This window comes from Aquarana catesbeiana, linkage group LG06 (genome assembly GCF_042186555.1).
Source record: "Aquarana catesbeiana isolate 2022-GZ linkage group LG06, ASM4218655v1, whole genome shotgun sequence".
Taxonomy (NCBI): domain Eukaryota; kingdom Metazoa; phylum Chordata; class Amphibia; order Anura; family Ranidae; genus Aquarana; species Aquarana catesbeiana.
Genome location: NC_133329.1, coordinates 56,994,913 through 57,057,280, shown reverse-complemented (window position 1 = coordinate 57,057,280; position 62,368 = coordinate 56,994,913). Strand labels below are relative to the sequence as shown.

The 62,368-nt window shown below is 45.3% G+C and overlaps 2 protein-coding genes across 3 annotated transcripts in view; one reads left to right on the top strand and one right to left on the bottom strand.

Annotated features, from left to right (window-relative positions):
- The first annotated feature begins 24,761 nt into the window (after positions 1-24,761).
- On the top strand, positions 24,762-37,003 carry LOC141148458 (zymogen granule membrane protein 16-like). The gene is made up of 4 exons (XM_073635948.1): positions 24,762-24,920; positions 33,207-33,284; positions 35,652-35,784; positions 36,535-37,003. The coding sequence occupies exons 2-4, from the start codon at positions 33,230-33,232 to the stop codon at positions 36,860-36,862; spliced, it is 516 nt and encodes a 171-aa protein (XP_073492049.1). The 5' UTR covers positions 24,762-24,920; positions 33,207-33,229; the 3' UTR covers positions 36,863-37,003.
- A 13,058-nt stretch (positions 37,004-50,061) lies between these two features.
- LOC141147600 (zymogen granule membrane protein 16-like) overlaps positions 50,062-62,368 on the bottom strand; it is a 15,745-nt gene continuing 3,438 nt past the window's right edge. Inside the window, exons 2-4 of one of the 2 annotated variants that reach the window (XM_073634831.1) lie at positions 62,028-62,147; positions 56,121-56,235; positions 50,062-50,520 (exon numbers count right to left, since the gene is read on the bottom strand). In XM_073634831.1, the coding sequence (XP_073490932.1) occupies positions 50,217-50,520; positions 56,121-56,235; positions 62,028-62,100 (492 nt within the window). In that variant the 5' untranslated portion in view covers positions 62,101-62,147 and the 3' untranslated portion in view covers positions 50,062-50,216. Of the gene's footprint in view, positions 50,521-56,120; positions 56,236-62,027; positions 62,151-62,368 lie in introns of both variants that reach the window. The other variant, XM_073634830.1, reaches the window with a different exon arrangement.

The following is a 62,368-nucleotide window of genomic DNA, read 5'->3' as shown; positions in this document are numbered from 1 at the left end:
GCTAGACGGAGCTCCTGTGTCGCCGCCCACCCTCCGCCCCGCCTCACCCTGCCTACCCCCCGCCCTGCTGCCAGTCTGTTATGGAAAGGGGCGGGGGTTCCAGCCATGCGGCCGGCGGAGGGAGACAGTATACACTGTCTACTACACCACTAGGACACCTGAGGTGGTGGGGGGCGCACAGCACCGCTGGGGGATGTGCTATGTGCCCTGACGTGCTATGTGCCCTGACGTGCCCTGATGTGCCCCGTGCCCTGATGTGCTATGTGCCCCATAATGTGCCCTGATGTGCCCCATTATGTGCCATGTGCCCTGACGTGCCCCGTGCCCTGATGTGCTATATGCCCTGATGTGCCCTGTGCCCCATAATGTGCCCTGATGTGTCCCATAATGTGCCATGTGCCCTGATGTGCCATAATGTGCCCTGATGTGCCCCATAATGTGCCATGTGCCCTGATTTTTCCATAATGTGCCCTGATGTGCCCCGTGCCCTGATGTTCTATGTGCCCCATAATGTGCCATGTGCCCTGATGTGCCCCGTGCCCTGATGTGCCATGTGCCCTGATGTGCCCCATAATGTGCCATGTGCCCTGATTTTTCCATAATGTGCCCTGATGTGCCCCGTGCCCTGATGTGCCATGTGCCCCGTGCCCTGATGTGCCCCATAATGTGCCATGTGCCCTGATGTGCCATGTGCCCTGATGTGCCCCATAATGTGCCATGTGCCCTGATGTGCCATGTGCCTGATGTGCCCCATAATGTGCCATGTGCCCTGATGTGCCATGTGCCCTGATGTGCCCCATAATGTGCCATGTGCCCTGATTTTTCCATAATGTGCCCTGATGTGCCTCGTGCCCTGATGTGCCATGTGCCCTGATGTGCCATGTGCCATGTGCCCCGTGCCCTGATGTGCCATGTGCCCTGATGTGCCATGTGCCCTGATGTGCCTTGTGCCCCGTGCCCTGATGTGCCATGTGCCCCGTGCCTTGATGTGCCATGTGCCCCGTGCCCTGATGTGCCATGTGCCCCGTGCCCTGATGTGCCCCATAATGTGCCATGTGCCCTGATGTGCCCCGTGCCCTGATGTGCCCCCCCCCATATCACCACCATACCTGCACCCACCTCCCCCCATGACAACACCATGCCTGCATCCCCCTCCCCCCATGCCTGCACCCCTTCCAGCCTAGTCACCACCATGCCTGCACCCCCTCCGGCCTAGTCACCACCATGCCTGCACCCCCCAGGTCACCATCATGCCTGCACCCCCCAGGTCACCATCATGCCTGCACCCCCCAGGTCACCATCATGCCTGCACCCTTCCCCAAGTCAGCCTGTAACACTCCAAGTCACCATGCCTCCACCCACACACCTCTCTCCCCTTGTCACCACTCTTGAGGAGATGTAGCTAGACTGCAGCCAACACTCCGCTGGGGACACCTGACGTAAGAGGTACTGTACTGGGGGCACCTGATGTAAGGACAGACTCTGCTGGGGGCACCTGATGTGAGGACAGACTCTGCTGGGGGCACCTGATGTGAGGACAGACTCTGCTGGGGGCACCTGATGTGAGGACAGACTCTGCTGGGGGCACCTGATGTGAGGACAGACTCTGCTGGGGGCACCTGATGTGAGGACAGACTGCTGGGGGAACCTGATGTAAGGACAGACTCTGCTGGGGGCACCTGATGGCATCTGGTGGCAGGCGATGTAGCAGGTGACACGCTCAGTGGTCCCACTGATTCTGCATTATGGTGAGTTGAATGATTTCATTTTATATTACAATGTAATAATAGAAATAATGCGATTCAATCATCCTGACACCATAACAACCAATGTGCCGGGATGATTGAAGTGCTAACACCAGGTGTTTGGAGTATCTTTATCTGCTGATTGTTAAACTTTCTAGAATACACATATTTCTATTGTGTAGGATCTGGGGCTGCTGTCCCGTCATTCCCCTCTCCCCCTTTCCCTCTCACCCTTTCCCCCTCTCCATCCCTCATTCATCTCAGACTCTAACCACACCCTTTTGAGCCACGCCCATTTAAGCCATGCCCACTATTTCACTTAAACCACGCCCCTTCAAGCGCCGTACTTGTATTTTTTCTAAGCCATGCCTACAAACGAATGCCCCACCCCCTAATTATTGTACAACTCCGCCTACAGCCAAAAAAGTGTCCCACATTTTTTTTTTGCAATGTTGGCAACTATGGGGTCAGCATCTTGATTTTACAATAAAAATGGGGGGAAAACTGCTGCGCCCACACAATATATCAAGCAGCCAACACCACCAATTAGACTAATTGTGTAAGTAAATATGAAAAGAAAAAGTGTACCGCTAGATTATACTAATGGACATTAATGTGGACATCAATGTGAACCTTTGTGTGAAACGCCCGTGTATACATCTATATTCGGTCCTGCTAGTCCTGCAGGAATAATTAAATAAAATAATGTAATAACACCATATAAACAAAAATCTGGTGGTATAAAAAATTTGTTGTAACAACCTTTGTGTGAAACACCCGTGTGTACATCTATACTAGGTCCTGCTAATCATGCAAAAATGATTAAAATAATGTAATATCACCATATATGTAAAAATTTAGTGGTATAAAAAATACATTGCAATAACCTACTATAGAGTAAACGTTAATACAGACTGTATATACAGTGAAATAATCCCAAAACTTCCACCAAAAATAAGCATATGCAATACAAATTGGGGTGGGATTGGGTAGCGAGTCTCTGGGGTATTGACCAGTTCGTTCAATCAGATGGATGTGTCCTGGAGCATAGATATAAATCCAAACGTATCCCCAGTAGACTCTTCATATATTCAACAAGGCAGAAAATAGTATAAAATGCCCTTACCGGACGTGGTGGACTCACAGGCCGTTGGCGGTGAGTCGTATAGGCTTGCACCGTTTTAACGTTAAGGTTACGGCTACTCTTGGTCCGTAGTAGAGGGTCTTGGATGGATCCCCGATCAGGAGCAGTACCATGGGTTCCTCTTCCGATGATCACTTAATCTCATCCAGATGAGATAAAGGGAAAGGGAAAAAAAAGGCTCCACATAGCATAAAATCCGGGTAACCAGGAAGTTTTATTGCATTAATTAAAAAATTCCAATAAAAAAATCGGGTTTAAAAGCAAAGTTCATATGAACCAAAAGGTAAGTTTAGCGCAGTAATCAGATGGCTGTGGTAGCGTCACACATCCGACGCGTTTTGTCTACCAAGACTTCGACTGACCCCTAGAATTTTTTATACCACCAGATTTTTGTTTATATGGTGTTATTACATTATTTTATTTAATTATTCTAGCAGGACCGAGTATAGATGTATACACGGGCGTTTCACACAAAGGTTCACATTGATGTCCACATTAATGTCCATTAGTATAATATAGCGCTACAGCATCTTGATTTTGCAGTTATCACCTAGAAGATATGGGTTATATTAATACAATTTATTGCAAACCAAAACCATAATTCATAAACAACAATACAGACCTTGACTGGGAGTACCACTTGTTATCTTAGACCAGTCATTCTCAACTAGAGTTCTTTAAGGTGTGGCTGGTTGACCTCTCATCTAACAGTGTCTGCAAAATATCATGGCCAATGTCTTTTGGCAAAGCCAGCGGCATGACACCAACAATTTTTTTTAGCTGTCTGTAAAGGTGGCAGTCTGGGCACCAACATAAGGACATTCTTTCCACTGACCACCAATGTAAGGGGCATTCTTCCTTCTACTGACCTCCAATGTAAGGAGAATTCTTCCCACTGACTCGCAATGTAAGAGGCGTTCTTTACTCTGACCACCAATGTAGGGAGCATTATTTACACTGACCTCCAATGCAAGGAACATTCCTCCCACTGATCACCAGTGTAAGGAGCATTCTTCCCACTGACCACCAATGTAAGGGGCATTCTTCCCACTGACCACCAATATAAGGAGCATTCTTTCCACTGACCACCAATGTAAGGAACATTCCTCCCACTGACCACCAATGTAAGGAGCATTCCTCCCACTGACCACCAATGTAAGGAGCATTCTTCCCACTGACCACCAATATAAGGGACATTCTTCCCACTGACCACTAATGTAAGGATCATTCTTCCCACTGACCACCAATGTAAGGGACATTCTTCCCACTGACCACCAATATAAGGGACATTCTTCCCACTGACCACTAATATAAGGGACATTCTTCCCACTGACCACTAGGGATGAGCTTCGAGTTCGAGTCGAACTCATGTTCGACTCGAACATTGGCTGTTCGCAAGTACACCGAACAGCGAACAATTTGGGGTGTTCGCGGCAAATTCGAATGCCGCGGAACACCCTTTAAAAGTCTATGGGAGAAATCAAAAGTGCTAATTTTAAAGGCTAATATGCAAGTTATTGTCATAAAAAGTGTTTGGGGACCTGGGTCCTGCCCCAGGGGACATGGATCAATGCAAAAAAAAGTTTTAAAAACGGCTGTTTTTTCAGGAGCAGTGATTTTAATAATGCTTAAAGTCAATCAATAAAAGTGTAATATCCCTTTAAATTTCGTACCTGGGGGGTGTCTATAGTGTGTCTGTAAAGGGGCGCATGTTTCCTGTGTTTAGAACAGTCTGACAGCAAAATGACATTTTGAAGGAAAAAACTCATTTAAAACTACCCGCGGATATTGCATTGCCGACAATACACATAGAAGTTCATTGATAAAAACGGCATGGGAATTCCCCAAAGGGGAACCCCGAACCAAAATTTAAAAAAAAAAAATGACGTGGGAGTCCCCCTAAATTCCATACCAGGCCCTTCAGGTCTGGTATGGATATTAAGGGGAACCCCGGCCAAAATTTTTTAAAAAAATGACGTGGGGTTCCCCCTAAATTCCATACCAGACCCTTCAGGTCTGGTATGGATTTTAAGGGGAACCCCGCGCCAAAAAAAAAAAAAAAACGGCGTGGGGTCCCCCCAAAAATCCATACCAGACCCTTATCCGAGCACGCAACCTGGCAGGCCGCAGGAAAAGAGGGGGGGACGAGAGTGCGGCCCCCCCCTCCCTCCTGAACCGTACCAGGCCACATGCCCTCAACATTGGGAGGGTGCTTTGGGGTAGCCCCCCAAAACACCTTGTCCCCATGTTGATGAGGACAAGGGCCTCATCCCCACAACCCTGGCCGGTGGTTGTGGGGGTCTGCGGGCGGGGGGTTTATCGGAATCTGGAAGCCCCCTTTAACAAGGTGACCCCCAGATCCCGGCCCCCCCCCTGTGTGAAATGGTAAGGGGGTACATAAGTACCCCTACCATTTCACGACAAAAGTGTCAAAAATGTTAAAAATGACAAGAGACAGTTTTTGACAATTCCTTTATTTAAATGCTTCTTCTTTCTTCTATCTTCCTTCATCTTCTGGTTCTTCTGGTTCTTCTGGTTCTTCCTCCGGCGTTCTCGTCCAGCATCTCCTCCGCGGCGTCTTCTATCTTCTTCTCCTCGGGCCGCTCCGCACCCATGGCATAGGGGGGAGGCTCCCGCTCTTCTCTTCTTCTTTTCTTCTCTTCTGTTCTTCTTCATTTTCTTCTCCGGGCCGCCTCGCAATCCATGCTGGCATGGAGGGAGGCTCCCGCTGTGTGACGGCGCTCCTCGTCTGACAGTTCTTAAATAACGGGGGGCGGGGCCACCCGGTGACCCCGCCCCCCTCTGACGCACGGTGACTTGACGGGACTTCCCTGTGGCATTCCCCGTGACGTCACAGGGAAGTCCCGTCAAGTCACCGTGCGTCAGAGGGGGGCGGGGTTCACCAGGTGGCCCCGCCCACCCGGTTATTTAAGAACTGTCAGACGAGGAGCGCCGTCACACAGCGGGAGCCTCCCTCCATGCCAGCATGGATTGCGGAGCGGCCCGGAGAAGAAAATGAAGAAGAACAGAAGAGAAGAAAAGAAGAAGAGAAGAGCGGGAGCCTCCCCCCTATGCCATGGGTGCGGAGCGGCCCGAGGAGAAGAAGATAGAAGACGCCGCGGAGGAGATGCTGGACGAGAACGCCGGAGGAAGAACCAGAAGAGCCAGAAGAACCAGAAGATGAAGGAAGATAGAAGAAAGAAGAAGCATTTAAATAAAGGAATTGTCAAAAACTGTCTCTTGTCATTTTTAACATTTTTGACACTTTTTTCGTGAAATGGTAGGGGTACTTATGTACCCCCTTACCATTTCACACAGGGGGGGGGGCCGGGATCTGGGGGTCACCTTGTTAAAGGGGGCTTCCAGATTCCGATAAACCCCCCGCCCGCAGACCCCCACAACCACCGGCCAGGGTTGTGGGGATGAGGCCCTTGTCCTCATCAACATGGGGACAAGGTGTTTTGGGGGGCTACCCCAAAGCACCCTCCCAATGTTGAGGGCATGTGGCCTGGTACGGTTCAGGAGGGAGGGGGGGCCGCACTCTCGTCCCCCCCTCTTTTCCTGCGGCCTGCCAGGTTGCGTGCTCGGATAAGGGTCTGGTATGGATTTTTGGGGGGACCCCACGCCGTTTTTTTTTTTTTGGCGCGGGGTTCCCCTTAAAATCCATACCAGACCTGAAGGGTCTGGTATGGAATTTAGGGGGAACCCCACGTCATTTTTTTTTTTAAGATTTTGGCCGGGGTTCCCCTTAATATCCATACCAGACCTGAAGGGCCTGGTATGGAATTTAGGAGGACTCCCACGTCATATTTTTTTTAAAATTTTGGTTCGGGGTTCCCCTTTGGGGAATTCCCATGCCGTTTTTATCAATGAACTTCTATGTGTATTGTCGGCAATGCAATAGCCGCGGGTAGTTTTAAATGAGTTTTTTCCTTCAAAATGTCATTTTGCTGTCAGACTGTTCTAAACACAGGAAACATGCGCCCCTTTACAGGCATACTATAGACACCCCCCAGGTACGAAATTTAAAGGGATATTACACTTTTATTGTTTGACTTTAAGCATTATTAAAATCACTGCTCCCGAAAAAACGGCCGTTTTTAAAACTTTTTTTGCATTGATCCCTGGGGCAGGACCCAGGTCCCCAAACACTTTTTATGACAATAACTTGCATATAAGCCTTTAAAATTAGCACTTTTGATTATTCATGTTCGTGTCCCATAGACTTTAACGGTGTTCGCATGTTCGAACGAACTTTTTTCCTGTTCGCATGTTCTGGTGCGAACCGAACAGGGGGGTGTTCGGCTCATCCCTACTGACCACTAATGTAAGGGACATTCTTCTGCCTGACCTCCAATGTAAGGAGCATTCTTCCCAATGACCACCAATATAAGGAGAATATCAGAATTTATAAATGATTGGGTCTCTGAGAATAATGGACTTGGATACATTTAAATATTTATATTTGTGTTTGGATTTGGAAAAGTAAAATCTATAGACTTATATATTTATGTAAGTATATATTTTGTTTGAAGGTTCATAAGCAGTTCTATGTAGAACTCACATATGGCAGTAATTAAGAGTGAGTTGACCTCTCACCTCCCCCATCACATGAGAAGAAATATTTCTTTAGATGATAGTTTCAAAGTTTTAGTTAACCACTTAAGCCCCGGACCATTTTGCTGGCCAAAGACCAGAGCACTTTTTGTGATTCGGCACTGTGTCGCTTTAACTGACAATTGCGCGGTCATGTGGCGTGGCTCCCAAACAAAATTGACGTCCTTTTTTCCCCACAAATAGAGCTTTTTTTGTGGCGTTATTTGATCACCTCTGCGATTTTTATTTTTTGCGCTATAAACAAAAAAAGAGCGACAATTTTGAAAAAAAACGCATAATTTTTTACTTTTTGCTATAATAAATATCCCCAAAAAATATATAAAGAAACTTTTTTCCCCTCAGTTTAGGCCGATACTTATTCTTCGACATATTTTTGGTAAAAAAAAAAAAAATCACAATAAGCGTTTATTCATTGGTTTGCGCAAAAATTATAGCGTCTACAAAATGGGGGCTAGATTTATGGCATTTTTATTAATAAATATTTTTTTTACTAGTAATGGCGGCGATCAGCGATTTTTATTGTGACTGACATTATGGCGGACACATCGGACAATTTTGACACATTTTTGGGACCAGTGGCATGAATACAGCGATAAATGCTATAAAATTGCATTGATTACTGTAAAAATGTCACTGGCAGTGAAGGGGTTAACCACTAGGGGGCGGGGGAGGGGTTAAGTGTGTCCTGGGGAGTGATTCTAACTGTCCGGGGAATCAGTGACACGACAGCGATCGCTGCTCCCGATGACAGGGAGCAGACGATCAGTGTCCTGTCACTAGGCAGAACGGGGAGATGCTGTGTTTACATCAGCATCTCCCTGTTCTTCAGCTCCGTGACACGATCGCGGGCACCCGGCGCACATCGATTCTGCGGGCACGGTCATGGAGCTCGCAGCAGGCGCGCGCACGGGTACGTTACTTTGCCCAGCCGTGCCATTCTGCCGACATATACCTACAGGAGCCGGTCGGCATGTGGTTAAAGATCATAATTTCTTTATATTACAATATTTCTTGATCAGGATTATTATTAAGAACATTGCGTTTAAACTAATATACTTACTGATTTATAGTATTTGATTCAGATGTTAAAAAGAAACTTATATTGTATATGTTTAAATTTACACTTACACATAGCAGTTTTGCTCAACATCCTGTGTTAGATTGAGTGACCCAACGCTGTATCCTGGCCTAGGCCAACAAGGCCCAGGCCTAGGGCAGCACTTTGCAGGGGGGGCAGCACGGAAAGAGTCCCAGTCGGCTTGCGCTACACTGTTAATGTAGCGCCAGTCTTATGGGGTGAACTGGACTGAGAGGCAAATTAGTCTAGTGGCCGCACTGCTTCCGATATGCGGCGGCCGGCATTCCGCAACTGTGGGGGCGCCACTTCTAATTTTGACTGTCCTATCATCCTGGACCACAAACCTTCCTCACTGTGCTATATGTTCTCTGCTATCTTCTTAGTCCTCTCCATAAAATTATCAGAAATTTGTGCTTAAAGTAGAACTATAGGCAACACTTTTTTTTTCCATTTGGATAGAATAAGGGAGGGTTATAGCTAGTCAGTTTATTTTTTACCATCCCTGTCCCATTGCAGAGACTTCCCTTCACTTCCAGCCCCATAGCCAAACAGGAAGTGAGAGGAAATCTATGCAAATTAAGGGAATCCATTGCCCCCCCCCAGTCCCTCAAAACTAGTGTCCACACTCTAATATTTCAGGGGTGTGGCCTTGACAGGAAGGGGTTGGTCATATTTAAATTAGGGGGTGCACAAGCTTAGTCAGGCCTAGGCACAAAACCTAAATACACCACTGGAGTGACCCCCACCCTTGTCAGAAAGGTGGGAGGGAAAAATGCTCATTGAAAGCCCGGGAATTTCTGTAGAACTATAAGACAAAAACAAACTTTAACCGCTAAGCCACCGCCCACCGTCATATGACGGCTGGACGAGGCTTCTATTGTTCTGGGAGGACGTCATATGACGTCCTCGCCTTCCGAGCCACTAGGGGGCGCGCGCGCTGCGTCGCTCGGGACCCGGTGCGCGTGCCTGGCGGCCGTGATGTCCGCCGGGCACCCGCGATTGCCGGGTAACAGAGCAGGAGCGTGGATCTGTGCATGTAAACACAGATCCACGTCCTGTCAGAGAGGAGAGGAGACCGATGGCGTGTCCCTTGTACATAGGGACAGCGATCGGTCACCTCCCCCAGTCAGTCCCCTCCCCCCACAGTTAGAATCACCTCCTTAGGTAATACATTAACCCCTCGAGCGCCCCCTAGTGTTAACCCCTTCCCTGCCAGTCACATTTACACAGTAATCAATGCAATTTTATAGCATTGATCGCTGTATAAATGTGAATGGTCCCAAAAATGTGTCAAAAGTGTCCGATATGTCCGCCGCAATATCGCAGTCACAATAAAAATTGCAGATCGCCGCCATTACTAGTAAAAAATAAATAAATAATAAAAATGCTATAAATCTATCCCCTATTTTGTAGACGCTATAACTTTTGCGCAAACCAATCAATATACGCTTAGCGCAATTTTTTTTTACCAAAAATATGTAGAAGAATACATAATGGCCTAAACTGAGGAAAAAATTTGTTAAAAAAAAAAAAAAAAAAATTTGATATTTATTATAGCAAAAAGTAAAAAATATTGTGTTTTTTCAAAATTGTCCCTATTCTTTTGTTTATAGCGCAATAAATAAAAACCGCAGAGGTGATCAAATACCACCAAAAGAAAGCTCTATTAGTGGGGAAAAAATGATAAAAATTTCATTAGGGTGCAGTGTAACATGACCGCGCAATTGTCATTCAAAGTGTGACAGCGCTGAAAACTGAAAAATGGCTTGGGCAGGAAGGGGGTGAAAGTGCCCTGTATTGAGGTGGTTAAGCCAGCCTTTATAGGAAAAAGGTGGGGGTTGGATTTTGCGGAGCAGAAAGCTTGTAACAGAGTGCTGAGACATTGACTCCAGCAGACACGAGACACACATACAGCATGAGAACTGCTGCTACATCTACACACATCTGATTTAATCTTCAACTTAGAGCCCTTTCACACTGGGGCGCTTTGCAGGCGCTACAGCGCTAAAAATAGCGCCTGCAAAGCGCCCTGAAACAGCCGCTGGCAGGACGTTAAAAAAACTCCCGCAAGCAGCATCTTTGGAGCAGTGAAGGAAACTAAACCGTTCCTGCCCATTGAAATCAATGGGGCAGCTCGGCTATACTGCCGGCAACCTGCAGCGGCGCTTTGTGGGTTTTAACCCTTTTTCGGACACTAGTGGGGGTTAAAACCGCCTGCTAGCCACCGTATAGCACCGCTAAAATTATGGTAAGGCGCCGCTAAAAATAGCGCCGTTTTACCGCCGGTGCCTGCACCGCCTCAGTGTGAAAGGGGCCTTAAGAATATGATGCTATTTTTATTTTCTACATTTTGACATTGTTTTTGTAATATTTTGCTATTTTTTATTATTAAATCAATTTTTGAGTTTTTACACGAGAACTGAATGGATTTTCTTTGAACTTTCCTCATCAATATGAATTATTGATATTATCGTTATTATTATAGTAATAACTCGATTTAACATTGGCGAGATTCTTCCCACTGACCACCAATGTAAGGGGCATTCTTCCCGTTAACCACCAATGTAAGGGGCATTCTTCCCACTGACCACCAATGTAAGGGGCATTCTTCCCGTTAACCACCAATGTAAGGGGCATTCTTCCCACTGGCCACCAATGTAATGAGGACATTTGTCCCACTGACCCCCAATGTAAGGAGCATTCTTCCCACTGACCACCAATGTAAGGAGCATTCTTCCCACTGACCACCAATGTAAGGAGCATTCTTCCCACTGACCACCAATGTAAGGAGCATTCTTCCCACTGACCACCAATGTAAGGAGCATTCTTCCCACTGATTACCAATGTAAGGAGGACATTTATCCCACTGACCCCCAATGTAAGGGGAATTCTTCCCTCTGACCACCAATGTAAGGAGCATTCTTCCCACTGACCACCAATGTAAGGAGCATTCTTCCCACTGACCACCAATTTAAGGGGCATTCGTCCCACTCACCATCAATGTAAAGGGTATTCTTCCCACTGTAAGGGGCATTCGTCCCACTGACCATCAATATAAAGGGTATTCTTCCCACTGACCACCAATGTAGAAAGCATTCTTTCCATTGACCACCAATGTAAAAAGCATTCTTTCCATTGACCACCAATGTAAAAAGCATTCTTTCAATTGACCACCAATGTAAAAAGCATTCTTTCAATTGACCACCAATGTAAAAAGCATTCTTTCAATTGACCACCAATGTAAACAGCATTCTTCCCACTGACTATCAATGTAAAGAGTATTCTTCCCACTGACCCCCAATGTAAAGGGCAATATATACACTATATTGTCAAAAGTATTGGGACGCCTGCCCTTACACACACATACTTTAATGGCATCCCAGTCTTAGTTCAATATTGAGTTGGCCCACCCTTTGAAGCTTTAACAGCTTCAACTCTTCTGGGAAGGCTGTCCACAAAGTTTAGGAGTGTGTCTATGGGAATGTTTGACCATTCTTCCAGAAGCGCGTTTGTGAGGTCAGGCACTGATGTTGGACGAGACATCCCAAAGGTGTTCTATGGGGTTGAGGTCAGGACTCTGTTCAGGCCAGTCAAGTTCCTCCACCCCAAACTCCCTCATCCATGTCTTTATGGACCTTGCTTTGTGCACTGGTGTGCAGTCATGTTAGAACTGGAAGGGGCCATCCCCAAACTGTTCCCACAAAGTTGGGAGCATGAAAGCTCCCAACTTTGGCAACCCCCCCATGAGTGAAGCAGTGACAGCGGGATGGGCTCGGGCAGTGCAGCTCTGTGATAGGGCAGGGAGAGCCCGGAGAGGCGAGCTGTGACAGTGTGTGGGGGTGCATGGGCCGGGTGTGGGCCGTACCCCTATCCGTCCGGGTGACACCCAGAGCCAGCCGCCAGATTGACAGAGTGGAGCAGGACTTAGGACAAAGAAGACACTCTCTCCTACTGTACTGCAGGAGAGAATGAGACAGTGAACAGCGCTTAATAGAGGAACTGCTGGAGTTAACTTTTTTAAGTAAACCAGCAGATGGTTGGTTGCTAGGTGGTCATTAGCTTGTTAATATGAAAAATTAACTCCAGCAGTTCCCGCCCTCTGTTCAGCACTGCTATGTCTCTCCCTCTGCATGATTAAGGTTGGAAGGGGCAGAGCTGGGGGGGGGGGGGGGGAGGTCTATGTAACATGCAGAGGGTCCATCGCTGTGGGGGGATGGGGGGGTCTATGTAGCATGCAGGGGGCCCAGAGCTAAGGGGGGTCTGTGTAACATGCAGGGGTCCAGAGCTGCGGGGGTTGTGTAATGTAAAGGGGTCCAGAGGTGCAGGGTGCTGTGTAACAGAAAGGGGTCCAGAGGTGCAAGGTGTTTTGTGGGGGGGGGGGGCTGTGTAATGCGGTTGTTGTGTCTCAAGGAGCAGATAGCTAAACCTTCTTATCCCAATAACTGTAGATACCATATTTCTTTGATCTCAGTTTTATTAGAACAAGCCAGATGAAACTACAAAATAACAGAAATAGACCTCAATAAGTATAATATTGAACACAATACAGCATACATTGCATAAACAACGATATACAGTACAAGATGAGATAATAAACACTTACTTTTTAAGTTCTCTAAGGGGTGATGGCGATAGATAGAGAAATACATGTGTTGTTTCCTGAATGTCTTCTCACAAAATGGTGGCTGTTTCACTTCCTGCTAAGATTCTACCCAGAATTCCCTGCTTGCTGACAACTTCCTTAGTTACACATACAAATAAACAAAGAAACAGAACTACAGCAATACCAAAAAGGGAAGCTAGATGGAGCCTGCACACCACATATGATTGTCTTAAAGAGGAGTTCCACCCAGGGCTCCATTGAAAAAAAAAAAAATTAAAAGTCAGCAGCTACAAATACTGCAGCTGCTGACTTTTAATTGGACACTTACCTGTCCCAGGGTCCAGCGATGCGGGGGATAGAAGCCCCGCCCGTCCCCCCCCTCTGCTCGTCGGCGCCGGCATTTCAACTGTGGGCGCCGGGCTGTGGCTTCACAGCCTGGCACCCACTGCGCATGCGCGAGCGGCGCCGTGCGCCGTGATTGGCCGCTCAATCACCTGGGACCTGTAATGGGTCCCAGATGATTGACAGGAGGGAGGGAGCAGAGCCGAGCCCTTCCTGTGCCGAGGGGGAAGTGATGTCACCAGCCCAGGCAAAGGAAGAGTCAGACTACGAGGGACCACCTAGCAACAGGCATTTAGAGGTAAAAAAATATCCAAATTTTTTTTGTTTTTTTTTTGTAGAATTTTTCAGGTATTTTTGTTTTTTTGGGTGGAACCCCACTTTAAGTAAATTACACATTTTGCATGTAAATTTAACAACACAGGTACAAATAACCATTATAAAACATAGTTACATAGTAGGTGAGGTTGAAAAAAGACAAAAGTCCATCAAGTCCAACCTATGTGTGTGATTATGTGTCAGTATTTCATTACATATCCCTGTATGTTGCTGTCATTCAGGTGATTATCTAATAGTTTCTTGAAGCTATCAATGCTCCCCGCTGAGACCACCGCCTGTGGAAGGGAATTCCACATCCTTGCCGCTCTTACAGTAAAGAACCCTCTACGTAGTTTAAGGTTAAACCTCTTTTCTTCTAATTGTAATGAGTGGCCACGAGTCTTATTAAACTCTCTTCTGCGAAAAAGTTTTATCCCTATTGTGGGGTCACCAGTACAGTATTTGTAAATTGAAATCATATCCCCTCTCAAGCGTCTCTTCTCCAGAGAGAATAAGTTCAGTGCTCACAACCTTTCCTCATAACTAAGATCCTCCAGACCCTTTATTAGCTTTGTTGCCCTTCTTTGTACTCGCTCCATTTCCAGTACATCCCTCCTGAAGACTGGTGCCCAGAACTGGACAGCATACTCCAGGTGTGGCCGGACCAGAGTCTTGTAGAGCGGGAGAATTATCGTTTTATCTCTGGAGTTGATCCCCCTTTTAATGCACGCCAATATTCTGTTTGCTTTATTAGCAGCAGCTTGGCATTGCATGCCATTGCTGAGCCTATCATCTACTAGGACCCCCAGGTCCTTTTCCATCCTAGATTCCCCCAGAGGTTCTCCCCCCAGTGTATAAATTGCATTCATATTTTTGCCACCCAAATACATTATTTTACAATTTTCTACATTGAACCTCATTTGCCATGTAGTCGCCCACCCCATTAATTTGTTCAGGTCTTTTTGCAAGATTTCCACATCCTGCGGAGAAGTTATTGCCCTGCTTAGCTTAGTATCGTCTGCAAATACAGAGATTGAACTGTTTATCCCATCCTCCAGCTCGTTTATGAACAAATTAAATAGGATTGGTCCCAGCACAGAACCCTGGGGAACCCCACTACCCACCCCTGACCATTCTGAGTACTCCCCATTTATCACCACCCTCTGAACACGCCCTTGTAGCCAGTTTTCAATCCATGTACTCACCCTATGGTCCATGCCAACGCACCTTATTTTGTACAGTAAACGTTTATGGGGAACTGTTTCAAATGCTTTTGCAAAATCCAGATACACCACATCTACGGGCCTTCATTTATCTAGATGGCAACTCACCTCCTCATAGAAGGTTAATAGATTGGTTTGGCAAGAACGATTCTTCATGAATCCATGCTGATTACTGCTAATGATATCATTCTTATTACTAAAATCTTGTATATAGTCTCTTATCATCCCCTCCAAGAGTTTACATACTATTGATGTTAGGCTAACTGGTCTGTAATTCCCAGGGATGTTTTTTGGGCCCTTTTTAAATATTGGTGCTACATTGGCTTTTCTCCAATCAGCTGGTACCATTCCAGTCAATAGACTGTCTGTAAAAATTAGGAACAACGGTCTGGCAATCACCTGACTGAGTTCCCTAAGTACCCTCGGATGCAAGCCATCTGGTCCCGGTGATTTATTAATGTTAAGTTTCTCAAGTCTAATTTTAATTCCGTCCTCTGTTACCCATGTAGGTGCTTCCTGTGTTGTGTCATGAGGATAAACAGTGCAGTTTTGGTTACTGAAGCCCCCCCGATTCACTCGTGAATACTGAGGAGAAGAATAAATTCAATACCTTTGCCATCTCCCCATCCTTTGTAACCAGATGTCCTTCCTCATTCTTTATGGGGCCAATATGGTCTGTCCTCCCTATTTTACTGTTTACATACTTAAAGAATTTCTTGGGATTTTTTTTGCTCTCCTCCGCTATGTGCCTTTCATATTCTATCTTAGCCGTCCTAATTGCACCCTTACATTTCTTATTGCATTCTTTATAAAGTCTGAATGCTGAGGATGATCCCTCAACCTTGTATTTTTTGAAGGCCTTCTCCTTTGCTTTTATATGCATTTTTACATTGGAGTTAAGCCATCCAGGATTTTTGTTCGCTCTTTTAAATTTATTACCCAATGGGATACATTGGCTAATGCCCTTATTTAATATGCTCTTAAAGCAAACCCATCTCTCCTCCGTATTCTTTGTTCTTAATATTTTATCCCAATTTATGCCTTTTAGCAAGGTTTGTAGTTTAGGGAAGTTGGCTCTTTTGAAATTCAGTGTCTTTGTGTTCCCTTCATGTTTCCTATTTGTGTGATTTATACTGAAACTAATTGACCTGTGATCGCTGTTACCTAAATTGCCCCGTATTTCCACATCTGTGATCAGGTCTGTATTGTTGGTAATCAGTAGATCCAGTAATGTTTTCTTTCTAGTTGGTGCGTCTACCATCTGACCCATAAAATTGTCCTGCAAGACATTAAGGAACTGGCGAGCCTTAAATGAATGCGCGGTTCCCTCTGCCCAGTCTATGTCTGGATAATTAAAATCCCCCATTATGATAACACTTCCCATCCTTGCTGCTAATCCAATTTGTGATAGGAGATCCGTCTCCACTTCCTCCCTCAGGTTAGGGGGCCTATAGCATACTCCCAGTATTATTTTCCCCTTAGCTTCATCCCTTTGGAGCTCTACCCATAAGGATTCCACCTCCTCCCTAGCTCCCTCAGTGATGTCATCTCTCACATTCACTTGTACATTATTCTTGATATATAGGCATACCCCTCCACCTTTTTTACCCTCTCTATCCTTGCGGTATAGGGTATACCCTTGAATGTTTGCCAGCCAATCATGAGAGCTGTTGAACCAGGTCTCTGAAATTCCCACAAAATCCAAATCCTCCTTGTACAACAGTATCTCTAGTTCACCCATCTTGTCCGCCATGCTCCTGGCATTGGTGAACATGCCACATAGTTTAGACCGGTCGCATATTGTCCTCGTATTGGGTGTTTCAAGATTGCAACTAGGACTTGCTACTATACTCACCTTGTGTTTTTGTGCTTTGGTTAACCTACCACTAATGCCCCCAATACTACCCTCTGGAATATCTTCCGCGCTGGCTATCACTGTCTCTGAACCCTCCCCCCCATCGCCTAGTTTAAAAACCCCTCTATCTTTTTGGCCATCTTCATTCCCAGCAGATCTGCACCCTCCTCATTTAGGTGCAGTCCGTCCCTTTTATAGTACCGGTTACCAACTGAGAAGTCGGCCCAGTCCTCCAGGAACCCAAACCCCTCCTTACTACACCAGCTCTTCAGCCACTTGTTTACTTCCCTAATCTCCCTATGCCTTTCTGGTGTGGCTCGATGTACCGGTAGTATTCCTGAGAACACTACCTTGGAGGTCCTTTTCCTCAATTTAGCACCTAAGTCCCTAAAATCGTTCTTTAGGACACTCCATCTGCCTCTGACTTTGTCATTGGTGCCAACGTGCACCATGACAGCCGGGTCTTCCCCAGCCCCTCCCAGTAATCTGTCCACAAGATCCGTGATGTGCTACATCAGCAAGACATCTGTGGACAGAACAACGGTATGTTAAAAGTTTATAGGACATTTTCTGTATTCTTGTACCGATTAAACATTTGTGAGCAAAGATTGAAGCTTGCTGTCTCCATTGATCATTGGTAAGAGTTATTTGAAGTGTTTTTTCCCACTGTGCTCGCGTCCCGTGGTGTTCCCCACATCTAGCCCCCTGAAGCCAGGAATACATAAGTGAGGTAGATTTTGTTATTGGAGTTCCCAAGAGGCAGGTGGATTCAAAGGGAGTCATAGGTCTGCAAAACTGGTGTTTATCTTGAGAGGTATACACATAGTTGTGCAGCTGGTGGTAAGTCCAGAAGGTGCGCATGATTGCGTTAAGTCGCTTAAAAAATTGGCAGGGAGTGGTATAGGCAAGGTATTTGAAGTGGTATACGATTCAGGGCAATATTACCATTTTGAGTATGGCAGCCCTGCCAAACCACGAGAAGGGCCTAGTTGTCCATCCCTTCAGGTCCTGTTGCATATTGTTTAACAAGGGTTGGAAGTTAACGTGATATCTGTGAGTTTGACCGTGAGTCTAATTCCTAGGTAAGTAATTAATGAAGTTTCCCCCTTTGGCCCGTGCCATAGATAATGAATTAGGGGATAAGGTGAGGTTAAGGGCTTCTGATTTAATATAATTGATTTTCATGTTGGAAATGTATCCGAAAAGCTGGAAAGCTTTGGTAAGGCTTGGGATAGAGATGTGGGGCTGAGGGAGGAAAAAGAGGAGGTCATCTGCATAGGCTGCTATTTTGTAAGTGTTAGGGCCTAACTGGACACCTCTTATGTCTGGATTAGCATTGGTCAGGCGGATAAAGGGTTCTAAGGATAATATAAGCAGGAGAGGAGAAAGGGGACAACCTTGCCTCACACAATTATTTACATGTACCGCTTTCGAAAGGATGCCATTTATTTTGGGTTGGGCCTGTGGCTTATGGTATAAAGCTGCAATCCACGACATCATGTGAGATTCCAGGCCTATGAGTTTGCAGGTGGTAAATAGGTAGTCCCAGCCCACACAATCAAAGGCCTTCTCCGCGCTAGTAGACAGGAGAAGGCCTTTGATTTCCCTCGTATGAGCACAGTGAATCAGATTGAGAGCCTTTATAACGTTATCACGTGCTTCCCACCCTGGCATAAATCCCACCTTTGCGAGACCAATAAGTTTTGGTAGAAAAGTCACCAGTCTACTGGCCAGGATTTTTAAATCCCAATTCAATAGCAAAATTGGCCTGTAGCTAGCGCAATCTGTGGGATATTTAGCTGGTTTGGAAATTAGGGCTATATGAGTCATCGTAAAGGCCTCTGGGATAGGTTGAGGGGTCTTTAAGTGGTTAAGGGCATGTAGGAAGGGCGTCTTTAGGATGTCAGTAAAGGCTCTGTAGTGATGTGCCGTAAATCCGTCAGGGCCGGGGCTTTTACCGGGCTTTAGAGACTTAATTGCCAATAGATCCTCATCCTCTGAGATAGGGGCCTCCAGAGATTCAATTTCAGCAGATGTTAGGGTGGACATAACACTCTTTTTAAGATAGTCACGCAGAATTTGCTCTCTATCTCCTTGGAAGTCCGGTGGTTTGTGGGGCAAGGGCAGGTTATAAAGCTTTGTGTAAAAGGCGCGAAACTGCAACGCGATCTGTTCTGTTTTGCACAAGGGTTACCATCTACATCTTTAATAGACAAAATAGTTTTGGTGTGGGTTATTGCTTTAAGAGCTTTTTCAAGAAATTTTCCACATTTATCCCTGTGCTTATAATAGAAGCCCTTCCTAAAATAAAGAATGCGTTTCGCTTTGAGGTTGAGCAAGGACTGTAATTTTTCACGTTTCCAACAGTTCATCGGAGATGGCTTCCGCACTGGTTGTTTATGTTGGGTTTCTAAGGCCGGTCACCAACAACATTTTTTTCCCAACTGTCAATGTATAGCTCACACTAAATAATACAAACAAACAAATTGAGAAACAGAAACCAAAGATATTTACATGTTTTGGGTTGGGTAAATAAAGAGGCTTAATGTCACAATAAAAAGTTGACACATATACTTAACTGGATTGTTCTCAAAGAGAAATCACCATCTCCAATGCAACCCATTGTTAAGATGCTAAGAAGTGTTTATACAGCTAAACTCTAAATGTTTATTGAGTCTGTCCCTGACACATACCTTGGAGGTGAGCCTGACGTGCAGAGGGAGACCTCTCGTATGGCTCTGGTTCCGGGATCACTGGAGTGGGAACAGTGACCCTCGGAGCACAGTGGGGTATGAGAGCCTGCAGGGTTTGCTTGGCAGAAGATGATGTCCTCTTGGCAGAGACAGGTACAGGCTTGATTACTGTGGCAGATGAGCACAGATGCATCAAATCTTTAAGACCCTGGCGCTGGGAGATGACTGCTCCTAACACTGTTTCTGAGGTGTCCACCTCGAGTAGATAAGGTAAGGAGGGGTCCGGATGACTCAAGATGGGGGCAGAGGTAAAAAGTCCTTTTAATGTAGTAAAGGCCGTCTGGGCCTCAGAATTCCAATAGAACCGGACATTTTGCTTAGTCAGCTGGGTGATTAGAGAAATGATGTTGGAGAACCCCTTGATGAACCTGCGGAAAAAGACCAACAAACCGCTGTACCCCCCTTTTTGTCTGATGGTGCAGGCCAATCCAGGACAGCTGTGACCTTGTGCGGATCCATCTTGAACCCCTCAGTGGAGATAACCAGACCCAGGAACTGAATACTCTGCCGCTCGAATTCACACTTTTCGGGTTTGGCGTATAGCCCATGTTGATGGAGTCGGCAGAGTACAGTCTTAACATGCTTCCGGTATTGATCCAGGGATGTGGAAAAAATTAAGATGCCATCCAGATAGATGATTACAAAATGGCTAAGCAGTCTTTAAAAAATATCATTCACGAAGTGCTGAAAGGTTGCAGGGGCATTACATAGACCGAAGGGCATCACTAAGTATTCATAGTGGCCGAATCTAGTACGAAAAGCAGTCTTCCACTCATCTCCTGCACAAATTTGCACCAAGTTGTAGGCCCCTTGCAGATCCAGCTTAGTGAAGACAGCTGTGGTGCGTAGTCTTTGGAAGAGCTTGGGTAAAAGGATACCGGTTCTTAACTGCAACTTTATTTAAGTCCCGGTAGTCCACACAGGGCCGTAAGGTATGATCCTTTTTTTCTACAAAAAAGATTCCTGTTCCTACCGGAGAAGTAGATGGTCTGATGAATCCCCTTTTAAGGTTCTTGTCCACGTATTTCTTCAGCACCTACAAATCCCGCTCAGACAGAGGGAAGATCCGTCCTAAGGGAATCTCTGCCCCTGGCAGCAACTCAATTAGGCAGTCGTAAGAGCAGTGAGGAGGTAGAGTCTCAGCCCCCCGTTTACTAAAAACGTTCAGAAACTCATGGTATGTTTCAGGTACTGATGAATGTAATTCCGAGTCGGATTCCATACATAGTAGGGGGCCAGAAGCTTTCGGAGGTGTGGGCAGGCAATGTTTCTGGCAGTAGGGGGATTGGAACTTGATACTTCTGGAACCCCAGTCAATTTGCGGATTATGGGCCTGAAGCCATGGCAGGACTAGAATGACTGGGAATAGGGGGGACGCTATTGCATCCAAACTTAACAGTTCCTTGTGGTTTGTGGCAGTGATCACAGGTAATGGAGGGGTCTGCTGGGTGACCAGACCTGACAAGCTGCTTAAATCCAGGGGGGCTCTGAAGTCCGTTTGGTTGGTACAGAACAGACTGCAGCAGAGCGAGAGGGAGCAGGGCAAGTGGAGGCAGGTACTTTGGGTAATGTCCAAGTGGAATGGATCTGCTGAGCTGCTCTCTCTGCCTTGCACTCACGAAAACGTTGATCCATCTGAATTGTCAGGGAGATCAAAGCCTCCAGGGAGCCTGGTATACCTACTCAGGCTAGTTCATCTTTTAATTCTTCAGACAGGCCAAGACAAAACTGATGCCGCAGGGCTACACTATTCGACTGGGTATCTGCGCTCCAGTGTCTGACGTCCGTGATATAGTCCTCGACAGCTCGGCGGCCTTGCTGGAGGGCAGCCTCTGCAGTGGAAGTCCACTGCAGATCATCATAAAGTAATGACATGGTGTTGAAAAAGGTTTGTAAAGAGTTCAGTATAACATGGTGACCTTCTAGCAGATGGTGGGCTCAGGACTGAGGTTCCCCCTGCAGCAAGGAAATAAACCCCACCTTGGTGGTCTCTTGGGTAAACATCAGGGGCTTTAGTCAGAAATAAAGTTTGCAGGCTTTGCGGAATGCCCAAAACTTATTTCGGTCCCCCGAGAACTTCTCCGGGATGGGGACCCTTGGCTCCAGAGAACACATCATTGCTGCAGGCGTGGTAGTGGTTTCTGAGGAAAGAAAGGTTTGCGGGGTGATCAGGAGTCGCACTCGCTCTTCCAGATGCACATAACTGTCCTGAAGAGATTTCACCACTTGAGCAAGAGCGGAGAGATTTTGGCAAACTTCATCTGTGGGAGAGGTCCCTCTTGCAGGCTCAGGCACAGCTGTTTGATACTGACACGTACCTTGGAGGTGAGCCTGACGTGCAGAGGGAGACCTCTCGTATGGCTCTGGTTCCGGGATCACTTGAGTGGGAAAAGTGACCCTCGGAGCGCAGTGGGGTATGTGCTGAAGATGATGTCCGCTTGACAGAGACAGGAACAGGCTTGATTACTGTGGATGCAGAGACGCTGAGAAGCAGCAGGCAGATGCGCACAGATGCAGGACTGTAGGCAGGTGCGCACAAGCGCAGGACAGCAGGCATGAGCAGGGTCAGACAAGCCAGGTCACAACAGCGGATCAATCAGACAGAAGCAGCAGGCAGAGAATGGTCAAAGTTCAGGCAGGATCTGTATTAGGAGGTCAGGCAAACAGACAAACAGAGCAGGGTCAAGGCAAGCCAAAGGTCAGGACTGGAGACAGCAGCGAGGTCAGGAAGCCGGGTAGATATTGGATCAGATGCTGGTTCAGGGTCAGGTTACAGGATGACCTGCAGATCAAACAGCAAGGATGCATTCTGAAGAGACACCTTTTAAAGATCACTGGGCGCCAAAGCTGCGTCACCGCGCGCGTGTGCACGATTTCTGTGATCTGCGCACGCACATTGGCGCGCGTCTGTTCACCGCTGGATGCCTGTGGACTGGAACACATCTCAATGGACCCGTGCGCCCTTGGGCAGTTGCGGCGCCATGCGCGGCGCGTTCATGACAGTCCCAAAGTTAATTCAAATACTTCAGGAAGACATTTGAATTCTGTCTACCTAGTGGTATTTCAGAATATATATGATTATAAGTAATTCAAATTATATATTATATTCCAGGTCATAGATACAGTTATTATTTCAGTGTCCACTGACCCAATGAAAATTCTGTAATAAGGTAAAAAATATAATATTTTGATGTAGAACAAATTAGAAGTAAGAATTGTTTTAAAGATACCAATCATTGTTAGAAATGACATATATCTATCATGACCATATCTATATAATATCCACCAGTGGCGACTGGTGCTCAAAATTTTTTGGGGGGCACAAACAAACTGAAAAATTCTCACTGAAACAAAAACATCAATTGCAGCCACTGTGCCCATCATATGCAGCCACTGTGCCCATGAAATGCAGCCACTGTGCCCATGAAATGCAGCCACTGTGCCCATGAAATGCAGCCACTTTGCCCATAATAAGTAGCCACTGTGCCCATGAAATACAGCCGTGTGCCCATCAATTGCAGCCACTTGCCCATCAATTGCAGCTAGTGTGCCCAACATATGCAGCCTCTGTTCCCATGGAATGCAGCCTCTGTGTGCCCCATCAATTGCAGCCTCTGTGCCCATCATATACAGCCACTGTGCCCATTCAGTTGCAGCCTCTGTGCCCATCATATGCAGCCACTGTGCCCCCCCCCCCGTCCACTCGCTCGTTGTCTGACCGAAACCCCATCTTGGTGGTGGGTCAGGCAACGGATAATCGCGGCAACCTGTGGGACGGGTAGCGCAGGTCAGGCTATGGCTTCTGTGTCCTCCGTGTGTCTCTTTTTCGCTTCTGCTAGCTGGCCAATGAGATCGCCTGTGCCTTCAGCCAATCAGGTAAGGGTATTAGACCCGCGCCTCCTGATTGGCGGAGAGATGGTTCAGTGTTAGAAAAGCAAATATTAATTTGCTTTTCTAACACGCCTGGGTGGACTGCGAGCGCAATGCTCTGTGCTCCAAGTCCACTTTTTTTGAAGCTTATTAGAGCCTATGGCTTTAATCAGGTGCTTCAAAAAACACCCCTGCTGCTGTAATTCAGGCGCCTGGCTTCCGAAAATGGGCCGGACGCCTGAATAGGGAGTGGCAGCAGAGGCCATGGATAGATTCATGCAATGCAATGCAATGCATTAATCTTTCCATTTGTCATAATGGGGACGGCGTGACAGAGGGGGCACCCTTAATGGATGGGCCGTGCCTGATATCCACATAGCTTGTATCTTTACCTAGAGAAATAAGTACTCATAGGATCTACAAAAGTGATACATTAATCCATATATCATAATTTTATGTGACATTGAGGATTAAAATTATACTGGTTGTATTGTACATTGCACTGGTTACCAGAATCCCTGAATATTATATATATATTCATCAGCACCACTATACAAACAACAGATACACATTATGAAAATAGGACATATTATTTAAAGCGGTGTTCCAGCCACAATTTTTTTTTTTTAAAAAGTCAGCAGCTACACTGTAGCTGCTGACTTTCAATAAGGACACTTACCTGTCCAAGGAGTCCGCGATGTCGGCCCCCCGAGGCCGATCTGTCCATCGGATCGGTTGCCGGCACTGCCATCTTAACGAAGGGAAACAGGCCTTGCGCCTTCACTGCCTGTTCCCTACTGCGCATGCGCGAGTCGCACGGCGCTTTGTGAATGGCCCTGTTGTTTTCTGGGGCACGCACATGTCCCAGAAGACAACGGGGCAGCTCGCCGGAGAGGGGGAAGCACCGCGGAATAGGAAGAGGCAGATTAGGAAGACTGCCTAGCAACAGGGGTTTCTGGTAAGTAAAAAAAAAATTTTTTTTTCAAATTTTTTTTATATATTTTTTTGAGAATGTTAATGTATTTTTTTATTTTGGGGTGGTCCTCCGCTTTAATAGATATGTCAGAACATGTTTTTTTTCCCTCAGACATGTCTAGTGGTTGGAAGTGATATTACCTAATTTCACGAAAGTTAATCAATAGATTTTTTTTCAACCAATGGAAAAGAAGTCATACCTTTTGGGCTGGGCTTATTATAATTTTTATGAGCCTATTGTCCAATATGGTGTATATATGGAAGACACTCAATGAGACACAGAAACTCCAATCATCAACTCATATCTCTACATTCATTAAGATTCCTTGACACCCTATGCTTTGAAACTCTGAGGTCGCAAGAAGCAACTCCTCCTTAAGCAGAAGCCATCTTTGGAAGGGTAATTATGTTGTATTGATTTTACCTGATATTCTTTTGTGTTCTCTTAAACAATGATTTATTGAGTATTATACAGTTGAATAATTATTCTCTCGAATCAGTAACAGTCTTGTAGATTTTTCTCTAAGCTTCAGTTTTTCAATTTTTCATTTCATAGTTTCCACGCTATTGACATAACAAACGTCTAAATTTATTTCACATTGTTAACGACTTACTTACCTGCAGTATAGTAATGGTTGAATTTGTGAAATAGACGTTCTGTCTAATTATCATTTTTACAAGGTTATTGATCCTACAGGGAAGTTTATCATTTCTGTGTCATTTAAAAAGTACAACACTCCCATTAGCGGGAGTCCCAATTGATAGTGAAGATTTTATGTAGCACAATCAGTATTTTTAATTTTATGGAACGTTTGTTTTTGTCAACCACTATATATATATATATATATATATATATATATATATAAAACTATCTCTGTATGAATACTTGTCTGGTGAAGAAATCTCCTATTTTTAGTCTGTGTTCATATTGATTGATCCGGTATCTTAAAAATTTTATCATTTAAAAATTACTCATTCATAAATACCGTGCAGGAAAATTATCCTCATAAGCACGACACTATACTGTTCTATTACAACGATACAGGGTCTTGAAGATTCCACGACGGCCAGTGGAGACCATAAGACCCCTTTCACACTGGGTCGTTTTGCAGGCGCTATTGCGTTAAAAATAGCGCCTGCAAGCCGACCCGAAACAGGCTTTCACACTGGAGCGGTGCGCTAGCAGAACGGGAAAAAAAGTCCTGCTAGCAGCATCTTCGGAGCGGTGAAGGAGTGGTGTATACACCGCTCCTTCACCGCTCCTGCTCATTGAAATCAATGGGGCAGCGCCCACTATATCTATACGGCAACACAGAGGCACTTTGCGGTGGTTTTTAACCCTTTCTCTGCCGCTAGCGGGGTAAAGCGCGGTAAATAGCGGCGCTTTACTGCCGACGCCCCCACCACCCCAGTGTGAAAGGGGCCTAAGAGAGGTTATAATCTTGGGGGGGGGGGGGGGTGTCTACATTCCTACACACAGTTGGACTATGGAGAACCAATGTAGTCACCCTCTAACAGGATGCCAGATCACAGTAGGAAAAGATAAGGAATGTGAAGATTTTGAGGAGGCTGAGAGCAACAGAAGGGACTTCTCTGAGTTGACAATACATACATAGAATTTAGTGCCCCTTTAAATGAATAATCTTCTTTTTTTCATACAATTTAAAAGCAAATAATAATAAAAAAAATCCACAATAATTATCAAAAGCAATGGTCACCCTCTTAAAATAGACATCTTGTAAAGAACTTTAGGAACAAAATATGCTGGACAGCCACACTCAAATATCCACCTTTATTGCATAAAAACAAGGACAAAAGTCCAAAGCATCCAAGTGAACACAGACCAACACGCACAGCTAACGTGTTTCACACCTGATATGGTGCTTAATCATAGCTATGAGATCCTGGTGTTGTCCACAACATATATACAAAGCCAGTCCTCACATGGACCTTTTAGTCCAGTTTTCCCAACCATGGTTCCATGGATCTCCAGGGTTCCACCAGAGGTTTCTAGGGGTCCCTAGTTGAATGTACTGTATCTTCTGCCTGACAGTGCATTTCCTGTGTTAGAGTGACAGTGCTGCTCCTCTGTAGATACAGTATGTATTTGAGTGTTGTCACCCTAGGACAGGAAATATGTTATTGGCAGGATCATTTTTTGTTCCTGGGTGTAGGTGCATGTTAATTATGAGGGAACAATGATTGTAGTGAAGTACAGGTAAGTGCTAGAGCAGGACTCTTCAGAAATATGGTAAAAATAATGTTTAGAAGAACATGACAAAAATGACTCCTAACTTGCTAATGATAGAATTCTATTTAATTATAATGAATCATCTCTACACCACTAGAGTGGCCTCATGTGCTTACATCTACTTATGTAGAAAAAGTCAACCAGCGCAAACCAAAAACCCTAATCAAACAGCAGCTGTGATACTGAGGGTAAATTTATCAAATCCCAAAAATTGCATCAAAGAAAAAAGCAGTACAGAGCATAAAATAATAAATAAACAAAGCTAAAAGTCCAGTATAAGCAAAATGCAGGCAAAATCCAGTGGAGGAATCACTGGATTTTGCCTGCATTTTGCTTATACTGGACTTTTAGCTTACATCTACGTAGCCCCGGAAGGATTTTCCCCCTTAATGACCAGGCCATTTTTTGCGATACGGCACTGCGTCGCTTTAACTGACAATTGCGCGGTCATGCGCCTCTGTAACCAAACTAAATCGACGTCCTTTTTCCCATAAATAGAGCTTTCTTTTGGTGGTATTTGGTTACCTCTGTGGTTTTTATTTTTTGCACTATAAACAATAAAAGAGCAAAAATTTTGAAAAAAAAAACAATATTTAATACTTTTTGCTATAATAAATATCCAAAAAAAAAATGTAAAAAAATTAATTTCTTCATCTGTTTAGGACAATATATATTCATGTTTTTGCTAAAAAAAAAATCGCAATAAGCCCATAATGATTGATTTGAGCAAAAGTTATAGCGTCTACAAAATAGGGAATAGATTTATGGCATTTTTACTATTTATATATTTTTTACTAGGAACAACAAAGTGTGGCGCTAGTAAGGTATTAGTGAAAAAGCAACAAAACACAGTATGTAGTGATAATATAAAAGGGGGGGTCGTTACCCTAATGTTGAACCCGTGATATTCTCAAAAAGTATAAATACAGAGGTATCTCCTCAGAAACAATGAAAAGTAAATAACTAGTGAAAAATAAATATAAGGAGTATTGAAGAATAAACTACATATAACTCATAATAATCAATCGTGATACAGTGAATCTATTGTGATGAAAGTGACCCAAATAATTAAATGACCTAAAAACCGGATCAAAATGAATATATTATGAATAACACACATAGATGTAGTATAGGTAAATTCAACAGTATGTGTCTATCAGGCTCATTATGTAGTCCCAAATCCTCAGACAAATAAATATATGAAATATTAGTGTCCGTCACTGCAGAATGAGTTGGTCACGGTGTCTGTGTGACACTGTAGGTGCTCCCGGTCCTCATATGTGTTAAACAGGGACTGTTAGGAACATCTCTGCATGTGGGGTAAGATCTTCTCTCAACATGACAATATCATCTCAGGCAGGTAAACATAAAATGTCCTTACCAGACAGGGTGGACTCACAGGCCGTTGGCGGTGAGTCAGAAAGGCTTGTACCGAAAATTAGGCTCAAAATGGGCTGGATAGCGCAGTAGGTAATGGTTAGGGTAAAACAAACAGACCTGACGTGTTTCGTCCTCTAAGACTTGTTTCGTCCTCTAAGACTTCTGCTGGGGTATGAATGATGAAAGTCATACCCCAGCAGAAGTCTTAGAGGACGAAATGTGTCGGGTCTGTTTGTTTTACCCTAACCATTACCCACTGCGCGATCCAGCCCATTTTGAGCCTAATTTTTACCGCCCAGTTTTTATCATTTGTTGGATAAAATTTTTTGTAATCTTTATGCCAATAAACTCCTTAACGCTTCAAACGGATTTACACTATGTGGAAGTTTTTCTTTTGTTCCTTGCCCCTTCATGTGGATGGTCGTTGATGAGGTGGTATCTGGCTGGTGATCGAAGCTGGTTCGAAAGGACACCTGGGTCCGGTCCATCCCACTCAGGGACACTACATACTGTGTTTTGTTGCTTTTTCACTAATACCTTACTAGCGCCACACTTTGTTGTTCCTTATATATTCACAATAGTCAGATTGTTGTGTTGGCGGCTTTACACAGCGATCAGTGCCATAAAAATGCACTGATTACAGTGTAAATGTAACTGGCAAATGTAAATGTATGTGTCAGCACACGTCCCTCACTCCAAAACAATCGAGCATTAATCTGCATGTTTACCCCCTAAGCATATATCCCCCCTCCTCTCAATTCCACCTCCCTACTGAAATTCCCTCTTTCCCAGCACAAATCTTTGCCCCCCCAGCTCAAATCCTTTCTCTCCCCATATGCCCCCAGCATAAATCCCTCCCAAAAAAAAACATTTTTTCCCCCTCCTAGCACAAATCCTCTACCCCTCAAATGTTCTTCCTGAGCACAAATCCTCTCCCCCCTCCCATTCCAAATCCCCTCCAGCACAAATTCCTTTCCCTATCTATCCTAGCACAAGTCCCTCCCTCCCAAAGTTCCCCTCCTAGCACAAATAATCCCTGATAGCACAAATTCCCCCCCCCCCCAAAAAATAAAATTCCCCTTCTAGCACAAATCCCCTCCCCCCTCTACTATATCATGTTTTCTGGCACAAACCCCCAAAATTACCACTCCTAGCACACTTCCCCAAATTCCCCCTCCTAGAACAATTCTTACCCCCTGCTCCTCCCCCCAAATTCCTCCTTGCAACACAAATCCCATTCCCCAATCTCCTTGCGGTACCTCACATGATACCACAGTGCCCAGGGCAGCTTCCCCTCCTGCCCACCCCTTGATCCCAGCCCTGGCATCAGGATTTTATCAGGACAATCCATGACTCGTTTCCGGATTGGCTTGAAGTCTCACATCTCTTTCTGCAACAAAGTTCTTTACAAGATGTCTATTTTGAAAGGGTGTTCATTGCTTTTGATAATTATTGTGGATTTGTTTTTATTAATTGCTTTTAAATTGTATTACTAAGAGAAGACTGTTCATTTAAAGGGACAATACACTCTATGTATGTATTCTTAACTATGAAAAGTCCCATATGTTGCTCTCAGCCTCCTCGATTTCCTTCTCTTTTGCTGCTGTGATCTGACTTCCTGTTAGAAGGTGACTACATTGGTGACTACGTTGGTTCTTCATGGTCCCATTGTATTTAGATACGTAGCCACCCTCTCTTGCTCCCTCCTTGCTCTTGCTCCCTCCTTAGACTATAACCTCCTATATGTTCTCCATTGGCCATTGTGGAAACTTCAAGATCTGTATCTTTATAATAGAACCGTGCGTAGGCTACATCGGACATTTGCTGTCAGAATTTCCGACAACAAATGTTTGAGAGCTGGATCTCAAATTTTCCAACAACAGAATTTGTTGTTGGAAATTCCAAGCGTATGTATCCAATTCCGAGGCACAAAATTCCACGCATGCTGGGAATCAAGCAGAAGAGCCCCACTGGCTATTGAACTTCATATTTCTCGTCTCGTCATACGTCTTGTACGTCACCGCGTTCTTGACGTTTGGAATTTCCAACAACATTTGTGCGATCATGTGTATGCAAGACAAGTTTGAGCCAACATCCGTCGGAAAAAAAATCCATGGTTTTGTTGTTGGAATGTCCGATCGTGTTTACGCAGCATAAGAGAAGCAACCCTGTACAGGGGGTCCCCTACTTACAAACATCCGACTTACAAACGACTCCTACTTACAAACGGAGGGAGACAACAGGAAGTGAGAGCAAATCTACCCCTAGGAAGGGAAATTCACTCCTGTAAGAGCTATTATGGGGAAAAGGTACCTCCACTGATGCTTTATCACCAAGGCTTGTTTCCACAACAACCCAAAATTTTCAAAATCCAATTGTCATTGGGACAGAAAGGGAGGTGAAATCTTCTGAACAGGGACACAGACAGCAAAACAAATGTTACAGGGGTGTTAACCCTTCCCTATGCTATCCAAAAAGCTTAAAAATAGTTTTTTTGGCTGGAGCTACACTTAAAAAATGTACCTGTTCCGACTTACAAACAGATTCAACTTAAGAACAAACCTACAGTCCCTAACTTGTTTGTAACCCGGGGACCCCCTGTATATGGTACAATTATATATATATATATATATATCTATATATATATATATCTATATAGATAGATATATATCTATATAGATATATATATATATATATATATATATATATATATATATATATATATCTATATAGATATATATATATATATCTATATATTTATATATTGATATATATATATATATCCTATGAGCTACATCAACTGCTGGTGCCATGACTGTTGGCTCTCGCTGAGTTCCACCCATAAGGAAGGACTCTTTTCATTGCTGTTCATGGTAGAAGAAGCCTCAGTGGACGCACACATCACTGAGAGCATGAACAAAGTTTATGTGAGTCGGTCAGTACTGACCATCCTTTCATCCCACATTATCCATGATTATAACTCAGGGTCAAGCTATATAATTTTTTTCATATATGGCATTGTTTCCCCCCCACTGGAAGCCCTAAAATAGTTTTCAGGCTTTGGGGAACCCTTACCTCAACTAAGTCATTAGGGGTGAGTGGGAAAAATGACGCTTACATTGGTAGTCAGTGAGAAGAATGCTCCTTACATTGGTGGTTCGTGGGAGAAGGAGGAGGACACACTGAAGGAGCTGAGAAGAAGGTGGAGGTCCTGACTGTGTGGGATCCAGGCCCTGGTTAGAATGTGGATGTCTTTAGACTGAAGATTATTGATAGTTTTTGGGCGATTGGAAGAGCCAAGGGGAAACTTAAAGGATTGAAAGCTGAACACAAATCATTCAGGGCCAAATACTGCCATGCCTGGAGTAAGAATTGTTTAGCCATGATGCCAGAGTTACAACAAATGGAGGAAAAGATAAAGAAACAATCTTTATTACTGTAAAGTTAACATCCAGAAGTGATACTTTTACCAAAAAGTTTGATAATGAGAGGAGATGTCCAGCCAGACATCAGCAATTTCCGTGGATCAGCAGCCTCAGGTAACAGACAACCCGGCTCCATCTGCCTCTGCACCTTTCTCCCCATGTCAGGGCTGGGAATCGCTAGCGGAAAGCAGCCATGGGGTTGAGAGTGAGCAGGGCACCCTAAAGTTCATCCAGCAGGTGGAGTCACCCCTGAGGGCAGACAGTTTTGTCTTTTCTGATGATCCCTCAGAAGTTCCTAAAGAGGATGAGCAGAGGAGATACAAACCAGCTAAGCCAGTGCAAGTGGAGAAATCTCAGTACACCATGCTGCCTTCCAACATATCTGACCCACCGGCTGTGATGGATGTTGCCTGTGGAACTTTCTGCTGTGGAGAAACCCTGTGCAGACATGGAGAGAAAACCGCTGACAGGTGTCACCAGTAGTTCCTCTACAGGCAAGATGGCTGTCACCTCCAAAGAGTCTGCTTCACCTGACCCTCTGTGGGTTCCAGAGCTAATTGATGCTGGTGGGGGAGGGGATCAGCACAGTGCACCATGTGGAGTGGAGGCATCCATGGAAGTCTCCTGTAATGATTGTGAAGATGGCGGGCCAGTGAAAAGTCTGAGTGTCTGATATGGCAAGCTCCCGACTTATCCATATCTGAAAATACTTCGGCAGTGGCAGGTGACAATGGAGGATATCAAGCCCCTCCCAAGGAAGCTTCTGGAGAAGAGGATTTTAGGCTCTGCTTTCAGTGTGTAACTGGCCTTAATGGATTGCACAGGCTCCGTAATGATAGAGGTGTTGCATCTAATCAATTTGGAAAGAATCCCTTTGAAATTTAGGGATAAAGCCTGGTTCGCTTTCCATAGAAGGCTCTATGTGAGAGGGAACCTGAAGCAACCCCCTGTGGATGGTTGGGATTGTCCTAGAGCAGAGTGTGTTGGTAAAGTGGAGTCTATAGACCACTTTTTGCTCCAGTGTCACTTGTGAAGAATGGGAAGGGAAGATTGCTCCTTACATTGGCGGTCTTTGGAAAGAATGCTCCTTACATTGGTGGTCAGAAAGCAGAATGTTCCTTACATTGGTGATCATAAAGCAGAGTGCTCCTTACATTGATGGTCAGTGGGAAGAATGCTCCTTACACTGGTGGTCAGTGGGAAGAATCCTCCTTATATTGGTGATCAGTGGGTAGAATCCTCTTTATATTGGTGACCAAAGGGAAGAATGCTTCTTACATTGGTGGTCAGTGGGAAGAATGCTCCTTACATTGGTGGTCAGTGGTCAGTGGGAAGAATACACCCCTTATGTTTGTGCCCAGACTGCCACCCTTACACACAGCTAAAAAAAAATAATTGTAGTCACTCTGCTGGCTTTGACAAGTGGCATTTGCCCCAATGTTTTAGGGGTTCTGTTAGATGGGAGGTCAGTCAGCCACACTAAAGAATCCCTAGCAACCTCTGAAGGGACCCTGGTTGAGAATGACTGGTCTAAGATAACAAGTGGTACTCCCAGTAAAGGTCTGAATTGTTGTATGAATTATGGTTTTGGTTTACAGTAAATTGTATTAATATAATCCATATCTTCTAGGGTGATAACTTAAAAATACCAGGATGCTGACCCTCCTGTGTGTGTGCTTCTTGCTGGGCTCCACAGCAGCTTTGAGTGGTGAGTATGGGTTATTACAGCACCCTATACATCTATTGTACTAGTGGATTGTGATTGTTGATGATTGGTTAATGAGGATGTTTAATGATGATGACTGATAGTGATTTTTTTCCCACTATTTATCTAGTGCTGACACTTTATGCATTACTTCATGAGGTACATGTAGCGCTGACAACTTTTGTTTTTAGTCATAAGTGTGTTATAAAGGTATAAATTGATCTAGTGCCATCTAGTGGACAATTAAAAAGGTACAACACTTTTATGTTTCATGATTAAGAGAAGTGACATGGAAGTGATTGATTGTTTACTTCTGAACGTAAACTACGACCTACCCACAATGCTCCTGGACAAGAGAAGAACTGAACTGCATTATGGGAGGGTGTAAAAGGTTTGGGAGCGGCCATCTTAGGCCTCTTGTTCCTAGGACGTGTGGCCTGCCAGCAGGACTCTGTGGGTGTGTGTGTGTCCCACAGGGTTACAGCCTACCTTGTGAAGGAGCAGAGCAGCAGCAAGGATCCTGCCATCGTATTACAGTGTGCTGAAGCAGCAGAAGTGATTGTTCCGGAGACCTGTGGGGGAGGTAACCGAGGACTCCTGGTCTTTAGTAAACGGAACAGTGTGACGGCGTGGTGGTGGCTCCATACGGACGGAGAACTGCTGAAACGGAGACATCCATCTGCCGGATCCCGTGTGGTGAGAGGGTTAACACCTTGAAGTTTGTTTAATACTACACACACACTTAGAACTTTTACAGATTGTTGCTGGGACCGATAGTCCCACGGAACAAGTTGAGTTGGAAATATTACATTTGCTTAGACTGCAATATTCAAGAGCTGACACTGGATGTCTGTCTTCTTCGTATAAGAACACTTAATCAGTTTGCTTGATTACAATTGCCTTTTTTGTATTACCTTACACTGTGCAACACCTCAGAAGAACTCTCTGTGGATTACAATTACCATTTCATAGCTAGCGAAGATTGAAGACGTCAAGACTATTGCCCCGTACACAGATTTTCCGACGGAAAATGTGTGATAGGACCTTGTTGTCGGAAATTCCGACCGTGTGTAGGCTCCATCACACATTTTCCATCGGATTTTCCAACACACAAAGTTTGAGAGCAGGCTATGAAATTTTACAAAATCCGTTGTCGGAATTTCCGATCGTGTGTACACAAATCCGACGCACAAAGTGCCACGCATGCTCAGAATAAAGAGATGAAAGCTATTGGCCACTGCCCCGTTTATAGTCCCGACGTACGTGTTTTACATCACCGCGTTCAGAACGATCGGATTTTCCGACAACTTTGTGTGACTGTGTGTATGCAAGACAAGTTTGAGCCAACATCCGTCGGAAAAAATCCTAGGATTTTGTTGTCGGAATGTCCGATCAATGTCCGACCGCGTGTACGGGGCATATCTCTTTTATTGTAGGGCCCTGCATCTAGTTACAAAGGGTAGTGACTTTACGGTTTAGAGCAGGGGGAGCTCCCTGGTATAAATATATATTTAGATATATTTGTGTATGTCACCAAGACTGTCATAACTATTTACTATACTGTTACACTACATTGGTGTGATAGTGTAGTCACTGTAATAACTCTTTATATAAAATATATCATTTACCCAAAAAAGAAGTTATTTTGGTTATTACAGAAGTTTGTGTGCAGTGTTGTTATTTCTCCTGCAGGTGGAGCTACAAGCACCCAGGTAGAGGTAAATATAAATATAAGTGTATATTGTGGGTTAAAGTTGGTACTCATATCATTACAACACTGCACTACAGCTGTGTCAAGGGGATTGAACAACTTACGAGGGGTGAAAAGAATAGAGGACAGGCCCAATAATAAACCAGCAGCTCCACCGAGAGTTATTGCTACATACATAAAACCATTATATGTGTTTGGAATCCTTGTCATCAAGAGCCCCTCTTAATGGGCACAGCAGGTGTACAGACCTGGAAACTCAGTGCAGGATAGTGGGAACCCCTCATAATGGGCACTGCAGGGGTACAGACCCAGGAACTTGGCACAGGGATGGTGGGAACCTCTCATAATGGGCACATCAGGTATACAGACCTGGGAACTCAGCACAGGGATGGTGGGAACCCCTCATAATGGGCACATCAGGTATATAGACCTGGGAACTCAGCACAGGGAAGGTAGGAACCTCTCATAATGGGCACAGCTGGTGTACAGACCAAGACATTGAGTGCAGGGATCTCGTTTTGGTAAGCTGTGCCTATTTAAATTGCTTTCACAGCAATCTTACATAGGTGGCGTGGCTGAACTCTATGCACATACAATATACACATTTCCTGTAGGAGACTCCTCCCTCTCTGACCGCTCTTCTCTCTTGCACCTTTCAGTTCAGTCGCGGCGCTCTTCCTTCTCTAACGAGTTTGGCATTGGTGGAGGTACAGCTTTCTCTTTCTCTTCGGATCAACGGAACGGGCAAATAACAGGCTTTCGCATCAGGGAGACTACCGCCAATATAGTTGGGTAAGTTCCTTCAGAATATCACTCGTCTACCACACCATCTTCAGCACATTTCAGGTATACACATATAATTCAAATCTGTAATATAAGTTCCTGTCAGGTGATTTTGTCTAGGCTGAGCTGAGGTCCTCAATCTGCTGCAGGCTAGGGGAAGCATTTCCTCAGTCTCCTCTCCCCTAGTGATCAGACTGCAACATTGTAACTTTGTAGCAAGTGATAAGGTGAGAAGCTGCAGCAGGGGCTCAACTGTGTCAGACGTTTGTGAACACCTCTAAGACCTGTATAGACACCAGGATTTACATAACTGTGTCATCTCTGAGCCAGCATCTCCAGAAAGTAGATAGTAGCCCTGGATAATCTCTGAACAAAGATGGTGCCAACCGTCTGGAGAAAAAAGCAGATGAAGGCTTTGTCAGGGGGAGTACTGTGATTTTATATATTTATTTCAGGTACTTGTATAGCGCTGTCAATTTACGCAGCACTTTACTTACATAATATACATTCACATCAGTGCCCTCAAGTAGCTTACAATCTAAGGTTCCTAACTCACATTCATACATACACATAGTAGGGTCAATTTAGGCAGGATCCTCTGTGATCTCTGTGAAAGGTAATAAATACCTGGAGGGGTTACACAGACACATTACTGAGCATGAAATGGTAGGCTCTGATTTCAGTATTACATCACAGCTCTTGGAAGCATTACAATACTGCTGGTTCTTTTTTCTAATATCTTCATATTGTTCTCTCCAGGATCCAGCTCCAGTATGGTGATGTCTGGGGGCCTTTTTACGGATATTCCATCGGTACTCTTTTCGAGGTCTTGCTGTTCCGTGGTGAAAACATCACTCAGGTGTCGGGGAAAACCGGCTCTTATGTGAATGAGCTGATCTTCGTGACAAGCCGTGGAAGAATATTCAAATTCGGGCAACCATCGGGAACAAGCTTCAATGACGTTCCTTTGTTTGAGGGTACTGTACTGCGCTACATTAGTGGGCGATACACCCCCAGCCTCCTGACCAGCATTGGCTTCCACTGGGGCACCCAACCCAGCTGCTACAACTGTAGGGCTTCTAAGTGACCTCAAGAACTGAGGAGAGCCAATCGGAAGCCCAGATTACTTCATTGGCCTTTTGGCTTTTTTTTTCGTTTCATAATGCCTTTTGACTTTTTTACTTTCTTCCTTTCCAGCATTCTCTGAAATAATAAAGCTTTGAAATCATTTTTTTTGTTTTCTGTTATGTTTGTAGAAGCTCTTTAAGTAGCTGTTACCAAATGAGAAATGTCCAAAAACTCAGTTATAGATACAGTATATTAAAATGATATTTTTATATATTTGCACTCACACTTACACTAAAATAATGTTCAGGTCTTGGGAACCCCTGTCATGGAATGTTAGCAGATTGGTGGTCAGTGAGAGATATCCCCCTTACACCGGTGGTCAGTAGAAAGAATACCGTATTGCTCTGGTGGTTATTGGGAAGAATGCTCATTACACTGGTGGTCAGTAGTGATGACCTTTGGTTTGGCCCAACCAACATGCAGTGGCCATGTAGTGGAAAGAATGACCCCCCTTTACAGGCAACTAACATGATCATTAGTGGTCAGTGAGGGACATTCCCCTTACACCAGTGGTCAGTGGAAAGAATGGTGGTTATACTGGTGGTTATTGGGGAGAAGGCTCATTTAATTGGTGGTCAGTGGTGATGGGCTTGGGTTTGGGTTCAGTCCGCAGCCAAGTTTGTCTGAACCTGGGAGTTAGCTGTCATTGTTGGGCTGTCACTCTGGAGGCTATTAGTTTGTCACAGTATATTGGTGGTCAATGAGAGATGTACCCCTTGCACTGGTGGTGGAAAGAACATCCTGTTACATTGGTGGTTATTGGGAAGAATAGCCATTACACTGGTGGTCAGTAGTGATGAGCTCAGAATTGGGGTTTGGGTTTAGTCTGTACCCAAGTTCGTCCTAACCTGGAAGTTAGCTGTCATTGCTGGGTTGTCACACTGGAGGTTATTTGTGAGTCATACTATATTGGTGGTCAATGAGGGATGTCCCTCTTGCACTGGTGGTGGAAAGAACACCCTGTTATGCTGGTGATTATTGGGAAGAATGGCCATTACACTGGTGGTTATTTGGAAGAATGGCCATTACACTGGTGATCAGTAGTGATGAGCTTGGATTTGGGCTTGGGTTCAGTCCGCACCCAAGTTCGTCCAAACCTGGAAGTTAGATGTTATTGCTGGGCTGTCACACTGGGAGTTAGTGGTGAGTCATACTACATTGGTGGTCAATGAGAGATGTCCCTCTTGCACTGGTGGTGGAAAGAACACCCTGTTACACTGATGGTTTTTGGGAAGAATGGCCATTACACTGGTGGTTATTGGGAAGAATGACCATTAACTGGTGGTTATTGGGAAGAATGGCCATTACATAGCTGGCCAGTATTGATGAGCTTGGGTTTGGTTCTTCTGAACCCAGAAGAATGGCCATTACACTGGTATTTATTGGAAAGAATAGCCATTACACTGGTGGTTATTGGGAAGAATGACCATTGCACTGGTGGTTATTGGGAAGTATGACCATTACACTGGTGGTTATTGGGAAGAATGGCCATTACACTGGTGGTTTTTTGGAAGAATGACCATTACACTGGTGGTTATTGGGAAGAATGGCCATTACACTGGTGGTTATTGGGAAGAATGACCATTACACTGGTGGTTATTGGGAAAAATGGCCATTACACTGGTGGTTATTGGGAAGGATGACACATACACTGTGGTTACACAGGTTGAATAGGAAGTGTGTCCTGAGACACGATTGGTCAGTGTGTCCTAAGACACGATTGGGAGTCCTAAGACTCCATTGACAATTGGCTCTCAGGAGCTGCTAGCTGCTTGGCTGGGAGGAGAACCTTATGAGGAAGATTACAAGGATCCGGGGTAGGGCTGCTGCTCCTCGCTCGGGGCCTTTGCTTCTCCTCCCGGCCGAACAGGAAGTGGGTCCTGAGACCCAATTGGCCGTGAGTCATAAGATTTCCTGGCCAATTGGGTCTCATGACCCGCTTCCTGATTGGCTGGGAGGAGAATCAGGAAGACAATAGAGAATATTAATTCGCTATTGTCACACAACTGGGTGGGCTTGAGGCGCAGTGCTCTGCGCCCTGAGCCCACCCTTTTTTGAAGCCAATTGGAGCCTGAGGCTCTAAACATGTGCTTCACACCTCTGCGCCCTGTATGGATGGGTCCGTCGCTGGTTACATCACTTCCACATTCAATGTGAAACATGTCATCACTTTCACACCTGCAGACCATGTAGTGTTTCCATATGTTTATCCAACCCCTTGTATCTGTACTATGTATCTCTAGTACATACAGTGTATCTCTAGTTTCAAACTAGTCTTGCTTTTTAAAATTGTTCTGCTGCTGGACAACTGTGCACTGCATTATCTTGTAAGAGCACACCTGCTTGTGCCCTCCATCCCTACTACATTATTTCCTAGTCTTAAGCTGGCCATACATGGATCAAAATTCAGCCAGTTCTGCAGGGACCTCCAGGGGACGCCTTCTCCTTGTCAGAATGCAAAGACACTTGCTCATCAGAACTGTGCTGGCGTCGGCCATTGTGGGCCGGGCCACTCGCCCTGCATGTGGGGGTACCTTTGGCCGTGCACATGCTCATCAATACCCAGGGCCAGACGGGGACTGCGGTCATGTGAGAATCAAACATTAAGGCAGTTCCCCAACCTCAAGGTGAGCCATGTCACTGTGTGCAGCAATAAAAGCACGACGTTCCTCTAAAACATTCTGTCCCATGTGACTACACACGAATAAAGTATTACTAAACCCAGTAAATATAAACTGCTAAATATCTTTTCTCATCAGCAGTATATAGCAGTCTTGTGACTTCTATCAGTGTCTGGTTAAAGCTTGAAGGAGGAGTTTTCATTTTCCCCTGATTGCCCTATCAGAATGCAGGACCCCTGACCCTCTGTCTGGACAGTGCTGATTGGCCCTGTGCTGTTTGCATTCACCCTCACAAGAGAAAAAAAATTCTCTAGCAATACACACCAGACTGAGCATGTGCAGCTTGTCACCTAGACTCCGTTCTATCCAGAGATAGATTTGGGGCAGTGGAAGAAGAGGAGGATGAGAGAAGACAGGATCAAATAGCCTTTTTACACAATGCAGAGGATTCCTTCCTTCCTCTGTAAATCCCATGTGGAAGAGAGAGCTGTGAGCCCTCCCCTGGTATTTATGTGGCTTACAGCAGGGGGCAGGACTCATAAAGCCCGGAAAAAGAGTCTAGACACACTTAACCTCTTCCTATTTCAGGCAGCCTGAACTACACTATATTGTCAAAAGTATTGGGACACCTGCCTTTACACGCACATGAACTCTAATGGTATCCCAGTCTTAGTCTGTAGGGTTCAATATTGAGTTGGCCCACCCTTTGCAGCTATAACAGCTTCAACTCTTCTGGGAAGGCTGTCCACAAGGTTTAGGAGTGTGTCTATGGGAATGTTTGATCATTCTTCCAGAAGGGCATATGTGAGGTCAGGCACTGATGTTGGACGAGAAGGCCTGGCTCTCAGTCTCCGCTCTAATTCATCCTAAAGATGTTCTATCGGGTTGAGGTCAGGCCTCTGTGCAGGCCAGTCATGTTCCTCCACCCCAAACTCGCTCATCCATGTCTTTACGGACCTTGCTTTGTGCACTGGTGCAAATCATTTGGTGGAGGGGGGATTTTAGTTTGGGGTTGTTTTTCAGGGGTCGGGCTTGGCCCCTTAGTTCCAGTCAAAGGCACTCTTAAAGCGTCAGCATACCAAGACATTTTTCATGCTCCCAACTTTGTGGGAACAGTTTGGGGGATGGCCCCGTCCTGTTATAACATGACTGTGCACCAGTGCACAAAGCAAGGTCCATAAAGAGCCACCCCCAAACTGTTCCCACAAAGTTGGGAGCATGAAATTGTCCAAAATGTCTTGGTATGCTGACGTCTTGGACAGCCTTCTCAGAAGAGTTGAAGCTGTTATAGCTGCAAAGGGCGGGCCAACTCAATATTGAACCCTACAGACTAAGACTGGGATGCCATTAAAGTTTATGTGCGTGTAAAGGCAGGTGTCCCAATACTTTTGCCAATATAGTGTATCTGCATAGCTACATAGTGCAATTAATACAACAGTGGGAATAATATCAATGGCACCCCACGTGCATCGGCTTACACACTGCTTTATCATTTGAAGTTTTTTCATTCTGAATGAGAATTTGATATAAATTGGCCAGCAGCAGAACAACTTTGCATAAGTGAGAACAGGGACAGCCTCAAGGAACTGCTGGGCTCTGAGGAAGAATGTAATCCTTCGAAACGCGTCAGGGGCAGTGGCCCCTGACACCTCCCCCGTTACCATCTGGAGTTTATCGGTCTTAGACCAATCGCTGTCATCTGGAGACTGTTTGCATCACAAGTTTTTTGCCAATTGTTTGCGAGTAGTTTTATAATATACTTTTAAATAAAAATACATCCAAGGATAATGCACAAGACTGGTGCGCCCCTCTTTTCTTTTTCCCTCTGACAGCCACAAGGAACCATTGGTCAATTTATATTCAGTGGTCAATGCAGGTCTATTACCCATACCTCCCAACTGTCCCTGATTTCGAGGGACTGTCCCTGATTTGGAGCAATGTCCCTCTGTCCCTCATTCCTCCTCATTTGTCCCTCATTTTGGTCTGATCTATATAGTTGTATATAAAATGCACTTTTTATCTTTCAAAAAGTATTTCCTAGCACTAAACCTTTCATCCAATTTCTAAATTGCTGCATTTGTACCTTTTAAAAGCCAATATAAAAGAATAGTAGTGGTAAAAAAAAGCACTTGTGGATTTAATTAACCTTTTTTTGGGTTAATTCTCCTTTAAGGGGGTGTGACAGGGGGCGTGTCCTATTCCTACATACATTTGCTAGTAGGTGTCCCTCATTCCCATCTCAAAATGTTGGGAGGTATGCAATTACCACTTAATATACTGTAAATACTGCTAAAATTACCTGAAAAGGGTGTTTTTTTTACTGGAACGAAGTAAGTTTGTGGTGCTGCTGCTGTATGGAAGCAAAATTAATTGTAAAAGGAAAAAGTTAATTCCATAGTCAAATACTCCATACTGTTCAATAACCATGTACAGTTTCAACCACTTCAGCGCTGGAAGATTTACCCCACTTCATGACCAGGCCATACGGCACTGCGTTACTTTAGCTGACAATTGCATGGTCGTGCGACGCTGTACCCAAATAAATAAACAAAAAAAGACCGACAATTTTGAAAAAAAAAACATTTTTTACTTTCTGCTATAAAATATATCCCATAAAAAATGTAAAAAATCAAATTTCTTCGTCAATTGAGGCCAATGTGTATTCTGCTACATTAAAACAAACTTCTATCAGCGCAAATATTAATAACCTTAATCACTATGTATTGATATGAATAATAGGTGATATAACAAAATCCCACAAAAAAAACAAAAAACTGAAAAATGTCCTCCTACCTGGCTGCTGCACACACAGAAAATGTGCAAATGATAATAACCTTAATCACTTCAATACCGGGCACTTATACACCTTCCCGCCCAGGCCAATTTTCAGCTTTCAACGCTGTCGCAGTTTGAATGACAATTGGTCATCCAACACTGTACCCAAACAAATTTTTTATCATTTTGTTCCCACAAATAGAGATTTCTTTTGGTGGTATTTGATCACCTCTGCGGTTTTTATTTTTTGCGCAACAAATAAAAAAAGACCGAAAATTTTGAAAAAAAACAAGTTTTTCTTTGTTTCTGTTAAAATTTTTTGTAAATAAGTAAGTTTTCTTCTTCAATGACGGGCACTGATATGGCTGCACTGATGAGGTGGCACTGACGGGCACTGATGACGGGCACTGATAGGTGGCACTGATGGGCACTGATAGGTGGCACTGGTATGCGGCACTGATGGGCACTCATAGGTGGCACCGATGGACACTCGTAGGTGGCATTGATGGGTACTTATGGGTGGCACTGATGGGTACATATGGGTGGCACTGATAGGTGGCACGGATGGGCACTGATGGGCACTGATAGGTGGGCACTGATGGGCACTGACAGGTGGCACCGATGGTCACTGATGGGTGGCACTGATGACACTGATTGGTGGCACTGATGACACTAATGGGCACTGATTGGCACAGACTGGGCACATTGGGCACATGTGGATGGCCATGGGGTACATACCTGGCCATCCACATGTTGCCCCTTCCCTGGTGGTCCTAGTGGCGATCCCTGGTGGTCCAGTGTGGTCATCTGAGGGGGGGGGGGCTGCGCTGAAACACAATCAGCGCAGACCCCCCTGCCAGGAGAGCCGCCGAACGGCTCTCCTCTGCTCACGTCTGTCAGACGCGAGTGAGGAAAAGCCGATCAACGGCTCTTCCTATTGACATCGTGATCAGCCGTGATTGGACACGGCTGATCACGTGGTAAAGAGCCTCCGCCGGAGGCTCGCGGTGGCATGTTATCCTGCTGGATGCCCTATGACGCCCAGTCAGGATAACTGAACCACCGCCCGGCCGTCATCTGCTATAGGCCGGGCAGGAAGTGGTTAATCACTATGTAGTGATATGAGTAGTAGGTGATGTGACAAAATCCCGCCACAAACCAAAAATTGAAAAACACCCCCCCCCCACCTGGCTGCTGCACACACAGAAAATGCATTCACTTCACATATAGAATATACATAACAAAACAGTGTTGCACTTCCTAAATAACTACCAATAAATCCTCAATCCTGATTAACTTGCAGTAAGGCAAGATACTGAGTGCACAATCAAATATTCGTGTTCCCTGACTGGGAATAGTGATCAATACACAATAATGAAATATATGTGTTCCCTATATGGGAATAATGAAAAATAAACAATAAAGATAAAGTCCACACACTCAAAAAAAAAATTGAATAAAAATAAGAGTTCAAATGCATAAAAATAATCCTCAGAGTTTTCTGCACAAAAACGCACAACACACCACCAGTGCATAAACGTTGAAAATGCAAGTGCTCTCCTCCACCTCAATATCCTAGCCCAGGGATCTTCAAACTACGGCCCTCCAGCTGTTGCGGAAGTACACATCCCATGAGGCATTGTAAAACTCTGACATTCACAGACATGACTAGGCATGACGGGAATTGTGGTTCCTGAACAACTGGAGGGCCGTAGTTTGAAGACCCCTGTCCTAGCCGCTCACCTCACGTTCTGACCCCTGTTTCACCAGAAGGTCAGAAAAAGCAGTTCCCTCTCAGGGATATAAACGAATCAGCTGGTCATGGAGCTCCTACTGAGTCTGCGCTGCCTCCAGCTGATTAGATGGATACCAGCCAGCACAAATTCCCTCAATGGGGTCCGGTGCACATAGGAACAGAAAAGGCAAAATCTAGTGCTCTCTGTATATCAAAACTGTTTATTTCCTCATAAAAACATTAAAACGTTACTCACAAACGCAGCACTTGAGCAGTGCAGGCTCAGGATGCATATAAACGACAAGATGCTCGCGGGGTGACATTGCCACTGCGACTTCTTCCTCCTATACGCGTTACGTCAAATGGGCTACTACACCACTGTGACTTCTTCAGTAAGGGTTGAAGACTGGACGTCTCACCGCTGTTTAAATAGACTAATAATCTCTAATCAAGTGTCTTTCATCATCACTTCCTGTTTCTGGTCCGGCCCACCTTGCTGAACCAAGACGCCCAGTCTTCAACCCTTACTGAAGAAGTCAAGGTGCTGTAGTAGTTCCGGAGCATCTTGTAATAAGTGTGCAATATTGTTTATGTACATTGGTCTCCTCAGCCACACTGATCATTTGCATACCTCCCAACATTTTGAGATGGGAATGAGGGACACCTACTAGCAAACGTATGTAGGCATAGGACACGCTCCCTGCCACACCCCCTTAAAAGAGAATTAACCCAAAAAAAAGGTTAATTAAATTCACAAGGGCTTTTTTTTTTAGCACTACCATTCCTTTATATTGGCTTTTAAAATTTACAAATGCAGCAATTTAGAATTTGAATGAAAGGTTTAGCACTGGGAAACGCTTTTTGAAAGATAAAAAGTGCATTTTTTGATACAACTATATAGATTAGACCAAAATGAGGGACAAATGAGGAATGAGGGACAGAGGGACATTGTTCCAAATCAGGGACAGTCCCTCCAAATCAGGGACAGTTGGGAGCTATGCATTTGGGCTAAATAGACCATCACCAACTCCTAAATAACTACAGGTCATGGTAGTAGAATTGCCACCTAATCCCTTTAAAACCAAAGACATAATAGTTAAATATTAGTTCTGTGGCTGAATAAGGTGGTAATTATACTCACTTGGTGCCTTACTTGCAATAAATTCCCCTCAGAACCTGTGTAATTCATATGTATTCGGGTTTAAAGGGATAAGTTGGCAACAATACATGGTAGACATGTAGCATCCTCCTTTACTCAGGCTGCTAGGCTAAAATCAGTTTTTGGCTTCAATATAGTGAGTGGCGCACTGATTTATTTGTTTTGTCTGATCAGTTTTTCCTAGGCTTGGTGTTTGATTTCTCACACCTACTTCTGGATGAAGCTTCCAGAATATAGGGCTGGGAGAATCAAATGTCCAGTACAAATATTTATCATGCCCCAGCCAATCTCTGGAAGGAGGCGTCGAGAAGGTGGCTGGGGAGGTGATTAAGGTTTGGCAGGCCTTGCCAGAGTGTTCTTTCCTCTTCAGGGAGGGTTCCAGTTCTCTTGGGGCTGCTGCCCCTGGAGGTAGCTTTACTGAGTCAAGGATGCAGTCTGGGCCTCAGCAGGAGCTGGGCTGAGGACCTGGGGAAGACTGTGAAAGGGTTTGTGCTGGAGGGCACTGTTCTGAAGTCCTGGTCTGGAGAAGGATCTTTGAGTCTCACTCACTGAGGATCTACCTGTGGAGGCTGGGTGGTAGACAGCTTATAGGACTATGTGAGTAAAGATCTTGCTTTGGATTTTTGGGGCGTTCAAGTGCTAGAAGGGAGTTAAGTGCCAGAGGATATGGACTGGGACTGCTCTTAAAGAGTCTTAGACAGTGCTTTTTTTCTGCAGGAACGTGCCGGCACGCCGTACCGGCACCTCCGCCAGTGCACTCCCGTGTCTAAATCTGTGAAGCCTGCTGCGCTGTTGCCTGTAATAAATCAATGACGGCCATGGAGAGATCAAATGCGGAGGCACCTCTGCCAGAGCACTCCCCCGCCACTGGGGTCTCCTCCGCCAGAGCACTCCCCCACCGCTGGGGTCTCCTCTGCCATAGCACTCCCCCGCCTCTGGGGTCTCTTCCCTGCCACTGAGGCACCTTCACCAGAGCACCGGCGGCCTCTGGTGGATCAAACGGCTGCAGCCTATGAGAGCGGAAGGCGGAGTGACCTGCACTCCACTCCGCCTCTCAATACGGATCGACCGGAAGCTCATTTGTGTATGAGAGCGGGGCGATGTTCGGGCGGCCGCATGGTACTATCGGTGGATGGTTGGTGTGGGTAGGCAGCCTATCCTCCTCCTCACTAGTCTCCTTTTAACTGTTGTGTGCTGGAGACTGTGGTAAAAACTAAAGATTTTAGATTCTGGTGGTGCCAATGCTGCTGAATGGGGCTGCTGAGAGACTGTCTCTTGCTGGATTGGACTAGGCTGTCTCTTGCTGGACTGGGCTGCCTTTTACTTGGCTGGGCTGTCTCTTGCTAGACTGGGCTGTCTCTTGCTAGACTGGGCTGTGTCTTGCTGGACTGGGCTGTGGCTGTCTCTTTGCAGGACTGGGCCATGGCTGTCTCTTTGCTGGATATTTGGGAATGTCTCTTTGCTCTAGGTTCGCCACCTCATCCCTTTAAACCCGAGCACACAATAATTACACATGTTCTGTGGCTGATTAAGGTGGTAATTAAACTCATTTAGTGCCTTATCTGCATTAAATTAGCATCAGAACCTGTGTAATTCATATGTGTTCGGTTTTAAAGGGATGAGGTGGCAACCCTACTTTGCCCAATGTATAGGGGCTGTTTATTGATGATGGAGAGATCTATTCTTGCTGTAGTGGGTCTAGCACTTCCATAGGCCTGCGCACAGGGTGTGCCAGATGTGCCTGGGCGCACCCTAATCCGGGGATCGACAAAACGTCGACTATGTTCTACCCATTAATTATGGGCAGGTGACGGGTAGACTGCGAATCTGCCTTGCCAATCTCCAGGAAAAAAAATAATATTGTAAAAAATAATAAAATAATAAAAATACAAAACTACTGACAACATCCACTGCCCTACTGACACCAATCTCTGCTCCACTGAAACTGTTCACAGCTCTACTGACACCGACCTCTGCCCTACTGATACTATCCACTGCTCTACTGACTGACACCATCCAATGCCCTACTGACATCAGCCTCTACCCTACTGACACCATCCAATGCCCTACTGACACCAGCCTCTACCCTACTGACACCATCCAATGCCCTACTGACACCAGCCTCTACCCTACTAACACCATCCATTGCCCTACTGACATGCACATACACACAGGCATATGTGATTAAGCTTTGGGGTGCACACCCTAAAGCAATAGGCTGAGCACACCTATGATTATTGCTTTTACTGCAGTAACAAACTCACAGGGCTCATGCAAATGGGCGCTTAGAGCTGTTCAGTAGGGATGAGCTCATGTATGTTCAGATACATGTCTAAACTATATGACAAGAATGCTGAAATAGTCTGGAAGTGTCTCAGAGCTTACTTTGGTAAGTGCTGGACATTTCAAATTTTTTGCACATTTTACTGCATTACTTTTTATTAACAACTCACTTGTATAGGCCCCCAAATTATACTTGGTTCCCTGTTCCCTAAAGGGGCAGTTTTAGGGGGGGTGTGACCTGTTAGTGGGCGGTTCTATTGGGCCGGCAGGGGCGTGACCTGGGGGGGGTGAGTTCCTGCACCTTTTTTTCTGAGAAAAAAATCCCTGGTCTTAGATATACTGGCCATTCCTTGTTACCTCCAGGAAATGTTGATATAGAGAAGATTAGTGAGTAGTTGTCCTCCTATTGATTGCTATTGTAGCACCCTGGAGTTTAGGCTGGGTTGCTCCTCACAAATTTACTTGCCGGAGTAGTTGTCTTGGTTGATAGTTAGGAATCCATTGATTTCTCCCTAAGTTTGGCCTTGTTGCACTTTTCTCTTCTATCACTAGGTGGCCAGGTACTTGGTGGTGCTTGATATGAGAAGGGCAACCCAGGGTCAGGTTATGGGTATATGGGGTATCTCAGACAATGGGCAGGGGTTTTCTTGAATTCCTTGGCCTGCTGGGAGAGCCTATATATTCAGATGGAGTCAGGTAATCGATGTTCTGTGCTACCTGGACGGCTGTCTGGGTGGACGTGTGTCATATTGAATGGGCTGCTAGGCCAGAGATTGGGCCTATCCCAGGCACATCTGGCTGCTAGGCTGTCTGAGGGCTTATCCAGAAGCAAGAGAGCAGTGCAGGGTTGGGATTGCGGCTTGCAGTCCAACCAGAAGTGACGGTTCTGCCAGCCAGAGAACCTGTCGTGGTCGGAGGTAGAGGGGAAGCTGTCACCAGTAAGGGACTATTCAGTGGCATCTCCAGCTTTCAAATTTAGGGGGGGCACATGGGGGGACAGGGACAAAAGTAGGGGGGCAACTATAAAATCCAATTTTATAATATATATATATACATATATATATATATATATATATATATATATATATATATCCTGGGGCCTTTACTACAATCCCACAATGGGCACTTTCACATGTTCTGCAGTGAGCTCCCTTCATACTGTATTGGGGCCCCCCAAGGTGGCAGAAAGCAAGAGATATATGTCACCAGCATACCAAGAAAATATAAGGGTCCAAAGCAGTGGGAGAACTATCAGGGTTGCAAAGATTGTCTTGCCAACGGGCCCTGGTTTTCCTGCCACTGTGGGGTTCCCCAGCCTCCTCTTGCTGTCCTGCCCCTGCTATTGACAGCGCTGGTCTGGCATCTCTTGGAATTTACAGGCTGGTTCTCCTGTCCTAAGGACGGGAGAAATCAGTCTGTTTTTTCAGTAACTGAGAGTCCTGGTGGAGTCCTTCCTGCAAGTAAGATGTGGCGCATGCGCTACGAATGCAGACAAAAAGACATTGCCTTTTTGTAAAAAAAAAAAAAAATTATTTTTTTTTAGTTGGGGGGGCACATGGTGGGGCACAGCATAATGTTGGGGGGGTCAGGGCCCCCTCTGTCCCCCCCTGTCCCCCCCTAGGGACGCCATTGGGACTATCTGCCTAATTACCAGGGACCACAGTGAGTAACTGAAGTAAGTACTGGAGCAGTATTCCGTAAAGAATCATGAAACTTCAGCAGGTATAAAGCCAGGGACCCAGCCAGCAGAGGTGACGCTTGTAGAGCAGCCTTGTGTGTCAAGCCAGGGACCGAGCAGGCCAGTGGGGTGAAGCTTGAGAAGTATCTGAAGTGCCAAGCAAGGGACCCAGCAGAGAGGGGGGGGTGACGCTTGAGGAAGATACTGCCATGAAGATTGGAGGAGCTCAAGGGATTCAGTGGCAGTGAATCATCTAGTCTAGTGAGAGAGACTGGGAGCTCAGTGGACTGCAGAACTACAAGGAGTGATTGTAGTGGAAGTGAAGGAACTGTTAAGCTTTTTGTTTGGAACTAGACTGTTGCCATAGGAGACAGCGATCCTACACATGCAGATGTGGCGTCTTGCTGGATGCCTTTCCCTGCATGGCTGTCCTCCTATTGAAGTCTCAGTGTCCTGGCCCTAACCCTCTCTTCCCCCCAAAAAATAAACTTTCTTTTGCATCCAAGAAGTGTCTGGCGCCCAATTACTTTATCCACCTTACACCCACCATGCCTCACAACCCACTACATACAGAAGGATGTCAGCTGTTCCTGGCCGTGGAGGTTCTCAGTAGATCGAAGGAGGCCTAGCCTTGCTACACTATTATTGTTTGGAGATCCTGTGACCCTCTCCTGTTTCAAGGTATTCAGCAATCATTTCTAAAAAGACATCCCCTAAACGGAGCCTGCGTTGTTGGTGTGATTGGGGCTGTGTCTGTGGCAGGCGGCCTCTGTACTACTTTGGGACCCCTGGACATATCCTCATCGGCCCTTCCAGGAGTAAGCGCTATAGACAAAAAGCAAACATATTAAACATCTCCTTCAAGTAATAGCTACAGTAGAGAGCACTAACAAATTGGAACACAAAATATGATTTAAAATCTTTATTTTTTTCTCAAATCCAAGGAAAGTAGAATAAGCTGGATGGGTAGCAAGTGGGCATTGAGGGAGCCCAGTCTTCTGGTTGGCTCTGGTGGGCTCCAGATCTCAGTTCTGGAGGTCAATTAGAACCATCGTTGAGGTGTTATTTGTTTGGATGGACACCCCAGTGAAAGCTGATGCTGTTCAGGACGTTGGAGTATCGCCCACTAATGTAGAGCAGTACATTGCCCTTAGTCTTCGGAAAATCATTGAAGCTTGTGCCTGATGGTTGCCCGACTTTGAATATCCTCCCGAAGTTTGTCACGAAGAGCAGCTCATTCACACATTTGGAGAACTTTCCCGACACCTGAATGATATTTTCATTGCTGTGCAGCAAGAACTCATGGAAGACACCACCATGGTCTCCCGAAAAAGGCGCCCAGTAGGTACCAAATTTGAAGTGAATCCTGGAGGAAAACATATGAAGAAGTGAACATCTTTGTTCATGCATCTACTTCCTGGACTGGGATGTTGGCTCAGAGATGACACAATCGTTTAAAGAGGAAGTAAACCCTGATGGGTTTTACTTCCTCATTATTTCCCTGCACAGGTAAAGCATAATGGGCTACTATACATCGCATAGTCGCCAACTATGTGTCACTTACCTGAAATAGCAGCCTGCGATGTCACTGTTGCCCCCCCCTAGCAGCGAGCGTCCATCTTCACCCCTCTTCCTTCTGGGGCTGCGAACTCCGGCTCTGTAACTGGCCGGAGCCGCGTGACGTCACTTCCGGGCATGCGCGTGGGAGCCACCAGTCACGGCATGACCCCTTTAGAAACGGCACGATCACCGTTTCTAAAGTGCGCCTGTGCCATAGACATAGTCTACGGAGAAACGGCTCTATTGTAAATATCTCCTATACCGTGAAGGTTTAGGAGGTATTTCCAGCACCTACAGGTAAGCCTTAATATAGGTTTACCTGTAGGTAAAAGTGATTATACAGGGTGTACAACCACTTTAATTCTTAGCACATGTGCATCTCTGGGCTGAGTTCACAAATGTCTCATACAGATCAGCCCCTGCTACAGCCTCTGACCCTGTGACATGCTCAGGGACGGATTTCCCACAAGGCCAACGAGGCCAGGCCTCAGGGCGGCAGTGGTGCAGGGGCGGCGCCGCTTCTGCTGCGACTTCTCGGCTTTCGCGACCGCCCCCCCCCCCGCACTAACATACAGTTATGTTACGCTGCCGGGTCCAGGAGGAGGTGGGAATGACACTGTGCGGCCGCGCTGGGCACTGGCAGATCCACGCTGAGCCGCTCGTTCTGTGTAAATGGACGGGCGGCTCTTCTATCATGGCTCTGCCTGTCTGCAGGGCTGTCTGAGTGGTGGACGTGGACGTGGACGTGGACGGAGCCCGGAATGAGTGTACTCACACACTACAGGACAGGTAAGACTGAGCAGCAACAATCTGTATGTCAGGTAGGTCAGTCATGTATGTCAGGTAGGTCAGTCATGTATGTCAGGTAGGTCAGTCATGTATATCAGTAGTCAGGCCAGTCATGTATGTCAGTAGGTACGTCAGTCATGTATGTCAGTAGTCAGGTCAGTCATGTATGTCAGGTAGGTCAGTCATGTATGTCAGTAGTCAGGTCAGTCATGTATGTCAGGTAGGTCAGTCATGTATGTCAGTAGGTAGGTCAGTCTTTTATGTGAGTAGTAAGGTCAGTCATGTATGTCAGTAGTCAGGCCAGTCATGTATGTCAGGTAGGTCAGTCATGTATGTCAGTAGTCAGGTCAGTCATGTTTGTCAGTAGTCAGGTCAGTCAGGTAGGTCAGCCATGTATGTCAGGTAGGTCAGTCATGTATGCCAGGTAGGTCAGTCATGCATGCCAGTAGTCAGGTCAGTCATGTATGTCAGTAGTCAGGTCAGCCATGTATGTCAGTAGTCAGGTCAGTCATGTATGTCAGTAGTCAGGTCAGTCAGGTAGGTCAGCCATGTATGTCAGGTAGGTCAGTCATGTATGTCAGGTAGGTCAGTCATGTATGCCAGTAGGTAAGTCAGTCATGTATGTCAGTAGTCAGGTCAGTCATGTATGTCAGTAGTCAGGTCAGTCCTGTATGTCAGTAGTCAGGTCAGTCAGGTAGGTCAGCCATGTATGTCAGGTAGGTCAGTCATGTATGTCAGGTAGGTCAGTCATGTATGTCAGTAGTCAGGTCAGTCATGTATTTCAGTAGTCAGGTCAGTCAGGTAGGTCAGCCATGTATGTCAGGTAGGTCAGTCATGTATGTCAGGTAGGTCAGTCATGTATATCAGTGGTCAGGTCAGTCATGTATGTCAGTAGGTAGGTCAGTCATGTATGTCAGGTAGGTCAGTCATGTATGACAGTAGGTAGGTCAGTCTTTTATGTGAGGAGTCAGGTCAGTCATGTATGTCAGTAGTCAGGTCAGTCATGTATGTCAGTAGTCAGGTCAGTCATGTATGTCAGTAGTCAGGTCAGTCAGGTAGGTCAGCCATGTATGTTAGGTAGGTCAGTCATGTATGTCAGTAGTCAGGTCAGCCATGTATGTCAGTAGTCAGGTCAGTCATGTATGTCAGTAGTCAGGTCAGTCAGGTAGGTCAGCCATGTATGTCAGGTAGGTCAGTCATGTATGTCAGGTAGGTCAGTCATGTATGCCAGTAGGTAAGTCAGTCATGTATGTCAGTAGTCAGGTCAGTCATGTATGTCAGTAGTCAGGTCAGTCCTGTATGTCAGTAGTCAGGTCAGTCAGGTAGGTCAGCCATGTATGTCAGGTAGGTCAGTCATGTATGCCAGTAGGTAAGTCAGTCATGTATGTCAGTAGTCAGGTCAGTCCTGTATGTCAGTAGTCAGATCAGTCAGGTAGGTCAGCCATGTATGTCAGGTAGGTCAGTCATGTATGTCAGGTAGGTCAGTCATGTATGTCAGTAGTCAGGTCAGTCATGTATTTCAGTAGTCAGGTCAGTCAGGTAGGTCAGCCATGTATGTCAGGTAGGTCAGTCATGTATGTCAGGTAGGTCAGTCATGTATATCAGTGGTCAGGTCAGTCATGTATGTCAGTAGGTAGGTCAGTCATGTATGTCAGGTAGGTCAGTCATGTATGACAGTAGGTAGGTCAGTCTTTTATGTGAGGAGTCAGGTCAGTCATGTATGTCAGTAGTCAGGTCAGTCATGTATGTCAGTAGTCAGGTCAGTCATGTATGTCAGTAGTCAGGTCAGTCAGGTAGGTCAGCCATGTATGTCAGGTAGGTCAGTCATGTATGTCAGTAGTCAGGTCAGCCATGTATGTCAGTAGTCAGGTCAGTCATGTTTGTCAGTAGTCAGGTCAGTCAGGTAGGTCAGCCATGTATGTCAGGTAGGTCAGTCATGTATGCCAGGTAGGTCAGTCATGCATGCCAGTAGTCAGGTCAGTCATGTATGTCAGTAGTCAGGTCAGCCATGTATGTCAGTAGTCAGGTCAGTCATGTATGTCAGTAGTCAGGTCAGTCAGGTAGGTCAGCCATGTATGTCAGGTAGGTCAGTCATGTATGTCAGGTAGGTCAGTCATGTATGCCAGTAGGTAGGTCAGTCATGTATGTCAGTAGTCAGGTCAGTCATGTATTTCAGTAGTCAGGTCAGTCAGGTAGGTCAGCCATGTATGTCAGGTAGGTCAGTCATGTATGTCAGGTAGGTCAGTCATGTATATCAGTGGTCAGGTCAGTCATGTATGTCAGTAGGTAGGTCAGTCATGTATGTCAGGTAGTTCAGTCATGTATGACAGTAGGTAGGTCAGTCTTTTATGTGAGGAGTCAGGTCAGTCATGTATGTCAGTAGTCAGGTCAGTCATGTATGTCAGGTAGGTCAGTCATGTATATCAGTAGGTAGGTCAGTCATGTATGTCAGTAGTCAGGTCAGCCATGTATGTCAGTAGTCAGGTCAGTCATGTATGTCAGTAGTCAGGTCAGTCATGTATGTCAGTAGTCAGGTCAGTCAGGTAGGTCAGCCATGTATGTCAGGTAGGTCAGTCATGTATGCCAGTAGTCAGGTCAGTCATGTATGTCAGTAGTCAGGTCAGTCATGTATGTCAGTAGTCAGGTCAGTCATGTATATCAGTAGTCAGGTCAGTCATGTATGTCAGTAGTCAGGTCAGTCATGTATGTCAGTAGTCAGGTCAGTCATGTATATCAGTAGTCAGGTCAGTCATGTATGTCAGTAGTCAGGTCAGTCATGTATGTCAGTAGTCAGGTCAGTCATGTATGTCAGTAGTCAGGTCAGTCATGTATATCAGTAGTCAGGTCAGTCATGTATGTCAGTAGTCAGGTCAGTCATGTATATCAGTAGTCAGGTCAGTCATGTATGTCAGTAGTCAGGTCAGTCATGTATGTCAGGTAGGTCAGTCATGTATGTCAGTAGTAAGGTCAGTCATGTATGTCAGTAGTCAGGTCAGTCATGTATGTCAGTAGGTAGGTCAGTCATGTATGTCAGTAGTCAGGTCAGTCATGTATGTCAGTAGTCAGGTCAGTCATGTATGTCAGTAGTCAGGTCAGTCATGTATGTCAGTAGTCAGGTCAGTCATGTATGTCAGTAGTCAGGTCAGTCATGTATCTCAGTAGTCAGGTCAGTCATGTATGTCAGTAGTCAGGTCAGTCATGTATGTCAGTAGTCAGGTCAGTCATGTATGTCAGTAGTCAGGTCAGTCATGTCTGTCAGTAGTCAGGTCAGTCATGTATGTCAGTAGTCAGGTCAGTCATGTATGTCAGTAGTCAGGTCAGTCATGTATGTCAGTAGTCAGGTCAGTCATGTATGTCAGTAGTCAGGTCAGTCATGTATGCCAGTAGGTAGGTCAGTCATGTATCTCAGTAGTCAGGTCAGTCATGTATGTCAGTAGTCAGGTCAGTCATGTATGTCAGTAGTCAGGTCAGTCATGTATATCAGTAGTCAGGTCAGTCATGTATCTCAGTAGTCAGGTCAATCATGTATGTCAGTAGTCAGGTCAGTCATGTATGTCAGTAGTCAGGTCAGTCATGTATGTCAGTAGTCAGGTCAGTCATGTATGTCAGTAGTCAGGTCAGTCATGTATCTCAGTAGTCAGGTCAATCATGTATGTCAGTAGTCAGGTCAGTCATGTATGTCAGTAGTCAGGTCAGTCATGTATGTCAGTAGTCAGGTCAGTCATGTATGTCAGTAGTCAGGTCAGTCATGTATGTCAGTGGGTAAATAAAGTGCAATAAAGTGATTTGTGAAACAGTCTCATTAAAGGGGTTGTAAAGGCAATTTTTTTTCTTTTTTTAAAATAACAAACATGTTATACTTACCTCCACTGTGCAGCTTGTTTTGCACAGAGTGGCCCCGAACCTGGTCTTCTGGGGTCCCTCAGCGCCTGTCTCGGCTCCTTCCCGCAAGAACTAACCCCCTTCATGCCAGCTCTCTCGCATATGGGTTAGTTCTTGTGGGCTCGCTCCCGTGATACAGCCGGCGGCTCACTGTATCACTCGGCCCCGCCCCCTGGCGCACCACATCATTGGATGTGATTGACAGCAGCGCGAGCCAATGCCTGCGCTGCTTTCAATCCATCCACTCTAGCCAATCAATGGCCAGGCTGAGTGGCGAAGAGGACGTCTGGGGCGAGCGCAGCAGGTGAAAATTGTAGGGAGTTTTTTACTGCTATAATCTTTAAAAGGCATTTTCTGCATTACAGAGTATTTTCAGTCTGTACAATTAAAGCCAGTTATTTTCAGTGTTCTCATGTGTGGAGATATGTTTTTAATTGATCTATTGTAGCAGTCATCGATAAAGGACGAGAATGGTGGTGTGTGTGTGTGTGTGTGGGGGGGGGCATTGAAGGACCAGGCCTTCGGGTGGCAAAGGGAGTAAATCCGGGCCTGGACATGCTGCTACAAAGTTACACTGTTGCAGCTTGATCACTGGGGGAGAGGGGGGGAGAGGAGACTGAGGAAATGCTTTCTTCTCCCTGCAGCAGACTGACATTATACGTTCTACTGAAATGTGCTGAAAAAGTTGTATGTATATAAAGTGTAGTAGAAAAGCTATAGTCAGACAAATCTTACCCATTCAGACAACTGGGACCCTCCCTGATGCGAATGGCTGTAATTGGCCCATGTTGTTGCTCATCGGAGAAGGAAAAAGCGTTGTCTCCATTGTCTCCATATGAGACTCCACTCTCTACAACAGTGAGATATAGGAGAGCAGTCAGGCAGGGGTCACCTACACATGAATGTGTATAATGTATCTGCAATTCTGCATGCATTCAGCTAGACCAGCTATGGTGAGACTTGGGGATGGGTGATGGCCATACTTGGGAATTTGCTGGAAATTACCTGGCAATGTTGGAATTTTGTTAACATTGCCAGGCAGTGTTAATTTCGTCGATAAAAATATTTTCATTGACTAAATTAACACCATTTTAGATGACTAAAATACGACTATAACTAAAAAAATTCAATGACTAAAATACGACTAAAACTAAAATGGCATCTTAGTCAAAAGACTATGACTAAAACTAAATCGAAATGCGACGTCAAAATTAATACTGTTAAAATTTAACACATAAGAATAAGAAGGGGGCATCTACTAAGCTCCTAAAAATAAAAAAAAAATAAAAAAGTAAGAAAAAGGCTTTTTTATACTCAAGTAATATGTGAAATGACATTACAGCCAATAGAGTTTACAGGTTTTTTTTCGTTCTTTTTTGTTGTTTTTTTATATTTCAAAGTTGCACTTCTGTTTATCAGAAAGCAATATTTTTTTTCTTTATGAATATTTGTATATTGAAATCATATCCCCTCTCAAGCGTCTCTTCTCCAGAGAGAATAAGTTCAGTGCTCACAACCTTTCCTCATAACTAAGATCCTCCAGACCCTTTATTAGCTTTGTTGCCCTTCTTTGTACTCGCTCCATTTCCAGTACATCCTTCCTGAGGACTGGTGCCCACAACTGGACAGCATACTCCAGGTGCGTCTGGACCAGAGTCTTGTAGAGTGGGAGAATTATCGTTTTATCTCTGGAGTTGACCCCCTTTTTAATGCATGCCAATATTCTGTTTGCTTTGTTAGCAGTAGCTTCAGGGCTGGACTGGGACCAAAATTTGGCCCTGGACTTCATCCAGACTGGCCTACTTTGACAGGTCTCTCCCATGCCCGCTTGCCACCCAAGCCCCCCCCCCCCCGCCCACTAGCCATTAGCCGTTCTACATTATTTCTCTTATAGGCAGTACCAGTGGGGAAGCTAGACATTATTTCACCTGGGGCAAAGAATCAGTTTGGCGCCCTCCCCCCCCAATGGGACAAGATTAGGCAGGAAAGTGAGGCCGCCCTCCTTCCAGATCGTATGATGAGCTTCTCAGTGTTGACTCCTGAGCATCATGTCTGTATTCAGGCGCGCTGCATAACTAGCCAGGGAGAGGAGGTGAGCACTGCGGGGGGGGGGGGACAGAGGACCGGAGGGAGGCAGCGGTCCAATGTCACTGAAATCGGCCCACTGAGCCATCGGCCCACCGGGAAACTCCCTGTAGTCCCAATGGCCAGTACATGCCTGAGTAGCTTGGCATTGCATGCCTACCATCTACTAGGACCCCCAGGTCCTTTTCCATCCTAGATTCCCCCAGAGGTTCTCCCCCCAGTGTATAGATTGAATTCATATTTTTGCCACCCAAATGCATTATTTTACATTTTTCTACATTGAACCTCATTTGCCATGTAGTTGCCCACCCCATTAATTTGTTCAGATCTTTTCCAAGGTTTCCACATCCTGCGGCGAAGTTATTGCCCTGCTTAGCTTAGTACCGTCTGCAAATACAGAGATTGAACTGTTTATCCCATCCTCCAGGTCGTTTATGAACAAAATAAATAGGATTGGTCCCAGAACAGAACCCTGGGGAACCCCACTACCCACCCCTGACCATTCTGAGTACTCCCCATTTATCACCACCCTCTGAACACGCCCTTGTAGCCAGTTTTCAATCCATGTACTCACCCTATGGTCCATGCCAACAGACCTTATTTTGTACAGTAAACGTTTATGGGGAACTGTGTCAAATGCTTTTGCAAAATCCAGATACACCACATCTACGGGCCTTCTTTTATCTAGCTGGCAACTCACCTCCTCATAGAAGATTAATAGATTGGTTTGGCAAGAATGATTCTTCATGAATCCATGCTGATTACTGCTAATCATACCGTTCTCATTACTAAAATCTTGTATATAGTCCCTTATCATCCCCTCCAAGAGTTTACATACTATTGATGTTAGGCTAACTGGTCTGTAATTCCCAGACATGTTTTTTGGGCCCTTTTTAAATATTGGTGCTACATTGGCTTTTCTCCAATCAGCTGGTACCATTCCAGTCAGTAGACTGTCTGTAAAAATTAGGAACAATGGTCTGGCAATTACTTGACCAAGTTCCCTAAGTACCCTCGGGTGCAAGCCATCTGTCGACTAAAGTACGACTAAAACTAAAATGGCATTTTCGTCAAAAGACTATGACTAAAACTAAATAGAAATTTGACTTTAAAGTTAACACTGTTGCCAGGTCATTGCCGGATCTTTAAGGCTGGGTTCACACTGGAGATCGCAGGAGTCCGGTGTGTCGCCATTCACCATTTCAGGTCCGATTTCAGACAGAATTTTTGGCTGAATTCGGACCTGAAATGGACCAAAAGATGCACAGGGCTCCTTTGCCATTCGCACCAGAGCCACTGGGGAGGTGTGTGAACCGGCTCCATAGAGAGCCGGTCACAATCATCTGCTATGCGAATTGGATGCAGGGAAATCCACATCCAATTCGCATCGGTGGGAACCCAGCCTGAAAGTCTTCAGACCTGGCCTGTTGTGAAATGTTTGTAAATTTGCTGCCATGGAGCCCAAGGGAAGGGAGGCATCTCTGATCATACTGTGATCTGAATAGAGAGATGTTGGGCTACTGGGGAACCCACCAGCCTGGACACCCCCAGAACTTCATTATAAAAAGACATGTGGAGTGGGGTCAGGTAGCTGGTGAGCTTGCAGGATGGCTGGACTCCCCTCAGCAACTGGCACTGGCTGGCTCCTTATATCTGCGGCCCAGATGCTATGCTTCTGCTGCAGGGGCATCCTACTACAGAGCTGGGGGCCCGGGAACCATTCAGGATCCAAGCATCACACGTACTTCCCCATCTGTGCTATTGTACTAGGCAGACATGTGGGAAACATTTCCCTCATGAGGGCTACAAACTCAATGGGTACACAGATCCTGAGCTAGCTGCAGAGACTGCCTGGGGACGAGGATGACAGCTGGTGGGTAGAGTACCCCAAGCTACAGGAGAAGAGGCAGAGACTGGGAACCATGTACAACTGGTACCAATACACTGGGGTGAGCCAAGAGCAACTTGCAAGGGCTGGCTTCTTCTACACTGGTAGGCACTGGGGGTACTGAGGGGACTATGTACTGGGGAACTTCACCTGAGAGATCGACTTTATAAATGCGACTACCAACCCTACAGTGTTCACAAAATAATGCTGTGCTAAGTAGTAGTGGTGTTCACTGACAGTGATGGGTGAGCTGTTTGGCCCCAAACAGTGCCCATTTGGGTGTTTGCTGAGCACCTGAACTTGCACTCGGCGGGATGTTTGCCTGCCGAGCGCCCCATAATGCACTGTGTGCTGCTCAGTGCTTTCTAGGGCCCTGATTGGCAAAGGCAATGCACCGCTGGTCAGGTGCAAGGCTTTGCTCGATTAGGCACAGAGCACTGTCAGAGCCCTGATTGGACAAAGTCATGATGAGTGTAGAGGTAGTGTAGAGTTAGTGTAGTGTGAGTGTAGTGTGAGCGTAGTATTATTGTAGTGTCAGTGTAGTGTTAGTGTAGTGTGAGTGTCGTGTGAGTGTAGTGTTAGTGTAGTGTTTGCCAAAGTTGTGGCAAAGTCGTACAAAGTAGTACTGCTCCCAAATCACAGCAAAATTGCGGCCGTAAAATCGTGCGACTTTGAGTTCGCACAAGTGTGAAAGGGGTCTTAGTGTAGTGTGAGTATAGTGTGAGTGTAGTGTGAGTGTAGTGTCAGTGTAATAGTGTGAGTATACTGTCAGTGTAGCATTCGTGTAGTGTTAGTGTAGTGTGAGTATAGTGTCAGTGTAGTGTGAGTGTAGTGTTAGTGTAGTGTCAGAATAGCATTCGTGAAGTGTTAGTGTAGTGTGAGTATAGTGTAAGTATAGTGTCAGTGTAGTGTTAGTGTAGTGTCAGTGTAGTGTTAGTGTAGTGTGATTGTAGTGTCAGTGTAGTGTCAGTGTAGCATTCGTGTTATGTTATTGTAGTGTGAGTATAGTGTCAGTGTAGTTTTAGTGTAGTGTAAGTGTAGTGTGAGTGTAGTGTTAGTGTAGTGTCAGTGTAGTTTTAGTGTAGCATTCATGTAGTGTCAGTGTAGTGTGAGTATAGTTTTAGTGTAGTGTTAGAATGGTAAAAAAAATTATAGAAAATAAAACAATAAAAACAAAAAAACAACTGACACTATCCACTGCCCTACTGACACCATCCTGCACATTCTACCCACCACCGTACACTCTGCATTGTACACTCCATAGTTAAAGTGGAGGGCCACCCTGAAAAAAAAAAACATTTGAAAAAAAAAAAAATTTAAACTTACCTGAACCCTTATTGCTAGGCAGTCTTCCTAATCTGCCTCTTCGTATTCCGCGGCGTGTCCTGTTCCTCGGTGAGCGGCTCCGTTGCCTTCTGGAAACTGTGTGTGTTCCCAGAAAACCACGGGGCCATTCACAGAGCGCCGCTAGAGCGTGCGCAGTAGGAAACTGGCAGTGAAGCCGCAAGGCTCCACTGCCTGTTTCCCTTAGTTAGGATGGCAGTGCCGGGTCCTGAGAGCCGAGGGACGGGTTGGCCTCGGGCAGCCGACATCGCGGGCACCCAGGACAGGTAAGTCTACTTATTTAAAGTCAGCAGTTACAGTGTTTGTAGCTGCTGACTTTAAAAATTTTTTTTCGCTGGCCAGAATCCCGCTTTATCATTACAACATTCTGTACTATGTAAGTCATCTCAGACTCTAACCACACCCCTTTAAGCCACGCCCAATATCTAGCACAATTTAAATCACGGCCACTGTGCGCCGTTGGTGCTCTAAGCGTGGCACTTTTTTTTTTTTTTCTCTTATCATTGCCTAAGGGCTGCTTTTGATCTTGCACACGGGCTCACTCATTTCATGATACACCCTTGTATGTGGAGGTGCATCATGTGCATTGGGAACATCTAAGCCCAGTGTAGAGTTTTCTGACATACATTTTTGATCCACTGATTTCCCAAGCAGGAAATTCACAGCACTCCTTTCCCCTTCTTCTCCTATAGAGATACCTTGGAGATAGAAGGATTCATACAGCAGGGGCCTGGAGATTTTTTTATTATATCTAGGATTGCACATATTGTCTACAAATTATGCAATAGGATCCACTGATAGGTCATACAACATATGTGTGGATGCAATATGTCGTCATATGCTGACCTTTAAGAGGAACTATACACATTTTTTTGTTTATGCAAGCTTTCCACATCACCTATTGGACACTCCAGTCTGTGTCTCATACACAACATTGAGGATATACCCTAAATTTTTTTTTAGGGGTGCTTCCTTGTGCAGCTGGGGGGGTAGTTTATAATTGGCCAATTATTATTTTATCTTGTGGTTTTTGGTATTGTTTGTGTTTTTTTTTTATATAATACAATTACATATGTATGGATATTCTGCCTAATTGTCTTTTAAGTCCCTCCACCTATGGATCTTGAGAGCATTATTATTATTTTAAGAGGGGCCGAGCCTCAGTCAGGTTTTTACTTTTTACTTTTTTACAATGCAAATAACTGACGGTAGTTTTTATAATTGATTGTGCTAATTAGCTGCTTCTGCCCTCCCGTATTCATTATTATAATGGACTGTTCACTATAACAGGGGATGCGTAGTAAGTTGTAATAACTCATGCTCACCAATAGATGCCGCTGTGGAGCCCAGCAGAAAGCACGCACACAGGAGAGTCAGCATCCTGGTCTTAGCAGTCATCACCTAGAGCCGCGCCTCTCAGCCGAAACAGTAAATTCTTCCAAAACCTTCTGTGCGGCAACAGTAAAAAGAAAAAAAAAAAAAAATAAACTCATGCAAAAAAAATATGGGAATGCAAAATATCATTAGAAATTGTGAGTTACTGTAATTCAAATAGACACAAAACTAAACGCATTTTGGGGTTGATTTGCTAAAACCCGGAGAGTGCATACTCTGGGGCAGCTCTGCATAAAAACCAATCGGCATCCAGGTTTTATTGTCAAAGCTT

Coding starts and splice junctions, on each gene's coding strand:
- LOC141148458 (XM_073635948.1), top strand. CDS start 33,230: ATGCTGACCCTCCTGTGTGTGTGCTTCTTGCTGGGCTCCACAGCAGCT. Junction 33,285..35,651: donor CTCCACAGCAGCTTTGAGTG/GTGAGTATGGGT, acceptor TGCACCTTTCAG/TTCAGTCGCGGCGCTCTTCC. Junction 35,785..36,534: donor ACTACCGCCAATATAGTTGG/GTAAGTTCCTTC, acceptor TGTTCTCTCCAG/GATCCAGCTCCAGTATGGTG.